This window comes from Salvelinus namaycush, chromosome 20, assembly GCF_016432855.1.
Source record: "Salvelinus namaycush isolate Seneca chromosome 20, SaNama_1.0, whole genome shotgun sequence".
Classification (NCBI taxonomy): Eukaryota; Metazoa; Chordata; class Actinopteri; order Salmoniformes; family Salmonidae; genus Salvelinus; species Salvelinus namaycush.
The window spans coordinates 46,920,812-46,992,210 of record NC_052326.1 but is presented as its reverse complement, the minus strand read 5'-3'; the positions used below and the strand labels follow the sequence as shown (position 1 = coordinate 46,992,210).

General features: G+C 41.6%; 4 protein-coding genes across 13 annotated transcripts in view; 2 read left to right on the top strand and 2 right to left on the bottom strand.

The window, feature by feature from the left end:
• LOC120065438 (neuronal acetylcholine receptor subunit alpha-4-like) overlaps nucleotides 1-3,971 on the top strand; it is an 8,243-nt gene extending 4,272 nt beyond the window's left edge. Inside the window, exons 1-3 of one of the 3 annotated variants that reach the window (XM_039016448.1) lie at nucleotides 382-480; nucleotides 1,465-2,848; nucleotides 3,278-3,971. In XM_039016448.1, the coding sequence (XP_038872376.1) occupies nucleotides 1,610-2,848; nucleotides 3,278-3,415 (1,377 nt within the window). In that variant the 5' untranslated portion in view covers nucleotides 382-480; nucleotides 1,465-1,609 and the 3' untranslated portion in view covers nucleotides 3,416-3,971. Of the gene's footprint in view, nucleotides 1-381; nucleotides 481-635; nucleotides 677-1,464; nucleotides 2,849-3,277 lie in introns of those variants that run through there. The other 2 variants (XM_039016447.1, XM_039016446.1) reach the window with 2 other exon arrangements.
• A 201-nt stretch (nucleotides 3,972-4,172) lies between these two features.
• Nucleotides 4,173-14,366, bottom strand: LOC120065435 (NACHT, LRR and PYD domains-containing protein 12-like). Of its 6 annotated transcripts, none has more exons than XM_039016441.1 (12): nucleotides 14,183-14,366; nucleotides 12,594-14,089; nucleotides 11,731-11,972; nucleotides 11,413-11,553; nucleotides 10,812-10,841; nucleotides 8,481-10,245; nucleotides 8,012-8,185; nucleotides 7,177-7,338; nucleotides 6,920-7,093; nucleotides 5,952-6,116; nucleotides 5,737-5,786; nucleotides 4,173-5,535 (listed from the first exon to the last, which is right to left on the bottom strand). In XM_039016441.1, the coding sequence occupies exons 2-12, from the start codon at nucleotides 12,602-12,604 to the stop codon at nucleotides 4,886-4,888; spliced, it is 3,564 nt and encodes a 1,187-aa protein (XP_038872369.1). In that variant the 5' UTR covers nucleotides 12,605-14,089; nucleotides 14,183-14,366; the 3' UTR covers nucleotides 4,173-4,885. The 6 variants fall into 6 exon arrangements, with proteins under 6 accessions (XP_038872369.1, XP_038872370.1, XP_038872368.1 ...); XM_039016442.1 differs by having other exon boundaries at nucleotides 12,594-12,804; XM_039016440.1 differs by having other exon boundaries at nucleotides 12,594-12,776.
• Nucleotides 14,367-27,206: 12,840 nt separating this feature from the next.
• On the top strand, nucleotides 27,207-32,208 carry LOC120065434 (ADP-ribosylation factor-related protein 1-like). 3 transcript variants are annotated; one of them, XR_005478673.1, is made up of 7 exons: nucleotides 27,207-27,834; nucleotides 27,946-28,033; nucleotides 28,144-28,226; nucleotides 28,366-28,447; nucleotides 28,853-28,923; nucleotides 29,224-29,386; nucleotides 29,750-29,850. XR_005478673.1 is itself a non-coding variant. In XM_039016439.1 (7 exons), exons 1-7 carry the CDS (start codon nucleotides 27,742-27,744, stop codon nucleotides 30,520-30,522), a joined length of 606 nt encoding a protein of 201 aa, XP_038872367.1. In that variant the 5' UTR covers nucleotides 27,210-27,741; the 3' UTR covers nucleotides 30,523-32,208. The 3 variants fall into 3 exon arrangements, 1 of the variants encoding a protein (XP_038872367.1); XR_005478672.1 differs by lacking the exon at nucleotides 29,224-29,386 and adding an exon at nucleotides 30,435-32,208 and having other exon boundaries at nucleotides 27,209-27,834; nucleotides 29,750-29,928; XM_039016439.1 differs by lacking the exon at nucleotides 29,224-29,386 and adding an exon at nucleotides 30,435-32,208 and having other exon boundaries at nucleotides 27,210-27,834.
• An 8,109-nt stretch (nucleotides 32,209-40,317) lies between these two features.
• Nucleotides 40,318-63,228, bottom strand: LOC120064850 (helicase with zinc finger domain 2-like). Its single transcript, XM_039015442.1, has 18 exons — nucleotides 62,329-63,228; nucleotides 61,845-62,051; nucleotides 60,122-60,636; nucleotides 56,683-57,321; nucleotides 55,123-55,921; nucleotides 54,924-54,999; nucleotides 51,099-54,606; nucleotides 50,660-50,745; nucleotides 50,376-50,513; nucleotides 50,128-50,283; nucleotides 49,856-50,000; nucleotides 49,434-49,550; nucleotides 46,756-46,948; nucleotides 42,556-42,699; nucleotides 41,979-42,188; nucleotides 41,727-41,883; nucleotides 41,431-41,598; nucleotides 40,318-41,132 (listed from the first exon to the last, which is right to left on the bottom strand). The coding sequence occupies exons 1-18, from the start codon at nucleotides 63,067-63,069 to the stop codon at nucleotides 41,017-41,019; spliced, it is 8,115 nt and encodes a 2,704-aa protein (XP_038871370.1). The 5' UTR covers nucleotides 63,070-63,228; the 3' UTR covers nucleotides 40,318-41,016.
• Nucleotides 63,229-71,399: the final 8,171 nt, after the last annotated feature.

Here is a 71,399-nt window from a genome sequence, read left to right as displayed (position 1 = left end):
ACCACACTGCTAACCTTACGCCTAAACATAACCTTAATTAAGACCAAATAACACATTTTTGTTTTCGTGATTTATTACGATTTTGACTTTGTGACTGTGGTAACTAGTGGAAACCTCTCACAGGAGCATAAGGAAAGAGGAAGTAAAATGGGCAATGCAACAAGTTCACAGGAAATGGACCAAACCATTTTACAGTTCAAAGTTCATATTTTCTTATACCAACTCTTATGATCTTAGATGATAGATACATATAGATTTTACTATTACACCAACATAGTCATGGAAACATAATACGGCAATACCACAGTAGATTTCAGTAGATTTATTTCTGAAATAGAATAATTCCTAGTGACCTGATTGACCCAGTCCACTCTAAGATCATCCTGCCCAATCAACGGTGCCAGTCAACAGTAGCGTTGCGTGGGTAAAATCACTGGAGAAGCCAAGCAAGAAAAATTCCAGATTACAACATGTGTCGTGGTAATTGCATTGTTTGCTCTATAACCTGTTATTCATATGCCTTGCGACCGTGATGTAAGACCTAAGGCCGAGACAATAAGAAGACACAGTGGCAGAATAAATTCAACCACACTTTTGTTTCATCACAAAACCAGAGAGAAACATCTGTCTGGTGAAGTCCACAAAACAAACAGTTACATGACAATAGCATGTTCAAGTAAGTTAATGTTTCTGACATTTTCGAACTACTAAACAAAATTGATTAGAACCACAGAGAGTTACCACAACTTGCAAAGAAAACAAGCCCTGCCTCCACTATTCCAGCACCATGTCAACATCATCTAATCACCTATGCTTAGTCTACTACAGTTACTAAAAGATAGAAGGACCATTCACACCTGAGCTCACTCAGTTTAGCTCAACACTGATTGGCTATTTATAATAAAACAAATTCAAGTGAGGCCAAGTGCTCGTTGGCTTCCCTTGCAATCTATGCTACTGGCGGCAACAGTGTCATACTCTTTTTGACCAGACATAGATGGGCTACAAATACAGAGACAGAGGAGCGCTGTTTCATTCGCTTGGATGCTTTCTCCTGTGAGATATATTCAGCCTCTTGCGAATTGAAGGAAATGTATGAAACACAGAGAGACGAAAGATAATAAATATATTATTTTGTATCTTTTTTTTTTCAATGTCAATTTTTGAGTGAAGCCTGGCTTCACTTGGCACCCATGAATACACGCCACTGTGAGTCTAAGTGTCGTACCCCTGGTATATCTAAATAAAATCTATTTTTTTATGTGGCGACCCCACTGCAATTCGACTTCACTAGGACATGCTGCAATACACACTTTATGTTTGTATATATAGCCACAGCCACTCTTTTCTACCATTGATGACCAAAAAACAATGAGAGTGGACGGGCAATTTATCTTTATTGTCTAATCTGTCAGGCCATTCCTTAACATACAATCTAGCTCTATCATCCCTTCTTATCTCTAGTGCAGATGGTGATTTCTCCGTGACCCACCTGACCAAGGCCCACCTGTTCCACGACGGACGCATCAAGTGGGTTCCCCCGGCCATCTACAAGTCCTCCTGCAGCATCGACGTCACCTTCTTCCCTTTCGACCAGCAGAACTGCACCATGAAGTTTGGCTCGTGGACCTACGACCGCACCAAGATCGACCTAATCAGCATGGCGGGCAATGTGGATCAGATGGACTACTGGGAAAGCGGCGAGTGGGTGCTGGTGGACGCCGTGGGCAACTACAACATCAAGAAGTACGAGTGCTGCCACGAGGTCTACTCTGACATCACCTATTCCTTCATCATCCGGAGGCTACCGCTGTTCTACACCATTAATCTGATAGTGCCCTGTCTGCTGATCTCCTGTTTGACTGTCCTGGTGTTCTATCTGCCCTCTGACTGTGGAGAGAAGATCACCCTGTGTATCTCTGTGTTGCTGTCTCTCACTGTCTTCCTCTTGCTTATTACCGAGATCATCCCATCCACCTCGCTGGTCATCTCTCTCATCGGGGAGTACCTCCTCTTCACCATGATCTTCGTCACCCTTTCCATCAGCATCACCATCTTCGTGCTCAACGTGCACCACCGCTCGCCGCGCACAGACACCATGCCCCGCTGGGTGCGCCGCGTCTTCCTGGACATCGTCCCCGGCTTCCTGTTCATCCGGCGGCCTGCCGTGGTCAAGGACAACAGCAAGAGGCTGGCGGAGGCCATGCAAAAGAGGGCTACGCTATGGGGTGAGCTGGAGGCTGAGCTGGAGGCCAGCTTCCCACCCACCTCCCCCCTGGAGGTCCAGGAGATCCTGGCCCGCTCCCCTTCTCTCTCCATGGGCCGACCCGTAGAGGGTTCCCTGCCCCCCAAGCTTCCCCAGCAACAGCAGCAGCCCCTGGACAGGTCCTCCAGCCAGTACTCCATCCTCCCGGAGGAGCCGACCACCTCGTCCCAGCCAGGCTGCTCTCCTCTGTTCCTCCACCCTCTCTTCCCGCCCAGGGACAAGCACCATGTGGCCAGGCCCAAGATGCGCTCCCTCAGCTTACAGTACGGCCTGGGTGAGAGTGAGCAGCCCCAGACCAGCGTCCGCTGTCGCTCGCGCAGCATCCAGTACTGCTGCCTGCATGAGGAGGTCTCCTCCATGGGTAACGGCAGGCAGCGGCCTCTCTCACAGCACCCGTCCCTGATGGAGGAGAGGAAGCAGAGCTGCTCAGCTGCCTGCAAGTATCACTCAGGCCTGGCCAAGGAAGCCAAAGCAATGACCAAGGACCAGCGGCTCCTCGTCTTATCCCCGTCCATGAAGATGGCCATGGAAGGTGTGCAGTACATCGCAGACCACCTCCGTTTGGAGGATATCGACTTCTCTGTAAGCAAAGGTCTCATCATTAACATGTAAACTGAGGAGGCAGATCTATGAGCACAGACCCAGACCCCTTCAGTTTATCTACAGTATTTGCACACTGAAAATAGAGAAAATGGTGCGTCAGGGCACCCTCAGTTTTAGCAATTTCTATGCTGAAGATACATATTGTTTATTTCTACACATAATTATTTCAAAGACATCAAAAAAGGTACATGACACAAAACTCAATCGGCTTTACAGTTAGGAATGCCAGTGGATACGGGACTTGGCATTTGGCGCACAATGCCATATATTTCAGAGCACAATGCTGCATACTGTATCAATGGTGAACAACGTGAACCGTAGGAACACAAATTCTATCAATTTCAATATTTCAACAGTGATTAATTTTGTGTATGAAGTAACTAAAAACGGATTTCTGTCATTATTCAGGTAAAGCAGGAGTGGAAGTACGTGGCTATGGTCCTAGACCGGATCTTTCTGTGGTTGTTCATCTTGGTGTGTCTCCTGGGGACCCTCGGACTCTTCGTCCCGCCCTGGCTGGCTGGAATGATAGACCTATCTGTCTGACAACAAACACTTCTGAAGCCATTGCCCCTATGCACACTCAAGTTGTACAACTGATGAACAACTCACTTGCCACAATTTTTTTTCTGCACAACATTAATTACACAAGCATTGTGGAGACACTGCACAATGATTGTGTAAACATTTGTGTGCAGAAAATATCAGTTGTATGACAACCATTGTGTCAAATGCATTGTATATCAGTTGTGCAGACCTGAGTGTGAACAGGGCCATGGAGGATGTGACCAATAGACAGGAAACCTTCTCATTAATTAATTAATTGTGAAAAGCCATTTGTAGATAAAAAGTGACACAATTGTTTTGGCAATGCTTTATTTTCCAGAAGCCAGCAGATGAAGCCAAAGGTCTATAATGTGAAGGACTGAGAAGTTATATTGGGATTGTGGAAACATAGCTGTAACTGCCAAAATAATGAAAACAATTGAGAAAATGTGGTATACAAAGTATATTGAAAGCAGGTGCTTCCATACAGGTGTGGTTCCTGAGTTAATTAAGCAAATAAATATGTATATGTATAAAAATGTATAAAAATGCTGGGCCGGCCATTATTTTGGCTACCATGGCTATGCCCCCATTGAATGACAATGCTCCCATCCACAGGGCATGAGTTGTCACTGAATGGTTTGATGAGCATGACAATTATTTAAACCATATGCCATGGCTTTTTTAGATCTCAACCCAATTGAACACTTACGGGAGATTCTGGAGCGGGGCCTTGAGACAGTGTTTTCCACCACCATCTACAAAACATCAAATGATGGAATTTCTTGTGGAAGAATGGTGTCTCATCCCTCCAATAGAGTTCCAGTAGAATCTATGCCAAGGTGCATTGAAGCTGTTGGTGTATGTTGGTGTTCCCTTTATTTAGGCATTTACCTGTATCTCTACCTGATACTATGCAGGATATCTGGGGAAACAATAGGAATACTAAGCAAATCAAGTTTTACAAAATGATATGTTTAAGAACAGCTTTAATAAAGCATTAGAGCATAATTTCGAACAATATTTAAGCTAGTTTAAAACACAGAGCCTTAGGCTAAGTTTACAAAGGCAGTCCAATTCTACTCATTTGTCCAATTATTGGCAATGATCTGATTGGTCAAAATATCAGAATTGGGCTGCCTGTATAAACGCAGCTAAAGTAGCCTAGATGGGACATATTTTAATATCCACCGTAGGTGGTATTTTCCTAAAGCTGTAAGGTTTAACGTGCTCTTAAATCTTGTTGTAATCGACACATTTTCACATGTTGACTTTCACGTTTTTATCCTCTTTCTCTGTGATTTAGTGCTGTTGTTTTTTCACTTGCAAGAACACTAAAATTCAAATTCACAAAGCAGACTTTTTTCCCTCTCGTGAATGTTTTTGTGATTTCTTCAGGTTCACTTTACGATTGAAACATCTACCACAATCATTGTGTCAAATTAGCAATAGTGAAACATTTGTGCTTCTTCAGTTTCTGTAATGGAAAAGATCTTTATGAAGAAATCCTCCAATTAAGGAAATACCACCCAATTCTTGAAATTCTTCCACCGATGGCCTCTTAGCCTCTACAGGATTACTGGCAACCCCAAAAGACACTGAGGAGTTTGTACTCTGGATTCCAAACGCTGGATAGAGGGGCTCAGTGAATGTGGTCTGAAAAGTGTAAAGGTGGGTCATTGTGTCAGAGGAGACCTCATAGAAGGAGACAGTTCCAGCAGGATGGTCTAAAAACACTCCTACTCTCTTGTTTTGCTCAGATAGCTTTGGAGGGGAGGTTATTTTAGTGGTTTCATTATTGTAGTCAGCAGAGTCATGGTACTTAGAACAGGCAAGACACCAGGAATTGTCATTGGATCCAAGCTTACAGACACGACCATTTCCTTTTCTGCTGATTCCTTTATATGCCACTCCTATGACAGTCAAGTGCCCACTCCCCTCTGCCTCCCAGTAATGGCGCCCACTCAGACCCTCTGTACACAGCACCTGTGGACAGTCAAATCTCTCGGGGTGGTCAGGATACAGCTGTTGCTGTCGAACTCCTGTCACCTGTCTGTTTCCTTGAGACAGAGATAGGTGTCTGCTTACTGTGTTTAGGTCTAGAGTGGGCTCACAGGCATCTGTGGATGAAAAGAGAGGTTAGAGGAGGGGAAATAAGCTGGATCAACCCAATGTGTCCGTGTGTTTAAGTCACGGGTGGGATCTGAACTACCTCATCACTAAAGTGTCTTACCTCCACTAGATTTACAGGAATAATGAATGTGTTCTTTTAGTACATTGACCGAAATAGATGAGATGTTAAAACAAAGAAACATACATACACTTCTTAAGCAGCTGTGGTTCTATCCAGATCTCTTCATTATGGTCCACACTGTGGCAGAGGAACAGAGAGTGAGTGAGTGAGTGAGTGAGTGACAAGGAATCAAGTAAAGTGTTGCCATTGGAATTACTGAAGGTCAGAATTCAATGTTGTGGTTCAAATAGGAGAGAAATATGCATACAAATGAAAATATTGGCACAGATTTACTGCACTAACTTGAGATTACAATGGGCCTCCTCCAGTTTAGCAGAGAGAAGCTTCACGCCTGAGTCTCCTGGGTGATTGAAGCTCAGGTCCAACTCTCTCAGGTGGGAGGGGTTTGACCACAGAGCTGAAGCCAGAACAGCACACCCTTCCTCTGTGACTTTACAGAATGACAGCCTGCAGAGAAAAACAATTCTGGGTTTTACAACTTGACTGAGGCTGGTGAGAGCTGAAATATGAACCTATCTTTTCAGAGATACACTATTGTTAAAGCATTTACATCTACATGTTGGTTATTTAGCAGACACTCTTATCCAGCCAGTGCATTCAAATAGGGTAGATAAGAGAACCACATATCACAGTCATTGTAAGTACAAACTTTCCTCAATAAAACATCTATCAGAGAAATCTGAGCAAGTGAGGAAAGACAAGTGTTAGAGCAAGAAAGACAGTAAGGTGTTTTTATGATCTAGGGCTAGATGACATCAGATTGACATACGCATAGCTTTGTTTTGGCGGCGTCAAAGGTGGAACTGCGTTAGAGCTGTCAAATCCACAAGCAGCTCGTTGCGTTACCTGATCACAAACACTGCCATTGGATACAACGAAACCACACCCGACTATAATCCGACAAATCCCATGCAGCCGCGTTACAAGTTCAAACACTCAAATTAGACTGATATGCATAAATCCCCCCATCCAAATGAACATGAAAACATGCATTAGCCTCACATCAATGGTTTGACATTGGAGAGTCATTATTTCTAACATCGATAGAGCCTACACTTTCTAGCGCCATTTTGAACATCTAACACAGTAGGGATAATAAGAAAGGGACTGGTTTGTGACACACGAGCAGCTGCTCACCGATATGTCACCTCATACTGCAGTTACACCTCCAATGCTGGCTAGCGCTGGTTAACGCTCAATCTGATTGAATCCAGGCCATAGTAATGTACATTATGTGTGTAAATACTGACCTAAGTATCTCTAGTCTACAGTTTTGATGCCCTAGTCCAGCAGAGAGCAACTTCACTCCTGAATCCTGCAGGTCATTGTGACTCAGGTCCAGCTCTCTCAGGTGAGAGGAGGTTGAGCTGAGAGCTGAGGCCAACTCTTCACAGCAGTCTTCTGTCAGACAACATCGATTCAGCCTAAATGAGAGAAATAATAATATTATAACACACTAGGCAAAAAGTAGCCATAATGAGAGGAAAATCACAAAGTAATGACTGACCTCAGTTTCTCCAGTTTACAGTGTAGGCTCAACAATCCAGCAGCAAGCAGCTTCACTCCATAATCCTTCAGTCTGTTGTAACTCAGGTCCAACTCAATAAGAGATAAGTTAAGAGAGACCAATATTTCACAAGACTCCCCTGTGATGCCACAGCCAGTAAGTCTATAAAGATGTGAGAATATACCATTGAAACAGGCTGGGTTGAACTTCCCAAAAACATAAAGATCATCTTTAGCATTAAGATCATTGTTCGTCCATTTTCTACCAGTGTACTTAAGATGATCTTAATGCTAATTATGATCAATGAAAACAGAATGCATTAGAGCTCGCTCTGAAAATTAACCTCAAAGGGATAGTTTGGGATTTTGGCAATGATGCCCTTTATCTACTTCCCAAGAGTCAGTTGAACTTGTGTAAACCATTTTTATGTCTCTGTGTTCAGTGTGATGGACGTTGCCAACTTATGTTAGCGCAATTGCTAACTTGCGTTAGCCCAATTGCTAACTTGTGTTAGCCCAATTGTAACTAGCTTTAGAGCAAGCGAATGCTACTGTAGTTAGCATTGGCCTCTAACTTCCTTTACACTGTACAGTCATACAAATGGTATTCACAAGATTATCTGACTCTGGGGAAGTAGATAAAGTCCCAAACTATGTCTTTAACAAAACTATCCAACATTGTTACAGTTTCTGGTTTTCTTAAAACCTCTTAAAGCATTGTTGGTTAAGGGCTTGTAAGTAAGTATTTCACTGTAAGGTGAACACCTGTTGTATTCGGCGCATGTGTCAAATTCAATTTGATTTGGTGATGTAAAGATGTCTCCAAATGTACTGACCTCAGTGTTTCCAGTTTACAGTGTGGATCCTCCAGTCCAGCAAAAAGTATAAACTCTCCATCATCAAACAGCTCACTGTTCCTCAGGTCCAACTCTCTCAGAGGTGAGTATGCAGATTGGAGAACGGAGGCCAGTGTGTCACAGACCTGATTTGAAAGAGTATAGCCAGACAGTCTGCAGAAACAGAGAACATATAATTTCAGTCTGATGTTGTGCAGGCCATGGCAAACTGTTGAATCCTATTGTATTCGGTGTCTGCTGAGTAGGATCTGTCCATAATAACTTGATCTCATGCAACCTGTTGTTCTGATTTAAAAAATATATAAGTGAAATGAAAGCAAACACACACAAATGGTTAGGGGTGTTAGGTCTCTCAGCATACATACATATTATGAAAAATGTGGACTAGAATTATTCAGATTTCATCATCTTCTGGTATGTGTGAGTTTAGTCTTGACTGAAGCCTTACATTGCCTTTCTGCAGTTTCTTACAGCTGGGACCAGTCTGTCATGCCCCTCCTCTGATGTGTTGTATTTCACCAGGTCAAACTCATCCTGCACCTCCTCTGACATCAGAAGCACATAGGCCAGTGCTGAGCAGTCAGCAGGTGACAGTTCTTCTCCAGACTCAAGGAACTTCTGAACGTTCTCCTGAACTGAATTGTCCTTCATCTCAGTCAAACAGAGGAAAAGGTTGATGTACCTTTCAGGTGACACATGATGTGCACCAGGATTCTTGAGGTATTTTCTAATCTCCTCAACAGCCTCTGAGCTGATCTTTGTCTTTGGCAGTAGGCCTTGCAACAGTCTCTGATTGGAATCCAGTGTTATGCCAACAAGGAAGCGGAGGAATAGGTCCAGGTGTCCATTTAGACTATTCATGGCTTTGTCCACCATCATCTTCAGCAACTCATGCAAGGGAAGTGCTGCAGAAGCATTCTCCAGGAAAGACCCAAGGGCCTTGATGTTGTTGCTCACACAGCAGTGAAAGACATGCAGTGCAGCAAGGAACTCCTGAAAGGTCAGGTGCACAAAGCAGTATACCTTCGTATACAACCCGCACTCTTCTTTCAGGAATTCTGTGCAAAACTCAGAGTATGTTGAGGCTTCACTAACATCAATCCCACAGTTTCTCAGGTCTTCCTCGTCGAATATGATATTGCCCTCTTGCAGCTGTTCAAATGCTAATTGTGCCAGGTTCAAAATGAAGATTTTCTTTGATGCCAAGATCTTCTGTCTATCCCTCTCATTCTGCCCCTGATACTTTTCATTTGCCAGGTTTATCTGAATGACCATGAGGCGAGCGTACATCTCAGTCAGAGTTGTAAGGATCTCTCCTCTCTCATTTCTCTGTCTACGAAACACATCCTCTAGAACCTTTGCAGTGATCCAACAGAAGACTGGTATGTGGCACATGATGTGGAGGCTCCTTGATGTCTTTACATGTGAAATGATTTTGTTGGCTAGTTTCCCTTCACCAAATCTCTTCTTAAAGTATTCTTCTCTCTGCGTGTCAGTGAACCCTCGTACTTCTGAAATCCGACTGACCAAGTCGCGGGGAATCTGATTTGCTGCTGCTGGTCTGGAGGTTATCCAGAGGAGCGCTTTGGGAAACAGAGTCCCCTTGATGAGGTTAGTCAGCAACTCGTCTACTGATGAGATCTGTGTCATATCAAACAGTGTCTCGTTGTTTTGGAAATCCAAGGGAAGTCTGCTTTCATCCAGACCATCAAAGATGAACAGAACTTCACAATCAGTGTACTTCTTTACATCTTCTATCTCAGAAAGTTCAGGGTGAAATCCATTTAAAAGTCCATGAAGACTGCATTGTTTTTTAATCAGATTCAGCTCTCTGAAAGGAAGCACAAATATGAAATCTACATCTTGATTGGCTTGTCCTTCTGCCCAGTCGACGATGAACTTCTTCACTGAGACCGTTTTTCCGATTCCAGCGATGCCCTTTGTCAGCACAGTTCTTATGTGTTCCTCTTCTCCATGTGATTGTTTAAAAATGTTATTACAGTCGATAGGGGTGTCTGGTGATGTTTTTCTCCTGGATGTATATTCAATCTGCCGAACCTCATGTTCTTTATTAACCCCTTCACACTCTCCCTGTGTGATGTAGAGCTGTGTGTAAATCCTATTAAGGGGAGTTTGATCTACTGCAGTGCCTTCTAACACCAATGCAAACTTCTTCCTCAGACTGGCTTTGTATGTCTTGAGAATATCATTCACTAGAATGAAATGTAAACAAAAACATGAAGTTCAAGTTATGAAGTAAAGCACCTTACTCTTATTGTAACCCTCTTTTGAATAAGGCTGTTTACTCTGTCACTCAGAAGCCACTCAAAGTCTCATAACAAAAATTCAAGTGGAGTATATTGCTCCAGCTAACTGATTCTGAGATTCAAACTTATATCACTATTTTGAATTAACACCAGATCAAAATATATTTATGCTAAGTTGAATGAATTAGATCTGGGGGAAATGCATAAATCTGTGGTGTTGTTTTTTGTGCTGTCAAATACCAGGTTGTATGATACGCCTGGGGCAGGCGTAATGAACTGATGCTCAACTCACTGGAGAAACAAAAGAGAGAAAAGACAGAGACTGAGTTAAAGTAGTCCACCATTCTATTCCTAAAGAGGACAATCATCATTGATATAAGGTGTCAGGAAATTGAATGTGCACAATAAAGTGTATAGGGCCGTACTTTAGTAGTATATAGAACAGTAGTAACACTTGATGGAGAATAGGCAGTAGATAGAATTACAAGAAATACAATGTTTGATGCCTTACCCTTGTTCTGTGGAACAGCTATGTGGGGCTTCTAGAAATAATAAAGAAAAACTATAATTATTGTAGGAAACCTACAGTTCTGAATATGAATTTAAGGAATCCTGGAGTAAGTAAATCAACCGTATGACAACACATCAGCTAGCATCTGACCTGGGCAGAGAATAGTTATAAATACCAACTTTTCAAATACTTACTGTAAGGTAGTCAAATATAGTTTACATAGAGTTTCAACTTAAAGGCTACTTTTTTCTTCAATATTCAAATACAGGTCTCAAAAAAACGAATCATATCTGAAAGTATTTTGAATACCTCTCAGAAAACCAAATAATATTTTAAAGTATTTGATTATATGCAAGTTATTTGAAAAAAATAAAAAAATTGATGGCTGCCAAATACTGTATTCAAATAGTTGTAGTCACCTCCAAAGTAACTATTTGTTGCCCAGGGAAAATAGTTACTTTCCACAAAGCATAGTTATTAAAACTATAGTTATCCCATGTCTGCACAACACAACACAACATAACATCTGACCTGAGATGTTTCACTAAAACCGGTATCTGTTCATACAGACATCAACTGTGTGAGAATGATAAAGTGTTCACCTGTTTTTGGCACAGTGATGATGATGTCTCTTACAGTAGAGTTGTAGATGAATGGGGCGATGATAGTGCTTCCATCCTGAGCTCTAATGGAGGTTGGGATAGAAGCTACTCTATGCTCCTCAACATGCTGGTCTTCTGTTACTTGACAATCAAACAAAACAACATTGGCATAGTGACTTGAAAATTGGTGGTGAACATTCTAATTGCACGTAGATCCAAATGTACTTGGTCAATCATTTTGAGCCATAAACATTTTACAGATACTTTTCTTACAAATACATTTGAAAAATAATCATAATTTTCAAAAAGGTGTCTTACTTTCTTGGTGTTTAATACCATGTTGTTGTAGTAGGTTCGGTTCAGAATGTGTTCTGGATCTCTTTCCACACTGGGGGCAGCCAGGGTCTCCTGATGGAGCAGGCTGGTCCCTGTAGCTGCCGATGCACTGTCTGCACACTCTGTGTCCACAGTTTAAAGAGACGGGGTCTCTCAGCCCTTGCTCACACATTGAACAGCTGGACTGATGCTTGGTCAGACCTGCCCTCCAGCTCCACTCACTGCTGAGAGAGAGAGAAGAGCTATTCAGTGTGTTTGTGTGTGTGTACTTGTTTTCCTACATTATCAGGACCTCATTGTCCTAACATTTCACCCTAATGTCCTGAAAAGGTATGTAAACAAGTCAGGACATTTTTCAGATCCTGAATTTGTTCAAATGCTATTTTAAGCTTTAGGGTTAATTTGAGGTTTTTGGGATTAAGGTTAGGATTAGGGTTAGGTTTAAGGTTAGGGAAAATAGGATTTTTAATGTTCAAGCATTTGTACAGTCCAAAAACGTCTGAAATTTCACAAAAACATTGTTTTGTGTGTGAGTGTCATGTGTCTGTCACATGTCGTTGAGGCTTTATTGAGGGATGTTGACGCAACATAAAAAACTGAAACAAATAAAAAACATAAAGAATGACCAATTAAGAACGCTTGTGCCATCCCTCTGCTGTGGTGAAACTGCCTGCTGAGCCAGCAACGAGTGTTTAGCAATCAAAACCATTAATAGGAAGTCATTGTTTATTTTCATGACAGGCGTCCACACGCAGGGTGTTGTATTGTCGGGAGGTAGAATAAACGTGTGTATAAGCCCATGTTATCCCCCTCTTCTTCAATACCCATAGAGGACAGAAACCCACCTGTGTTCCATTACAGCAGATTTTACTCAGCACATGCAGTTGGATCCTTCATCACGGTAGACCTTCAACATCTTTTCAACAATGTCTGTCACATGGCCTCTTCGGATGGGTGGGAAGTCCTACAGAGTTTCCTGAGTCACAGAAAAACCTGAACCAACTCATGCCCCAGGTCATCCAGGAGGTCTATAAGGGAGTGTGTCATGATGACAAGCTGAAACATACACGTTAGCATGGCCACCAGACGAGAACTAAACTCTGTAAAACTGAGACTCATAACCAATTTATTTCTCTCTAGCTGCTCCTATTATTACTTCAGAACTAAAGGGCGCAATTTTGCTGTTTTCAGAACTCACTTTCTATTTACAGAGTAAATCCATAGCAGCAACGTTTCGGTCCGGAACAGTGAGATCTTTATTTTATTATTTCTTACACACAGTGGGACAAACACAGGTGTCCCACTCTAAATAAAAATAGTTTTGATGCAGTAGAGCTGTGCCCTTTGCTTTTGTTCTATCAGTTTGGTGAACAAATATGTTGTTTTTCTCTAAAGGGCAGCACTTATACACTCATTAGTGCTGTGCACATCCCAGGTGGACTATATTTCAGATGCCTGCCAGATCTCACAACTCCACCACTGTTTATATAATAGTCACGTTCCAGGCAAACTACATTTCAGGCGTTACATTGCATTAACCAATGGTTGTGTGCCACGTCCTTGACTGTGTATTCAGGCATCAGATTGCTATATCATAAGATGTGGTTAGCTGATATGTTAAATACCAATCCATGCGTTGTGAGATCTGGCAGCTAGGCGTCCGCAATGCAGTCGGCCTGGAACACGGCCACTATCTTAAACTGCATACTCTAGGTATGTGTTATCTATGGATATCTTACATAACATGGACACGTGATAAAAGAACACTTCGACTGGCCTGGCCGAAAGAGAGGTATGTGCACAGTCTACCCACATGCTACTAACGTCATGTTGACGATTGGTATGCAGCCATACCAATATTTCTAGTTTTGCCAAGTGGGCAGCTTGAAAGCCTGAGACCCACACTGAAAACAAGTGTTGTATAAAAAAAGCTTTCATGTGTTATTCTCTATTTGATTTGTCCTTTATTATCTGTACAATTGTTTATTCTAAAAATAAATAAATGTTTTCTGATCAGTCTCATTGCGCAAATACCAATCTGTCTGGATACGTTGAGGTTTATATGTCTCTTCCTGATAAATAACTTGGTTACTGTAAAACGTCTGTCAATCATTAGCCACAGTGGTGAGTAGCCAAATGCATCACAGTAAACAGTTTAACAATTCCTAAGCCATGACGTCTGGAGCACTAATACTTTACATCAGAGTAGAGGTATTACTATATAATGTGGAGAACAAGGAAATGCATTACTGGGCCAATAAGTAATCCCCAAAGCACATTCCAGTCCAACCCGCCACAACAGTATGTGCCCACAACTTCGTTGCCTAGGTCATAATGAATCCTGTAATATAAAACCAAACATTTTCCCTTTTAAGAAAACAATAACTAACCAACTGGAAATGTATAGTGATATCATCTGGTCTGTTCTGCTTACCCTCTGTTCGTTTGATGGTTATGATGTGCGATTTTCTTCCTGCTTATTACACCCAAGACCTCCCGAGTCTGACTGGATTGGTTTCAGTTATTGTCAGGTTGATAATGACTGTACTTATCAACAGTCCGTCCTTACAAGCGCCAATCTGCATTTATTCTCTCTGTCTCTCTCTCTCTCTCTCTCTCTCACTCTCACTCTCTCTCTCCCTCTCTCAATTTACATTGCCAAAGCAAGTGAAATAGATAATAAGGCCGGGCAAAGTTGAATTATAAACAAACAGTCGGTTAAATTCATGGTTAATGCATAATTTTCAGATCAATTAAAAGTGATTAAGAGACGAAACAACAATGTCATTGAACCAATTCACTGTCCAGAGATTAGGGCATTCATCAGCTAAAACTGATAGTATTTTTGACAACCAAATTGAAGTCAAAATGATTGATGAAATCGAAGTGTGTCAGCTGTATGGTGATTTGCGATTCATAATTTAAATTTTACCAGTACTACCAGTAGTCTAGGCCAACCGATAACACCAAGATGGAATGCATTTGAAGTGATGGTGCGCCGCCAAGGACAGCTAGCATGTCCTGCAAAGTACATCGCCATTGGCATTAATTTTTGCAGATCTGCAGCTCCACAATGACGTGATCGACTGTCTCCAAGGTGGGGGCTTCTCGTGGCAGCCAGACGAGACAATCGAAGGAGGATGCGATGAGCAAAGTTGCTGGGCTCGAATTTAGTCGAGCTTGCTCTATATTGATTGATGCTTCTAATTGTGCATGTCAAAAATGACATTTTTTATTTTGATGATGATAGGCTATACTCTATGGCTGGATGTATGTATTTTTTCCAATTCTACATTAATTTGCCAGACCTAACTTGATTGACCCTCTTTCTACAAGGCCTAGTCTGAGAGGCCTAGTCATATTTGTAGGCTATCGAGATACATTCAGGTAATGAACTCATTATATATCAACATTATAATTTAATTACAATTATTTATTGTCAATCATTCTTGAAATATATATATTTTTAAATAGTCTACTCCATTAACCTATACATCACATTAAATGATGAGATTGGATTGCACTTTTCCCAGTGTTACATTCATTTGACCTAATTCAAATGATTGCCATTTATTACCAATGGCATATTTTTCCTAGAAAGGGTAGTCTATGATAGGCCTTTATATTGACATTGTCTTAATTTGTTAAAGCCTTGTTAGGCTATACAATTAAGTAGATTAATGAACTGATAATACTTTCATACATTACTTTTTTTTCCAATAATTTTTTTATATGATAGGATGTATAATAGAATGCAATATTCTATGTGAATAATGTTTATTCATGTTTTTTTGTTTTTAAATTTTTTTTTATCCCATTTTCTCCCCAATTTTCGTGGTATCCAATCGCTAGTAATTACTATCTTGTCTCATCGCTACAACTCCCGTACGGGCTCGGGAGAGACGAAGGTCGAAAGCCATGCGTCCTTCGAAGCACAACCCAACCAAGCCGCACTGCTTCTTAACACAGCGCGCCTCCAACCCGGAAGCCAGCTGCACCAATGTGTCGGAGGAAACACCGTGTACCTGGCCCCCTTGGTTAGCGCGCACTGCACCCGGCCCGCCACAGGAGTCGCTGGAGCGCGATGAGACAAGGATATCCCTACCGGCCAAACCCTCCCTAACCCGGACGACGCTATGCCAATTGTGCGTCGCCCCACGGACCTCCCGGTCGCGGCCGGCTGCGACAGAGCCTGGGCGCGAACCCAGAGACTCTGGTGGCGCAGCTAGCACTGCGATGCAGTGCCCTAGACCACTGCGCCACCCGGGAGGCCCATGTTTATTCATGTTAATGTGTGTATTAATAATAATCTGATAATCAGGTTGAAATGTAATATTTCTCCTATTTTTCATGTCCATATAGCCTGGACATTTGTTACCCGATTATCAAAAGCACTCTGGTATATGGACCCCTATCTAGAGAAGTTCAAAGAGAGAAGCTTAACCATACCAGACAGATTCCTGCAATTACCACAAGGCCTTGAATCCTACAACAGATACCAGGAAACACGACACAAGGCACCAAAACGAAGTAAAGATCAGCTTCGGGATCATTGCAGTCAGCTCTCTATCTCAATATCCCAGCCCAGGGCACACCGGAATCACTTCACAGGTATTTTAATGAATGTATTGTGTCATTTTTCAATTATCAATTACGTTTGTGGCACACACACTACTGTCAAACATACTGTATCTGATATTGTAAAATGTCACCATTTATTCAGGAAAAGTAAAACATTTATTTTCAAAAGTAAGTGTAAGTTTTTAAACCTCTCAACTAAAATGGCCTGTATTCCTTGTTCACATTAGATCTCAGAGAAGATGTGCTGCGTCTAACAGAGTCCATAGCAGCTGATGCATCCCACTGGGAGAAGGTGAATCAAGACGTCACCAACAGCCCACTCCCCTACGGACACCAGAGTCTGATGCTACACTGTGAGAACATCATGCGGACCGGTCAGCCTCCAGTACAGCACCCTGGAGAAAGTGCCCCAATACCACCCCCCCTTTCTACTGGACTTTGCTCCTGAAGATAGATTCCACAGAAGGAAATAGATTGACAACTTGAAACTTCCATTGACTTTCACTTTGCACAAGTATGCCTGTGGTAACTACCTAGGCACGCTGACATTCATATGGAACGTATCCTCACATAGCAATGGCATTCATGAGACCAGGCAAGCTTCTGTCATCTCCACACTGAGAAAATAAATACCAACATACCACACTAGAGCAATTACAACAAGCATTCCTGAACGAATACACACATGCTACCAAAGTGAACAGCTACTTCCTGGGAGAAATGTATCAGTTCCTGACAGATGACAATAGTTCAGCAAACAAGGATGAGCAGGGCCTACTTGATGAGAGAGTATCCTTGTTCCTCCTTGATGGTGATGACCCAGACATGATCATGGATTTAAGGAAGCTGAATGGCAAACCACAATCCTCATTCCAGACTCTTTGGGATGAAGTACAGAAGTATTTTAACGAATTCACAGCTCAGGTCAACGTTCGCAGACATGGGGAGTACTTGTACTTACCTTTTTTGCTATATCAGTTGAGGATTTGCTTGACGCAGTGGAAAAGCAGCTTCCACAAGAAACTAAAATCCCATCAATAGAGTGGATACGACTGCAGTTTACACCCAAGCATTGCTCCTGTGAGTGGGCCAGTTCTAGCAGCTGCCGACCATGGTTACCACATCAGTAGACTTGTACCATCTATCATGTTGATCCCAGAATCTCCATCTAGTTCATTCTATGATGGGAACATTCATGTCACTGTCAAGGACAAGGTTTTCCAGCCATCCAGCCCCCTTCGACACACAGTTGAAAATCTCAGCATCCTCAGAGGAGAGAACTACAGTGAAGATGTGTCTCTCAACAAGTCCATCTTGATCATCCAATCTGATGGTGGGCCAGACCACAGAACAACTTATGCCTCTGTTCAAGCATTCCACACACTCCTGTTTGTTCAAATGGATCTTGACATGCTTATCGCCTGTAGAACAGCACCAGGTGACAGCTGGGCCAACTCTGCCAAGAGAGTTAATTCCCTTCTAAACTTGGGGTTTCAGGGAACAGCCCTGGCTAGTTAGAATATGGAAGAATCAAATGAGAAGCGTGTGAGGAAGTGTAGAACAATGACACGCCTACGTGAAACAGCCACCAAACAACCAGACCTGAAAGAGGCTTTTGAAAAGAGAATGCATCCTGTTGCAGCTCTTGTGATTGGCCGGTTTGAGCACCTGGAAACGAACACACGTAGGAGTACATCAGCCAACAACACAGGACGAAATTGCCAATATTTCACAACAATTCAACATCATTGATACAAAAGTTGACATGATGCATGACCTCAGCAGAAAAGGCCTTGACAAGGAACAGTACAAGCAATTCCAGGACAGACATTTCAAAATGTCACAATACATGGTACAGATCAATAAATGCGATGGAGAAGATCCATGCTGGTACTGCTTAATGAATCCTTCATGCTTGCCAGAAGAACAATTTAAGAAATTAAGGTTTGTGCCTGATCAAACATTGACAGACGTGAGTACCAGACATTTGATGATCTGTACAGCTTGGACACCACTGACAAGGATAGGCCTTCTCTGACGAGAAATATAGAACATGTAAAAAGGAGTGCTGCCATGATCAGTGCAAAGGTGAAAGCTACCATCAACTCTGTTGAATGTGAGAAACCAAGGTGCTTGTATACCAAAAGCAAGCTGTTTAAAGAAGTACAGAAAGCAGTCCCAACGCATTCGGGATGAGATCATTGTTACATGTGGTTTAGAGCTTTTCCAGGAAGACAATCCATATCACGAGCAGATAGTTGCTTTCAAGGGGCTAATCTGTGGAACGCAAGTGGAGATGCAGTATTAGTCAGCAATCACAGTGTCATTTCCAGATGTGTGTGTTCATTGTGGATGTCCAGACGTTCTTGAGGGGGAAGAGGTGGTGAGGCTCAAACAACAATTCCAACATGTCAGGCCAATGTGCCCAATGTGTAAGCAAAAAGAAATTAACACCCTAGAGACCAGAATAAACAACAAATAAAGGACCAAACAGACCGTGCTGTTGAACAGTAAAAAGCAGCAGGTGATTGTGCTATTGCCTCTGACCACAGAACATTGGCCGTCATTCTTTGATACTGACAAGAGCAGTATAATTCAAGGTTAAATGATGTTAAAAGTTGAAGGGTGAAAGCATTTGAAATGTACCCAGGGAGATATTAGTGGATGATTGAAGTAATGCAGTAAAATGATTAACAACATGATAATGTTGTTTGCTTTAAGTATACACTGTATATAGACATTTTCTATTGTATTATTGACTGCATGTTTATTTATTCCATGTATAACTCTGTGTTGTTTTGGTTGCACTTGTTCTCAACTAGCCTACCTGGTTAAATAAAGGTGAAATACAAATATATATATATATATATATATATATACATATAAAAAGGTAGAATGCACATAGACTATGTTTGTTAAGCTTAGAGGAACAAGGACTTAGGAGGAGGTTGATAATGGAAGGTTATAATGTTGAAATGTGGTAATGATGAAATGCTTATGTTGTTGGATGTTTAAGAGGTAATGGGAGTAATCAAATCAAACATACACATATTTAGCAGATGTTATTGCGAGTGCAGCGAAATGCTTGTGTTCCTATCTCCAACAGTGCAGTAACAATTCACACAAATCTAAAGTAAAAGAATGGAGTTAAGAAATATAATATAAATATGCAATGTCAGAGTGGCATTAACTAAAATACAGTAGAATAGAATACAGTATTGTGGCAGAACAGGGGGTTTGGTCAAGACGTTTACACAGATCAGACACGGACAGAGTAGGATTAGCTCGGTTCAAGGGTGTTTATTTAAATAATAAATCAAAAAGAAAAAGATAGGTCTCCCCCATGAGACCCTCTCCGGGATACCGTCTTCTGGGCTCCGGGTCTTGCTGTATCCTGTCGGGCACAAGAACTGAACTCTCTCCTGTTACCTCTGCAACCGTCCCCAACTATACGGGAGTCCTTTCTTCCCCCACTCCTCCCTGTGTGCTGCCCTTCTGGCAGCTTTATGAGACTTGCACAGCTGGTGAGCAATCATACCTTGATGATTGATCCCAATCAGCCCCAATTAGTCCTGGCCAGAGAGCCCGTCGAGACCTGGCACGTACAGCAGATGAAACCATTGCCTCGTGATGTATACTCCGTCTGTCACCAGGCCTCGACGAGTCTCCCCCTGGTGGCTGACCTGCTGTACGCCACAGTATATACATATGAAATTAATAATGTTTACATACTGGTTTACTAAAGTGACTAGTGTTCGATTATTAAAGTGACCAGTGATTCCCTGTCTATGTATATAGGGCAGCAGCCTCTAACGTGCAGGGTTGAGTAACCGTGTGGTAGCCTGCTAGTGATGGCTATTTAACAGTCTGATGGCCTTGAGATGGAAGCTGTTTCTCAGTCTCTAGGTCCCAGCTTTGATGCACCTGTACTGACATCGCCTTCTGGATGGTAGCGGGGTGAACAGGCCATGGATCGGGTGGTTGATGTCCTTGATCTTTTTGGCCTTCATGTGACATCGGTTGCTGTAGGTGTCCTGGAGGGCAGACAGTGTGCCCCCGGTGATGCGTTGGGCAGACCGCACCACCTTCTGGAGAGCCCTGCAGTTGTAGGTAGTGCAGTTGCCGTACCAGGCGGTGATACAGCCCAACAGGATGCTCTCAATTGTGCATCTGGAAAAGTTTGTGAGGGTCTTAGGGACCATGTCGAATTTCGTCAGCCTCCTAAGGTTGAAGAGACGCTGTTTTGCCTTCTTCACCACACTGTCTGTGTGGGTGGACCATTTCAGATCGTCAGTGATGTGTACGCCGAGGATCTTGAAGCTTTTCACCTTCTCCACTGCTGTCCTGTCGATGTGGATAGGGGCATGCTCTCTCTGCTGTTTCCTAAAGTCCACGATCTGCTCCTTCGTTTTGTTGAGGGAGAGGTTATTTTCCTGGCACCACTCCGCCACGGCCCTCACCTCCTCCCTGTAGGTTGTCTCGCCATTGTTGGTAATCAGCCCTACAACTGTTGTGTCGTATGCAAACTTGATGATTGAGTTGGAGGCATGCGTGGCCAAGCAGTCATGGGTGAACAGGGAGTACAGGAGGGGGCTGAGCACACACCTTTGTGGGGCCTCTGTGTTGAGGGTCAGTGAAGTGGAGGTGTTGTTTACTAACTTCACCACCTGGGGCGGCCCGTCAGGAAGTCCAGGACCCAGTTGCACATAATGATGAGCTTGGAGGGTACTATGGTGTTGAAGGCTGAGCTATAGTCAATGAACAGCATTCTTACATAGGTATTCCTCTTGTCCAGATGGGATAGGGCAGTATGCAGTGCGATGGCGATTGCATTGCCTGTGGATTTCTTTGGGCGGTATGCAAATTGAAGTGGGTCTAGGGTGTCAGGTAAGGCAGAAGTGATATGATCCTTAACTAGCCTCTCAAAACACTTCATGATGACAGAAGTGAGTGCTACGGGGCGTAAGTCATTTAGTTCAGTTACGTTTGCTTTCTTTGGTACAGGAACAATGGTGGACATCTTGAAGCAAGTGGAGCAGCAGACTGGGATAGGGAGAGATTGAATATGTACATAAACACTCCAGCCAGCTGGTCTGCGCATACTCTGAGGACGAGGCTAGGGATGGCGTTTGGGCCGGCAGCCTTGCGAGGGTTAACACGTTTAAATGTCTTACTCACGTCGACCACGGAGAACAAGAGCCGACAGTCCTTGGGAGCGGGCCGCGTCGGTGGCACTGTGTTATCCTCAAAGCGGGCGAAGAAGGTGTTTAGCTTGTCCGGGAGCAAGACGTCGGTGTCCGCGACGTGGCTGGTTTTCCCTTTGTAATCTGTGATTGTCTGTAGACCCTGCCATATACGTTCAACGAGCCGTTGAATTGCGACTCCACTTTGTCTTTGTACTGACGTCTTACGGAGGGAATAACTACACTGTTTGTATTCAACCATATTCCCAGTCACCTAGCCATGGTTAAATGCAGTGGGTCGCGCTTTCAATTTTGTGTGAATGCTGCTATCTATCCACGGTTTCTGATTTGGGGAGGTTTTAATAGTCACAGTGGGAACAACATCCGTTATACACTTCCTTATGAACTCAGTCACCGTGTCCGTGTACACATCAATGTTATTCCTAGAGGCTACCTGGAACATTTCCCAGTCCGCGTGATCAAAACAATCTTGAAGCATGGATTCCGATTGGTCAGACCAGCTTTGAAAATACCTTAGCACGGGTACTTCCTGTTTGAGTTTCTGCCTATAGGAAGGGATGAGCAAAATGGAGTCATGATCTGATTTGTAGAAGGGAGGGGGGAGGGCCTTGTAGGCATTGCGGAAGTTGGAGTAGAGGTGGTCGAGTATTTTAGCAGCACGAGAACTACAGTCAATGTGTTGATAGAACTTTGGTTGCGTTTTCCTCAAATTTGCTTTGTTAAAATCCCCAGTTACAATAAATGTGGCCTCAGCATATTTGGTTTCCAGTTTGCACAAAGTCCAGTGTAGTTCCTTGATGGCCGTCCTGGTATCGGCTTGAGGGGGAATATACACGGCTGTGACTATAACCGAAGAGAATTCTCTTGGGAGGTAATACGGTCGGCATTTAATTTTTTATTTTATTTTTACCTTTATTTAACTAGGCAAGTCAGTTAAGAACAAATGTTTATTTTCAATGACGGCCTAGGAACAGTGGGTTAAATGCCTTGTTCAGGGGCAGAACGACAGCTTTTTACCTTGTCAGCTCAGGGATTTGATCTTGCAACCTTTCGGTTACTAGTCCAACGCTCTAACCACTAGGCTACCCTGCCGCCCCACAATTTGATTGTGAGGTACTCTAGGTTGGGTGAACAAAAGGACTTCAGTGTCTGTACGTTACCACAATCACACCATGAGTAGTTAATCATGAAACATACACCCCCGCCTTTCTTCTTCCTGGAGAGTTCTTTATTCCTGTCTGTGCAATGTACTGAGAACCCAGCTGGCTGTATGGACGGGGAAGGTATATCCGTAGAGAGCCATGATTCCGTGAAACAGAGTATGTTACTGTCCCTGATGTCTCTCTGGAAGGAGATACTCACCCTGAGCTTGTCTACTTTATTGTCCAGAGACTGAACATTAGCGAATAATATACTCGGAAGCGGTGGATGGTGTGCACGTCTCCTGAGTCGGACTAGAAGTCCACTCCGAATACCTCTTCTCCGCCGGCGGCGTATCGGAGCAGCCTCTGGGTTAAATTAAACTGCCCTGGGGGGTACGAACAAAGGATCCAATTCAGGAGAGTCGTATTCCTGATCGTAATGCTGGTGAGTTACCACCGCTCTGATATCTAAAAGTTATTTCCGGCTGTATTTAATAACACAAAAACAATTCTGGGCTAATAATGTAAGAAATAACACACACAAATGTTTGAGCATAGAGTGAGATTATATTGGAGTGAAGTAGGGAATGTTTATTTTTTTATATGTATGTTTAAAAATGAATGAATTCCAGAAAGTCAGAACGGCCAGAAGGAGGCATCCTGTCAAGGCAGACATCCTGTGAAAGCAAACATCCTGCCTAGGCGAGGAAAGGTGGGTGCTGAGAAAGCACATTCTGAGCGATGGCTGCATAAGGTGTTAACCACTGAATGTGTCATCGGAGCAGGTGTTAGACACAATGAGTTAGCAGAAAGAGAAATGGAGCGTTTAAAAGAGCCATGATTTTTTGGGAGAGGTAAAACTCTTTGAGCTTGCTAGAAGAACCTGTCAAATGCTGGAAGAATAATTTTTCTGTAGCTTTTAAAGAATTAAATAAATTTAGATTTTTCCACATTTTGTTACATTACAGTCTTATTCTAAAATGGATTAAATACAAACAATTCCTCAGAAATCTACACACAATATCCCATAATGATACCCCATAAATAACTTATTTACATAAGTATTCAGGCACTTTGCTATGAGACTCGAAATTGAGCTCAGGTGCATCCTGTTTCCATTGATCATCCTTGAGATGTTTCTACAGCTTGATTGGAGTCTACCTCTGGTAAATTCAATTGATTGGACATGATTTGGAAAGGCACACACTTGTCTATATACGGTCCCACGCTTGACAGTGCATGTCAGAGCAAAAACCAAGCCATTGGATCAAAGGAATTGTCCGTAGAGCTCCGAGACAGGATTGTGTCGAGTCACAGATCTGGGGAAGGGTGCCAAAACATTTCTGCAGCATCCCCAAGAGCACAGTGGTCTCCATCATTCCTAAATGGAAGAAGTTTGGACCACCAAGACTTTTCCTAGAGCTGGCCGCCCGGCCAAACTGAGCAATTGGGGGAAAAGGACCTTGGTCAGGGAGGTGACCAAGAACCCAATGGTCACTCTGCCAGAGCTCTAGAGTTCCTCTGTGGAGATAGAAAAACCTTCCAGAAGGAAAACCATCTTTGCAGCACTCCACCAATCAGGCCTTTATGATAGAGCGGCCAGACGGAAGCCACTCCTCAGTAAAAGGCACATGACAGCCCGCTTGGAGTTTGCCAAAAGGCACCTCAAGACTCTCAGACCATGAGAAACAAGATTCTCTGGTCTGATGAAACCAAGATTGAACTCTTTGGCCTGAATGCCAAGCGTCACATCTGGAGGAAACCTGGCACCATCCCTACGGTGAAGCATGGTGGTAACAGAATTATGTTGTGGGGATGTTTTTCAGCAGCAGGGACTGGGAGACTAATCAAGATCGAGGGAAAGATGAACGGAGCAAAGTACAGAGAGATCCTTGATGAAAACCTGCTCCAGAGTTCTCAGGACCTCAGACTGGGGTGAAGGTTCACCTTCCAACAGGACAACGACCCTAAGCACATAGCCAATTCTTTGAATGTCCTTGAGTGGCCCAGCCAGAGCCCGGACTTGAACCTAATCAAACATCTCTGGAGAGACCTGAAAATAGCTGTGCAGCAATGCTCCGCATCCAACCTGACAGAGCTTGAGAGGATCTGCAGAGAAGAATGGGAGAAACTCCACAGATACAGGTGTGCCAAGCTTGTAATGTCATACCCAAGAAGATTTGAGGCTGTAATCACTGCCATAGTTGCTTCAACAAAATACTGAGTAAAGGGTCTGAATACTTTTTCAATGGGAAAAGTGGGCCATTTTGAGCCTGTAATCTAACCCACAAATGCTGATGCTCCAGACACTCAACTAGTCTAAAGAAGGCCAGTTTTATTACTCCTTTAAACAGCACAACAGTTTTTAGCTGTGGTAACATAATTGCAAAGGGTTTTCTAATGATCCACTAGCCTTTTAAAATTATAAACTTGGATTAGCTAACACAACATGGCATTGGAACATAGGAGTGATGGTTGCTGATAATGGGCCTCTGTACGCCTATGTAGATATTCCATTAAAAATCTACACTGTATTTCTCATCAATTTGATGTTATTTTAATGGACAAAAAAAATTTGCTTTTCTTTCAAAAACAAGGACATTTCTAAGTGACCCCAAACTTTTGAATGGTAGTGTATATTTTTGTTATTGTACTCAGTTAAAGTAAAATTCTAGGAGGAATCCTTAATATCACCTCATTGATAGAAGTGTGCTGAAGTAGCTTGGCTGAGTTTTTAGATGCCATCTAAGTGACTGTTTATACAGTTGTAGAAGGTAGTTGACGTTTTTTCTTGTTATTAAATATTGTGCTTCTCATAAAATTATAATAGACAAAAAATATTTTATTGGCACGCCCCGATAAGGGTTTAGTTAAGGGCACTGAAGGGGTCTATCAATTGAATGTACTGTTGATGTTTGCATATCATTGATTGGTGATATTGATTTGTGATTGATTGAACTTGGATTTTTTATTGTTTCTGTAATTTTGAATAAACCTGCTTTATTTTTCTGTCACCCTGTGCATGTCGATTTACTCTAGGTTTCTGAAATAGACCTGATTAATTGAGGATTTTTTTTTTTTACATCTGGTTAATTAGTCTGTCGGGGGCCCGAGTGGCTGGTATAAAGGAACCTAACCTGAGACCCAACTATAGGTACTGAGTGCATTGGTAGGAGTCGTAAGGAGGGGTGTCTCTGGGCTTAAGCCAACCCAGAGGAGGGTGACCCGCTCATAGTGTGCTGAAGCGGAAGCTCTGGCCAGGACGATCCTGAGAAGGCGCCGAGTTTATAGGTTCGGGGTGAGGGAGCGTAGGCACTCGACTCCGGAGATAGCCCACTTTACTGTAAGGCCCTTGCTGTTGAGTTTGATGAACTGTCCCTAGGTGTATAGCTAGCTCAGTGGTAAGGCAGAGTGGCATCTATCAGATCTGTAGGTATTAATGAGGATTGATAACTGACCTGCTATTGAGTAGGCAGGGGCGAGTATAATTGTTAATCCTGCAGAGGTGGTATTTCAGCTTTGACAATGCCCATAAAACCTAGCGATCAAACAGGGAAATCATTTTTCCACCATCCACTTTTCCCATAGAAAATTTGAGAAACACTTAAAATAAGGGTTGCGTTTCGTGTAGGCTTACCCTGGCGTGACTTTTTGATAACCATGTAAATCTCTTGGAAAATGTGACTTATTAACATATTCGGCTTTATTTACTTTCAGATTCGAAAATGCTAATTAGCATCAAAGTAGATATCATGCAAGACTACAAATCCCTGCAAGCTCCTGCATGTTCTCTCCAGCTGACACCTTTGTTAACAGGTATCAATGTCAATTTAAACCTTGCACAAGACATTTCACAGAATTGTCCATTTAAATTTAAATGTAGCTAATTTATTCATTACTAAAATTAGCTAACATTAGATAGTTAATCAAGATTCTTACCGTTGCCTCGATTCGGCAGTCTTGTCCAGATTATTATGGCATTTGGGGGCTCCCGAGTGGTGCAGAAGTCTAAGGCACTGCATCTCAGTGCTAGAGGCGTCACTACAGACCCTGGTTTGATTCCAGGCTGTATCACAACCGGCTGTGATTGGGAGTCCCATAAGGCACAATTGGCCCAGTGTCGTTAGGGTTTGGCCGGGGTAGGCAGTCAATGTAAATAATAATTTGTTCTTAACTGACTTGCCTAGTTAAATAAAAATTGGTAGTTCTTTATGATAGCCACATTAGCAGCTAATTAGCATTTCATTTTTCTGGGTCAATACAGGTCTTATTGGTCAATATTGACCAGGGTAAGCCCTTATTTTAAGTGTTTCTAAAATCCGCTACTGGAAAAATGAATTTTCTTGTTTGACTGCTAAGTTTTATGGGTATTATGACTCATAATGTGATACTTTAGCATTCCCCAAAAAAGAAAAGAGGAATATATGTGGTAAAAACTACAAACGTGTAACTTTTTGCTGCGTACGTCCTAAAGCCACACCTATTATGGGCAATAGTGTTCAGTTGCTATTTAATTTGCCACAAGACAACAAGTCCCACAATGCATTGCTTTGTGACTTCATAAATTCAGGTGGCCACCGTGTTTACTAAAATGAGACGAGATAAAATACGATACCTCTGTCAAAGTAGATATAGCATGATGTCATGTTGTGGAGATAGCTAGCGTGCCCATGATCTTCTTATGCGATTCGTGAGTTGCTGAAATTGTCCGCTAGCAAATATATGTTTATACTCGTCTGCGGCATTAACGTCTTGAGATATACAGCTATAAAAGTTAGCATTAGCAAGCTACTGTAGTTAGCCAACTATTTGTGCCTTGATTGGCGCATTAGTTATATTTTACTTCAGTGTTTGGTGTCAGGTCAGCTAGCTAGTATCGATTACGAACTAGTAACGTTAGCTAACTTGCCTCAAACCACAGGTAACGTTAGCTAGCTAAACAGCTAGTCAGGTAACAGTTAGCTAATTCGACTTGTTAACTCTGGCTAGCCTCACAGCTGGATCTTTCCACGATGTGAGTTGGTGCTCGCCTTGCGCATCAGCTAGTGTTTGTTTACAATCCTAAAATGTACACCTTATTATCTGGTCTGTACAAATACGTGTTCCAGAAGGACGAATACTGCATCTTGATCCTAGGACTGGACAATGCAGGAAAAACGGTTAGTCTTTTAGTTAGAAGAGCAAGTTGATATTACTGTTTCTTGTTTCTCTGTTGGAGAAAGTGCTGCTGCTTGTTTGATTAGGCATGTCTTTCCTACACACACACACAGACATTTCTGGAACAGACTAAGACCAAGTTCAGTAAGAACTACAAGGGAATGAATTTGTCCAAAATCACCACTACAGTTGGACTAAACAGTAAGTAGCCAACCAGCAAGACCGACATTGTTGTGTTGCATTCAATTGTAGCACATTGCTTTCCAGGAGTCCATGCCATTGTAATATGTTCTGCTCTCTCTCCTCACAAGTCGGCACAATCGATGTGGGCAAGGCTCGTCTAATGTTCTGGGACCTTGGTGGTCAAGAGGAGCTTCAGTCGCTGTGGGACAAAGTGAACACCAATATAAAATTACACACACTCAAAATAAATTATATCTAGCATGATGTAATATGCCTCATTATCTGTCAACTGAGTACAATGATTTGAGGTTGATTGCTGAAACATGGCTTTGTTAACTTTGAATTCACAGTACTATGCTGAGTCCCACGGAGTGATCTATGTGATAGACTCCACCGATGAGGAGCGCCTATCAGAATCAAAAGAGGCCTTTGGTGAGTTTCTCACTAGGTTGTCCAAGGCATTTGGTGAAGAATGTCAACAAGGCTTATGGACTTATCTTTGTCATGGGCTACAGTCCGATTCACTTCCTGAAGTGTACACTTGTTCACTCCATATCATAGCTGTCAAAGGAATGGACTGGTGTGAGAATATGGTGGTCCTTAGGCACTGCTTACACCAATCAAATGACTTTAAAGGGATAGTTCACTCAAACTGTCTTTTAGTATTTTGTTTTTTAGTTTACTGTTAATACAATCCCAATGCAATGACCTTTTCAAGATAGAGCACTTTCAGTACAGAGCAGAAACTCTTGAGAGGCTGTCAGCAGATCCACTCATAAGAGAAGGGTAGAGAATTGAACCTTAGCTTAGACTGACAGTTCTGTTTTCCTTTTCCAGAGAAAATGATCAGCAGTGAGGTTTTGGAAGGTGTGCCTCTCCTGGTGCTCGCCAACAAGCAGGATGTGGAGGTATACAGTCCTGTCTGGTTGTTTTTGAAATCACGAGTAGCCCTGTCTAAACTGACCACGTCTTGTATAAACAAAATATGACGAGGCCTGTTGAAGAAATTGTTTTGCTCCTATGATCACAACAAAGGTGTCCTCCATCCCTCATGCACACCTTGGTAGATTACAAAAACAGTGTTTAACATACTATACGTTGCCAAGCTCAGCATAATGCATAATTTTTTAACTCTTTGAAATTCAGCCTGGTAGTTAGACGCAAGCCAGCAACAGGAGGGTTAACAGTTTGAATCCCGGGTCTGACAGGAAAAATCTGTGGGGAAGTGAGCCGGCAACCAGAGGGTTGCTGGTATCAAATCCTAGATGCCATTTGCCTGCTGTTGTGCCCTTGAGCATGGCACTTAACCCCCCACTACAACAGCTCCCCAGGCGCCCAGTATGGCAACCCCCCGCACCTCTCCAAAAACCTGTATGTGTATGTATGCTTGTCTTTCAGAGGGGTTGGGTTAAAAGTGGAAATCCTATTTCAGCTGGACTGTGTGTCTTTCAGAGGGGTTGGGTTAGAAGTGGAAGTCATATTCCAGCTGGACTGTGTGTCTTTCAGAGGGGTTGGGTTAGAAGTGGAAGTCATATTCCAGCTGGACTGTGTGTCTTTCAGAGGGGTTGGGTTAGAAGTGGAAGTCATATTTCAGCTGGACTGTGTGTGTATTTGACCAATAAAGTGATCTTAATCTAAATCCATGTGATTAGGGTACAGATAGGTGAATTCTCTCTCTTAGAAGATCCTCTAGGATTGTATTCATTTAGGCTTATGTCTTTGTTTCTTCCCTAGAACTGCATGTCTGTGCCAGACATCAAAACTGCTTTTAGCGACTGCGCTCCAAAGATTGGGAAAAGAGATTGCCTGGTGCAGCCTTGCACAGCCCTAACCGGGTAAGAACAGAGTCCGCATTACTCTGTTGTATATCGGGTCTGAGATTGCCTGGTGCAGCCTTGCACAGCCCTAACCGGGTAAGAACAGAGTCCGCATTACTCTGTTGTATATCGGGTCTGATTTGAGAACTCCATTAGGTGTGTGTCCGTAGGGGCGGTTAAGTTACTTTCTGAATGTAATCCGTTAGTTACAAGTCCAAAATTGTAATGTAATTTTGGATTACCCAAACTCCGTAACATCATTGTATTACTTTGAGTTATTTCTGGATTACTTTCCCTTAAGAGGCATTAAGAAGAAGACAAAAACATCCCCGCAAACATCCTTTCAGAGTTTAAAAGTACTCCAAGAAGTAATCATCTAGTTTTTCATATCTGTAATCTGATTACAATATTTTAGCTGGTAACGTAACTGATTAATTCGTTTTTTAAAATAATCAGATTATATGTAATCGGTTTCTGTCTCTCTCTGTCTCTCTGTGCACAAATTAAATGTATATCATCATTGCTCAAAGAACAGCTGTACTCTTTGCTGATAATGAATTATTTCTCAGATGGGGTTAATGAATGCATTAATTCTCTCTTAGGCAGGGGGTTAACGAAGGCATTGAGTGGATGGTGAAGTGCGTCATCAGAAACATTCACCGGACACCGAGACAGAAGGACATCACATAGAACAAGCCATGACCTTCCCAACTCCAGAGCTCCCACAACCAGGAGGTATTCATTAGGCACCAAATGGTAGAAAGCAGACTGAAACAGGGAGGGACTATATGGACTTACTGTCTAATATGAACGGTTTTCGATTGAAATACAACCTTAATGAATACGAACGACCCAGGTGTCCCTTTTACTACAATGTGACTTCCAGAAACCGTGATGAACTCTACCCAAGCCCTGGCTCCCTGTCCTCTTATTTGGGTGCTCTGAACTCATTTAGTTTTCAGATGCAGCTTAGCGTCAGGGGGATACAATTGGGGATACAATTGATTATTGTGTATTATTTGGATATGTACCTTGAGGTGTAAAGCTTTTGAAGGCTTTTTCCTTTTCGCCTCAGCTAATGTGTGTCTTTCTGACCAAACTATTATAGCGTCATCATGTCGTTAAAGTTTCTCCCTGGCTCTCAGTACCTCCCTTCGGTAATATAATTCCAGGACCTCTATTCATAAAGCATCTCTGAATAGGGGTACTGATCTAGGATCAGTTTAGCCTTTTAGATCATAAAGAATCAGATTTATATGGATTATATTACTCTCAACCCAATTAGGTTTAGTAGTCTATCATTTAACGGTCAAGAGGATGAAACATGACAACTTTATGATTCATATTATGCAAAGACACTACATGTAATGGAATTGTACATTGTAACAGAGGGTCAACGATATATTCATAGACGGGAAATACTAGTTTTAGAGTTCGAAATGCCGTGTGGTGTTTGTGTATGGTTGAGTACCAAATGGCACCGCATAGGGCTCTGGTCAATAGTAGTGCACTGTATAGGGAATAGGATGCCATTTGGGACACGCCCTCTCTTTTCACTCTGTCAGTCTAACCTGGTGACATATGTAAAGTAACGCCGATGATCAGGCTGAAAACGTATTTTAATTACAGTATGAGGAAGATTATGTAATAAACATTTCAGAACAGTTAACTGTAGTTTGACTTTAGTTCTTAGATTTCTGTTGATGTGATGAATACATGTATAGAATGTCAGCATTTTTCTTTTTTTAAGGAGATCGGAAATTCCGGTTCCTTTTTTTATGATATTTTTTCTGAGACAGACCACTAGGAAGGTAGAGTGGGATACACATGAAGAGGGGAAAACCGTCATGATGGGATTCAAACCCTCGTCACCAGGGTAATGGTAATACTTTATCAGTTGAAGTTAGTTGATTTTTTTCATCAAAATGTTCTTACTCACCTGCATGTAATACCCACTGGAAAATGTATTAAGTTATAACTTTTTCTCGATAACGTAATTACGTTCTGTTCAAGTTCAACATGTTTATTATGCTATCTGGTGATGTATTACGTAAAATAAGATAACGTATTCCATTACGGCAAGTTATGCCGTGTTACTGCGTTATCCGTTGTTCCAGGGTGTAAACTTGTTTGAATACATTTGACCACCAATCTCTTATTATAGACCTTACTTATACAACTGCTTGCATTCCTAAATATTGGACTGAGTGAGGGAGTGGTGGTCTCCCATTGCTTTATTCAAACATATTGATTCCACTTCACAAGGTCCCTGGATCTATCTATTTGACTTAGTGCCTTCAGAAAATGTTCATACTCCTTGACTTATACCACATTTTGTTGAGTTCAACATGGATTAAATGTGTTTTTTCTCATTCATCTTTTATTAATTTAACCTTTATTTAACTAGGCAAGTCGGTTAAGAACAAATTCTTATTTACAATGACGGATCTACACACCATGATGACAAAGTGAAAACATGTTTTTAGAAATGTTGGCAAATTGATTGAAAATTAAATACAGAAATATCTCTTTTAATGTACATAAGTATTCACACTCGAGTCAACAATGTTAATCACATTTGGCAGCGATTACAGCTGTGAGTCTTTCTGGGTAAGTCTCTAAGAGCTTTGTACACCTGGATTGTGCAATATTTGCCCATATATTATTTTCAAAATTCTTCAAGCTGTCAAATTGGTTGTTGATTGTGGCTAGAAAACCATTTTCAGGCCGTGCCATAGATTTTCAAGCAGATTTAAGTCAAAACTATAATTCGGCCTCTCCGGAACGTTGACAGTCTTCTTGGCAAGCAAATCCAGTGTAGATTTGGCCTTGTGTTTTAGGTTATTGTCCTGCTGAAAGGTGAATTAATCTCCCAGTGTCTGGTGGAAAGCAGACAAACAGCTTTTCCTCTAGGATTTTGCCTGTGCTCAGCTCCATTCTCCATTCTGAAGATGGGTTTCCTGGATGAACTGTTGAGATACTGCAGTGTCCACCACAGCTGGAGGATGGCTTTGCAAGGAAATCTGGTTTTGTTTATCAGGAAGGGATTCACACACCAAAGTCATATTATGCTTACATGCAAAACTGACACGATAATAAAACCATAAAGTATAAGAAATCGTGCCAATTTAACCAGTCTTTGTATTTAATGTATCCTCTGAAAAATGTAATTCCTTTTAACCCTGTAGAGTCGATGTCCTCACCCCCGTGATAATCTAATTAGCATAATAATAAAAGATCCCCATTAAAAATCTGTCAGTTTAAGCCAGAGATATGTTTTGTGCATTGGATGCGTCTCAATCCACCACATCCGCCGATGTCGCACTTCTGCATCTGCGATGAAAGGTAACAGAGCTAGAGCAGTGTTTGTCAGACCAGGAGACATTCTGAAAATCGTCTTTAGCGTCTGAATGGTTTGGCCTACAAACTATATATTATGACACCTCTATGGAAAGATGAGACTCTCACAAACACGATGGTGTTCTACGTTTTTCCCTGCGACCCCCCCCCCCCCGCCCTTCCCCCAGATTAGTGGATGTGTTATTCAGTGCGTTTGTATGGGCTAATGCAGTAAGGCCCAAAATACATTTTTCATCAAATATTTTTTTTATTAAAAAAATCAAAATCAAATAGCAAAATGATCCTTGGTTTAAAACAATTCCATATAGCTTAGTAGAACATAATTTTCACTATTCTATAGTTAATGCTTGAAGGTACACTGTGTTTATACTTTGATGCAGGTTGGACTGAATCAAAACGCAAGTGATTCAGATGTATTTGCAGTATACCTTCATTCACCATCATATAGGATAAATAGTCATATTGACTTAAAGGATCACTCAGTAATTGCTACATACATTTTTGACTTATAAATGAATATGTACCTATTAATTCTTGAAGAATATAACTTATAAATGCCTCCATGAGCTTAGTTTAACTATCATACCCCATCAGATCCCAAATTATAAACTTGATGTACTCCAAACCATTGCTAGCGGTCATCAGCTAACCTTTAGCTCAGAAAGCTCTCGCGAGTTCGAACAACGTGACTCAAACTAGAGCATAACGGACCTATTTCTCTGCATATCCCCGGATTCCTACCGCAAACTCTGAACATTTTCATCTGGATCTTCGCAACTAGCTAACCGCAATCCCGGGTGACCACTCCTGGCTAGCATTTCCATCCCGGAGAAAGCACCAATTAGCCTGAAGCTAGCCCGGCCAGGGCTCCTGTGCTACCACCGAAGCCCACTCCTGGGCTACAATATCCGGACCCCTTCTACTGCCGGTATGGGGCATGGAACCCCGCTGATCCTCTATGACTGGAATACCGACATAATCTGCCCGAGGATTCCAACAGGCCCCTCAGGCGCGACGCCCGCTGAAGGCCCATTCTGCTAACCTGCTAAGCCTGCTAGCTACCTAGAGCTACTTGGAACCCTACTAACTCCACGACTGGTCTATCGACGTCACCGCACAAAGAGGCAAAAACAGACTTACCCCCATCGCGATGTCCCCCAAAGGCTAACTTACTAGCCCCGGTCTACTAACTGCTAGCTTGCCTGCCCCGGTCTGCTAACTGTTAGCCCCTGCTAACTGCTTTCTTGCTAAACCGGTCTGCTAACTGCTAGCTTGCCAGCCCCGGTCTGCTAACTGCTAGCTTGTTTAGCCCCGGACTACTAACTGTTAGCGTGTTAGCATCGGCCTGCTAACTGTCTGAATCGCCGTGTTCCCAGTCAGCCCAACCACTCACTGGACCCATATGATCACTTGGCTACGCATGCCTCTCTCTAATATCAATATGCCTTGTCCATTACTGTCCTGGTTAGTGATTACAGTCTTATTTCACTGTAGAGCCTCTAGCCCTGCTCAATATACCTTAACCAACCATGTTGTTCCACCTCCTACATATGCGATGACATCACCTGGTTTAAACGTCTCTAGAGACTATATCTCTCTCATCATTACTCAATGCCTAGGTTTACCTCCAATGTACTCACATCCTACCTTACCTTTGTCTGTACACTATGCCTTGAATCTATGCTATCGTGCCCAGAAACCTGCTCCTTTTACTCTCTGTTCCGAACGTGCTAGACGGCCAGTTCGTATAGCATTTAGCCGTACCCTTATCCTACTTCTCCTCTGTTCCTCTGGTGATGTAGAGGTTAATCCAGGTCCTGCAGTGCCTAGCTCCACTCCTCAGGTGCTCTCATTTGTTGACTTCTGTAACCGTAAAAGCCTTGGTTTCATGCTTGTTAACATTAGAAGTCTACTCCCTAAGTTTGTTTTACTCACTGCTTTAGCACACTCTGCCAACCCGGATGTCTTAGTCGTGTCTGAATCCTGGCTTAGGAAAACCACCAAAAACCTTAATCTCCATCGCTAACTACAACATTTTCCGCCAAGATAGAACTGCCAAAGGGGGTGGTGTTGCAAAGATAGCATACAGAGTTCTGTCTTACTATCCAAGTCTAAAAATTCACCTTTCCAAAAACAAGTATCTCACTATTGCCACTTGCTATAGACCTCCCTCTGCCCCCAGCTGTGCCCTCGATACCATATGTGAATTGATTGCCCCCATCTATCTTCTGAGCTCGTGCTACTAGGTGACCTAAACTGGGACATGCTTAACACCCCGGCCATCCTACAATCCAAGCTTGATGCCCTCAATCTCACACAAATCATCAATGAACCTACCAGGTACAACTCCAAATCCGTAAACACGGGCACCCTCATAGATGTTATCCTAACTAACTCGCCCTCCAAATACACCTCTGCTGTTTTCAATCAAGATCTCAGCGATCACTGCCTCATTGCCTGCATCCGTAATGGGTCTGCGACCAAACGACCACCCCTCATCACTGTCAAACGCTCCCTAAAACACTTCTGCGAGCAGGCCTTTCTAAATGACCTGGCCGGGGTATCCTGGAATGATATTGACCTCATCCCGTCAGTAGATGATGCCTGGCTATTCTTTAAAAGTGCCTTCCTCACCATCTTAAATAAGCATGCCCCATTCCAAAAATGTAGAACTATGAATAGATATAGTCCATTGTTCACTCCAGACCTGTCTGCCCTTGACCAGCACAAAAAACATCCTGTGGCGTTCTGCATTAGCATCGAATAGCCCCCGTGATATGCAACTTTTCAGGGAAGTTAGGAACAAATATACACAGGCAGTTAGGAAAGCTAAGGCTAGCTTTTTCAAACAGAAATTTCCATCCTGTAGCACAAACTCAAAAAAGTTCTGGGACACTGTAAAGTCCATGGAGAATAAGAGCACCTCCTCCCAGCTGCCCACTGCCCTGAGGCTAGGAAACACTGTCACCACCGATAAATCCACTATAATTGAGAATTTCAATAAGCATTTCTCTACGTCTGGCCATGCTTTCCACCTGGCTACCCCTACCCCGGTCAACTGCCCGGCACCCTCCACAGCAACCCGCCAAAGCCCCCACCATTTCTCCATTACCCAAATCCAGATAGCTGATGTTCTGAAAGAGCTGCAAAATCTGGACCCCTACAAATCAGCCGGGCTAGACAATCTGGACCCTCTCTTTCTAAAATGATCTGCCGAAATTGTTGCAACCCCCATTACTAGCCCGTTCAACCTCTCTTTCGTATTGTCTGAGATTCCCAAAGATCTTCAATGGGGGTGACACTCTAGACCCAAACTGCTACAGACCTATATCTATCCTACCCTGTCTTTCTAAGGTCTTCGAAACCCAAGTTAACAAACAGATTACCGACCATTTCGAATCCCACCCTACCTTCTCCGCTATGCAATCTGGTTTCAGAGCTGGTCATGGGTGCAACTCAGCCACGCTCAAGGTCCTAAACGACATCATAACCGCCATCGATAAGAGACATTACTGGGCAGCCGTATTCATCAACCTGGCCAAGGCTTTCGACTCTGTCAATCACCACATTCTTATTGGCAGACTCGACAGCCTTTGTTTCTCAAATGATTGCCTCGCCTGGTTTACCAACTACACTACTCAAAAAAATAAAGGGAACACTTAAACAACACAATGTAACTCCAAGTCAATCACACTTCTGTGAAATCAAACTGTCCACTTAGGAAGCAACACTGATTGACAATAAATTTCACATGCTGTTGTGCAAATGGAATAGACAAAAGTTGGAAATTATAGGCAATTAGCAAGACACCCCCAATAAAGGAGTGATTCTGCAGGTGGTGACCACAGACCACTTCTCAGTTCCTATGCTTCCTGGCTGATGTTTTGGTCACTTTTGAATGCTGGCGGTGCTCTCACTCTAGTGGTAGCATGAGACGGAGTCTACAACCCACACAAGTGGCTCAGGTAGTGCAGCTCATCCAGGATGGCACATCAATGCGAGCTGTGGCAAGAAGGTTTGCTGTGTCTGTCAGCGTAGTGTCCAGAGCATGGAGGCGCTACCAGGAGACAGGCCAGTACATCAGGAGACGTGGAGGAGGCCGTAGGAGGGCAACAACCCAGCAGCAGGACCGCTACCTCCGCCTTTGTGCAAGGAGGAGCACTGCCAGAGCCCTGCAAAATGACCTCCAGCAGGCCACAAATGTGCATGGTTAAATGAATGTAATAGTAATTACATTTCTAAAGCCTCAGCCCTCAACTTTTACAGAAACAATGGCGGGGAGGTCATCTTCCAGCAAGATAATAACCCCAAGAACTAATCCACTAAGAAATGGTTAATTGACCACAAAATCAACATTTTGCAATGGCCATCTCAGTCTCCGAACTTGAACCCCATTGAAAACCTGTGGTTTGAATTGAAGATGGCAGTCCATATGAGCAGACAGGATATCAAGGATCTGGAAATATTCTGTATAGAGGAATGGTCTAAGAACTCTCCCAACCTCATAAAAGATTTTTAGAAAAAGGCTCAGTGGGCCTCCCGAGTGGTGCAGCGGTCTCAGGCACTGCATTGCAGTTCTAGCTGCGTCACTACAGACCCTGGTTTGTTCCCAGGCTGTGTCGCAGCCATCCCGACTGGGAGACCCATGAGGTGGCGCACATTTGTCCCAGCGTCGTCCGAGTTAGGGGAGGGTTTGGCCGGCCGGGTTGTCAATGTCCCATAGCGCTCTAGCGACTCCTGTGGCGGGCCGGGCGCAATGCACGCTGACACGGTCGCCAGGTGTATGGTGTTTCCTCCGACACATTGGTGTGGCTGGCTTCGGGGTTAAGCGAGCATTGTGTCAAGAAGCAGTGCAGCTTGGCGGGGTCGTGTTTCGGAGGACACACGGCTGTCGACCTTCACCTCTCCCGAGTCCATACGGGAGTTGCAGCGATGCGACAAGACTGTAACTACCAATTGGGGAGAAAATTGATTAAAAAAAGAGAAGGCTCAGCGTCGTTATCTTCGCAAGGGGAGGGTGCTAGACAAGTATTGAAATCAGGGGTGCCAATAATTTTGACACCTATCCTTTTGAGATTTGGTTTTATTACTTATTAAACAAAATATCTTTCTCTGAGTAATTGTATTAGTTTAAAATAATATAATTTCCCAATTTTTTTCTTGCATACAATAGCTTAGTATTTGTATTGTTTAAAATAAATAGTATTTTATGCTCATCTTTATCAAGGGTGCCAATAATTCTGAACCTGAATGTATGTCAGAGGGGATAGAATGTGTTTTGACAGGAAATGCCATGTCAGTTGTGTAGCTGTAAAATCAGATGATCTGACCAAATGACTTCCAGAGAAATGAAACAAGGACAGGAAAGAGTTGAAATGAAAAACCTGAGCAGTGGGCAATATTATTTATCACGCATGATATTATAAATACCTCCTGTGACTCGTAATAAGACGAAGCAATTAGCCTACTAAAATGTTTATCTGACTACATAAAGATCATTAAAATATACATGCCAGCATTCGGCAATAAGTTGATGTTGACTAACAAGAATTGGTCTGATAATTGTCTATATTAAAGGCAGATATTTAATTAACATTACAAAGCATACTTCTAGGCATATAGATCCTAAGGTTAACTGAGAAGACAAAGCATGAACAAAGAAACATTTAAAAAGGCCAGAGGCCTAGGAACCTTCCTCCATGGACTGGATAGAGGATAAGAGAGAGAACAAAGGCAATTTAATTCCATTTATAACATCTGAATGTGTAACCTTTCAACCCAAAACCAACCACCATTAACCAATCAAAACGATACCAAGTTTTTTGTAACCTAAACACACCCAGGCCCAATCTCCACAGGGTGTCACATCATTTAAAGGCTTGTGTGGGGGATGAAACCAATAAGACAGAATTCCTGAGAGGACCATAAAAACTTTTTGCATATAGTAATTGAGTTCACCCTATACAGATACAAGTAACCACAGAGATCATAAATACATATAGATAGCATCAGAGTTTCAGATAGAATCCTACATGGATACTATAGTATTATTCTATCACAGTCAATATTCAGTGGTCTGGATACTGTAACAGAGATATACATTTTGGCCCCTCAGAGGGCGAAAGGCTGACTAGTCTTTTGTTCCTTGACCATTTGCCATGCAGCTCCAGGTGTCAGAGAGCACATCAATTAGTGCCGAGTATACACCTGTAACAGCCATCATGTACACACATTAAAGGTTACTTGTTGTATTGGACCTTAAAATAAGTTCAGATGCCAGAAGGAATTTGACCAGAAGAGGCTGGTGGGAGGAGCTATAGGAGGACAGGCTCATTGTAATGGCTGGAATGGAATAAATGAAACGTTATCAAACACAAACATATGGAAACCACGTTTGACTCCGACCTACCAATTCCATTCCAGACATTACAATGAGCCCGTCCTCCTATACCTCCCCCCACCAGCCTCCTCTGGTATATACGTATTCATGTTATTGTATGCTTATGTTCCGACTTGGTTGATGAAGTTGTACTGAATTGAAGGCACAACCTATTTTAGTTCCCGTAGGAATAGTCATCAGAACCCCACATATATGTCAAATTAATATCTCAGCAAATTAATATAAGCACCATATTAATGTCATACTCCTTTGTCACTCATGGATGCAGCAGCAGACACACAATCATGAATAAAGTACATGTGAAGCAGGAAGTGGTGTTTCAAAGCCACTAGAGGACATCCTCCCTCTGGTCCAATTGGATTCCATTTCATCCATCCAGTGATAAGATGCCAGAACATGATCAGTCAAGCCTTACTCACTAGTCATTATTAATCAGTAGTGGGCCAATTCTCAGTGTGCTGGCCAAGGTCCAATCAGACTAATACAATGCATACAATCATAATCTTCCCTCTAGCATACTATTTGTATATGACTGGTTACATTTGCATAAACGTGTGTGGGGATTACTCAGATGAGTATATATTAGTATGTCAGTCAGTGATACTTTGATATGGATATAATAAATGTATATAAGGATAGTTTTAGACATTGCAAACAATATTCAGGTGAAGTCCTGTGAACAGAAAAAAAACTGCTTTATCACAAAAAGAACAAAGCCATTTTTATGATCAGCTATTACTTTATTAAATGATTTAGATCAAAATGAATCCAATCTTTACCATACTACATCTAATATAATCTATATCTAGTATACACACTGGAATACACCTAAAGCAGCCAGACTAGGATTAACTAATGCATAGTCCTTTTACTATGAAACATATTTTATAGCATAACATTTCAGTCAGATTTAAGCTTCATTTGGGAAAATACGATAATTTATAAATGGAATGTGATACCTTAAAAATTGGACCAAAAAGGTCTGCCGTAAAAAACAGTGTAGAAGAACACAGTTGAAATGAAATTGTAAAATACAAATAGTAAGAGAATACAGCCATACAAATGTACACTATCTAGTACAGTTGATTTAAAGATCACAGTATTTGATTCAACAAAAATATAAAACATTTCTCAAAAATATAATTTGAACTTCACTGTAAATAATTGTGCAGAATAACATCTCACAGTTTAAACACACATAAACCAGACAGTAAGAGCATAGGTAGTAATTAAAAAAGGAGACCATTGAATAAAATTGAAAGGTCACATTAAAAATGACAGTGAGTGCAGTATTTAACTCATTTGACTCAACATTGAAACTAAAGCAACATCGTAAATGTATCCTGAAAAAGTGTTTTTTACTGTTCATTGTGCACCGATCCGGTGCCGAGACCACGTCGCTCAATGTAGACAGTGCTTACAGGCTATTTTCCTACTTTGCGCACAGAGATCTTTTTAGCTTCTGTGACAAAGTTCCTTGCCGTATAATGTTTGAGGAGTTGTCTCCAAGCGCCACTGCGGCTCAACAACTCCTGGTTACCTTTGAGAAAGGAAGAAAATAAATGAGTACAATGACACTGTAGTGTCAGTGTTTCCCAACCCTGGTCCTCCAGTACCCCCAATAGTACTCATCTTTATTGTAACCATGGACACCTGATTCAACTTGTCAACTAATCATCAAGCCCTCAATGAGTTGAATGAGGTGTGTTTGTCCAGGGCTACAATGAAAAGGTGTTCTGTTGGGGGTACTGGAGGACGAGGGTTGGGTAACATTGGTTTAGATCATACTCGTTCCAGTGATCTTTAACATTTATCCCTTGAGGAAACATATCTCTCACCGATAATGCACAGTCCCTCTTTGGCCCTGGTAATGCCCACGTTTATCTGGTTGGGGTCACGAACAAAGCCCACATGTTTGGACAGCCAGGCCCAGTCCGGCTCTGTCTCGATCTCCTTGCTGGGTAAGGAGCGCACAGTGGACAGGATGACATAGCTCCATTCACTTCCTGCATGGGAGACGAAGCAGCGTTGGTTATACCCAGGGCTAACCTAAACCAGTTCAAAAGGACAGCGGGGGACAACCATTGAATCACAATCAAGATGGAACTGAAGGGAAAGTAAGAGAGTAAAACACCTTGACTTTTTGTGATGGTGGTGACCGTGATTTCGTCCAGTTGTATTTTTCTCAGTTCTTTCTTAATTTCGGCCACCTGGGCATTGTAGGGAGATAGGATCGCCATACTCTGTTGTTTTATTTTGGATTCTGTCACCAGCTGCTTGGCGAGCCGAACCTGTAATAAACAAAAAGTTGATTTTGGAAACTCAGTGTACCAGAGGCGTGGAAAGATTTGAGTGTTGGAGTTGAGAAAACCAAGAGGTTCCTTACCACTACGTCTCTCTCCTCCAAATTCGCTTTGGAGTTTTCATTTCCTTTTCCTGTGCTCACAACCAGGCTGACCTCTTCTCCACTGATGTTGCCGAAAACAATGTGCGTCTGCCTGCTGTCAGCCAGAAGGACACTATTTGGGCGATCCACGTCAGTCTTCAGTTTTCCTTCATAATACTCCTCTGATGGGAACTTGCATATATCTTCATGCTACAAAAAGATAGAAGTATTTGTATTTTCTCATTGGATATCAATCCATCTCTATCCGTATCTATATAGTCAAAGGCACCGTAGCATTTTACCTTTGATCAACAATCATGAGATTTTATGATGTGAATTAAGGGTACCATTTTGAATGAATTCATGAAAGACTAAATATAACCCCCTTCTTAAATCAAATCACATTCTATTGGTCACATACACAAATTTTGCAGATGTTATTGTGGGTGTAGCGAAATGCTTGTGTTCCTAGCTCCAATAGTGCAGTAGTATCTAACAATTCACCACAATACACAAATCTAAAAGTAAAAGAATGTAATTAACAAATATGTAAATATAAATATGAAGACGATATTACCATTCTGTACTGGGTATCAAGCATCACTGTCTGGGACCGACGTTCAAAGTAGCGCTCAAACAGAGACTTTGACATCCCCAACTTCCTCACAAGTTCATTCTTGATGATGGGACGTAGTTGTTTGTGGTCACCGAGCAACACAATCTTGGAAGTGGAAAGAGGTTATGCACATCAATCTTCATGACTTGCAAAAACGATGATGACTTACATTGGCCTTGGCATGCAGTTGATAAGACAGGGTTGCTGTTAAGGCTTAGTTTAAAATAAGATCTACTTTATTAGTCCATATGAGATGGAATTTTGTCTTCTGCCTTTTTTCAACCTATCCGATATACATACAGTGAGGGAAAAAAGTATTTGATCCCCTGCTGATTTTGTACGTTTGCCCACTGACAAAGAAATGATCAGTCTATAATTTTAATGGTAGGTTTATTTGAACAGTGAGAGACAGAATAACAACAAAAAAATCCAGAAAAACACATGTCAAAAATGTTATAAATTGATTTGCATTTTAATGAGGGAAATAAGTATTTGACCCCTCTGCAAAACATGACTTAGTGCTTGGTGGCAAAACCCCCCAGAGGTCAGACGTTTCTTGTAGTTGGCCACCAGGTTTGCACACATCTCAGGAGGGATTTTGTCCCACTCCTCTTTGCAGATCTTCTCCAAGTCATTAAGGTCTCGAGGCTGACGTTTGGCAACTCGAACCTTCAGCTCCCTCCACAGATTTTCTATGGGATTAAGGTCTGGAGACTGGCTAGGCCACTCCAGGACCTTAATGTGCTTCTTCTTGAGCCACTCCTTTGTTGCCTTGGCCGTGTGTTTTGGGTCATTGTCATGCTGGAATACCCATCCACGACCCATTTTCAATGCCCTAGCTGAGGGAAGGAGGTTCTCACCCAAGATTTGACGGTACATGGCCCCGTCCATCGTCCCTTTGATGCGGTGAAGTTGTCCTGTCCCCTTAGCAGAAAAACACCACCAAGCATAATGTTTCCACCTCCATGTTTGACGGTGGGGATGGTGTTCTTGGGGTCATAGGCAGCATTCCTCCTCCTCCAAACACAGCGAGTTGAGTTGATGCCAAAGAGCTCCATTTTGGTCTCGTCTGACCACAACACTTTCACCCAGTTGTCCTCTGAATCATTCAGATGTTCATTGGCAAACTTCAGACGGGCATGTGTATGTGCTTTCTTGAGCAGGGGGACCTTGCGGGCGCTGCAGGATTTCAGTCCTTCACGGCGTAGTGTGTTACCAATTGTTTTCTTGTTGACTATGGTCCCAGCTGCCTTGAGATCATTGACAAGATCCTCCCGTGTAGTTCTGGGCTGATTCCTCACCGTTCTCATGATCATTGCAACTCCATGAGGTGAGATCTTGCATGGAGCCCCAGGCCGAGGGAGATTGACAGTTCTATTGCGTTTCTTCCATTTGCAAATAATCGCACCAACTGTTGTCACCTTCTCACCAAGCTGCTTGGCGATGGTCTTGTAGCCCATTCCAGCCTTGTGTAGGTCTACAATAATCTTGTCCCTGACATCCTTGGAGAGCTCTTTGGTCTTGGCCATGGTGGAGAGTTTGGAATCTGATTGATTGATTGCTTCTGTGGACAGGTGTCTTTTATACAGGTAACAAACTGAGATTAGGAGCACTCCCTTTAAGAGTGTGCTCCTAATCTCAGCTCGTTACCTGTATAAAAGACACCTGGGAGCCAGAAATCTTTCTGATTGAGAGGGGGTCAAATACTTATTTCCCTCATTGAAATGCAAATCAATTTATAACATTTTTGACATGCGTTTTTCTGGATTTTTTGTTGTTATTCTGTCTCTCACTGTTCAAATAAACCTACCATTAAAATTATAGACTGATCATTTCTTTGTCAGTGGGCAAACGTACAAAATCAGCAGGGGATCAAATACTTTTTCCCCTCACTGTATACACTGAGAGTACAAAATATTAAGAACACTTTACTAATATTGAGTTGCACCACACCTTTGCCCTTAGAACAGCCTCAATTTATCGGGGCAAGGACTCTACAAGGTGTCAAAAGTGTTCCACAGAGATGCTGGCCCATGTTTACTCCAGTGCTTCCCACAGTTGTGTCAAATTGGCTGGATGTCCTTTGGGTGATGGACCATTCTTGATACACACGGAAAACTGTTAAGCGTGAAGAAAAAAACAAAGCGTTGCAGTTCTTGACTCAAACCGGTGCGACTGGCACCTACTACCATACCCGTTCAAAGGCACTTAAATATTTTGTCTTGCCCATTCACCCTCTGAATGGCACACATACACAATCCATGTCTCAATTGTCTCGAGGCTTAAAAATCCTTCTTTAACCTGTTCCTCACCTTCATCTACACTGATTGAAGTGGATTTAACAGGTGACATCAATAAGGGATCATGGCTTTCACCTGGACTCACCTGGTCAGGCTTTGTCATGGAATGAGCAGGTATTCTTAATGTTTTGTCCACTCAGTTTACACACACACACACACACATTAGGTTTGAGAAGCTGGAGCAGAGAGCAGCTGCAGTGCAGTGCCCAGTGAGCAGATAAGGGGGTTAAATTCCTTGCTCAAGGGAACATAGGGAGTAGGTAGCACCTGAGAGATTGATGCCAGCAACCCTCCAGTTGGGTTTCCACTAGAATCTATAGCCACAGTCAAAATGTGCTTTTTGGTCTTTATTTAAGGTTAGGCATAAGGTTAGCAGTGTGATTCTATAACAATGCACTGTTTCCATGTCCAAAATCAAGGGTTAGACTACATGCAAAAAATCTACATTTTTTACCAAACATTTTCACATAAATTAAGATCTTACTGAGGAGCTCCACTGAGGTGAACATTGTATGGCCCAAACCTAAACAGTTGCTGCTGGATTGAACACCAATGGAAGACAAAGTTATTCTACTACATAATGAACAAGCAGCATCACAAACATAGGCCTATAAATGTTTTACCTTTATTTTAAACATGTACACACCAAAAGGTAACTAAATATTTATGTTATATATTTAAGCAATTGGCCATTTACCAAAAACCCCAGAGGTGTCTTATTGCTATTATAAACAGGTTACCAATGATATTAGAACAGTAAACAAGTAGTTTTGTGTCATACCTGTGGTACACTATATATACACAAAAGTATGTGGAAACCCTTTCAAATGAGTGGATTAAGCTATTTCAGCCACACAACAGGTGTATAAAATCGAGCACACTGCCATGCAATCTCCATAGACAAACATTGGCAGTAGAATGGCCTTACTGAAGAACTCAGTGACTTTCAATGTGGCAACGTCACAGGATGCCACCTTTCCAACAAATCAGTTCATAAAATGTTTGCCATGCTAGAGCTGCCCCGGTCAACTGTAAGTGCTCTTATTGTGAAGTGGAACCGTCTAGAAGCAACAACGGCTCAGCTGTGAAGTGGTAGGCCACAAGCTCACAGAACGGGACCACCGAGTGCTGAAGCGAGTAAATATTGTTTGTCCTTGGTTGCAACATTCACTATCAAGTTCCAAACTGCCTCTGGAAGCAACGTCAGCACAAGAACTGTTAGTCGGGAGTTTCGTGAAATGTGTTAACATGGCCGAGCAGCCGCACGCACACAAGCCTAAGATCAAATACAATTTTATTGGTCACATACACATATTTAGCAGATGTTATTGCGGGTAGCGCAATACCAAGCGTCGGCTGGAGTGGTGTACAGCTCGCCGCCATTGGACTCTGAACCAGTGGAAACACGTTCTCTGGAGTGATGATGCCAGGAGAACACTACCTGCCCCAATGCATAGTGCCATCTGTAAAGTTTGGTGGAGGAGGAATAATGGTCTGGGGTTGTTGTTCATGGTTTGGGCTAGGCCCCTTAGTTATAGACTGGAGGCTTTTATAGCAGCAAAGGGGGGACCAACTTATTAATGCCCATGGTTTTGTAATGAGATGTTTGACGAGCAGGTGTCCACATACTTTTGCTCATGTAGTGTATATTGTCTCTTATAAACTGGGTGGTTCGAGACCTGAATGCTGATTGGCTGAAAGCATACCAAGGGTAAGACAAAGCATAGATTTTTACTGTTCTAATTAAGTTGGTAACCAGTTTATAATAGCAACAAGGCACCTCGGAGGTTTGTGCTATACGGCCATATACCACACCTCCTCGGGCCTTATTGCTGAATTATATTACCTTATATTAACTTACCTTTTCTGGTTTGTTGCTGACCAATGGGATGAGGGCCTGAGGTTCCGTTGCCATAGCACATTCATCAATAAGGATCTGGCGTGCACTGACTGTTTTAATCAGGTTAGGGGTTGAGGCTGCTGTGCAGGTGCACAGAATGACATCGTGTCTCTGCAGCTCATACACACGAGCTTTATTCAGAAGCTTTTTGTAGCTAGAAGAAAAACAAAAAAACAATGTATATACAGCGCATTCATAAAGTATTCAGACTTCTTGACTTTTTTCACACTTTGTTACGTTACAGCCTTATTCTAAAATGTATTCAATTGTTTTTTTCCCCTCATCAATCTACACACAACACCCCATAATGACGAAGCAAAAACAGTTTTTAGAAAATGTTGCTAATTTATAAAAAACGGAAATATCACGTTTACATAAGAATTCAGACCCTTTACTCAGTACTTAGTTGAAGCACCTTTGGCAGTGATTACAGCCTAGAGTATTCTAGTGTATGACGGTACAAGCTTGGCACACCTGTATTTGGCGAGTTTCTCCCATTCTTCTCTGCAGATCCTCTCAAGCTCTGTCAGGTTGGATGGGGGAGCGTTACTGCACAGCTATTTTCAGGTCTCTCCAGAGATGTTTGATTAGGTTCAAGTCCGGGCTCTAGTTGGGCCACTCAAGGATATTCAGAAACTTATCCCGAAACCACTCCTGCGTTGTCTTGGCTGTGTGCTTAGGGTCGTTGTCATGTTGGAAGGTGAACCTTCGCCCCAGTCTGAGGTGCTGAGCGCTCTGGAGCAGGTTTTCATCAAGGATCTCTTTGTACTTTGCTCCGTTCATCTTTCCCTCGATCTTGACTAGTCTCCCAGTCCGTCACTGAAAAACATCTCCAAAGCAGAATGTTCCGCCACCGTGCTTCATTGTAGGGATGGTGCCAGGTTTCCTCCAGATGTGACGCTGGGCATTCAGGCCAAAGAGTTCAATCTAGTTTTCATCAGACCAGAGAATGTTGTTTCTCATGGTGTGAGAGTCTTTAGGTGCCTTTCAGCAATCTCCAAGCGGGCTGTCATGTGCCTTTTACTGAGGAGTGGCTTCCGCCTTGCCACTCTACCATAAAGGCCTGATAAGAGGAGTGCTGCAGAGATGGTTGTCCTGGAAGGTTCTCCCATCCCGACAGAGGAACTCTGGAGCTCTGTCAGAGTGACCATCGGGATCTTGTTCACATCCCTGAGCAAGGCCCTTCTTCCCCGATTCCTCAGTTTGGCAGGGCGGCCAGCTCTAGGAAGAGACTTGGTGATTCCAAACTTCTTCAGTTTAAGAATGGAGGCCACTGTGTTCTTGGGGACCTCCAATGCTGCAGAAATGTTTTGGTACCCTTCCCCAGATCTGTGTCTCGACACAATCCTGTCTTGGATCTCTACCGACAATTCCTTCGACCTCATCGTTTTGTTTTTGTTCTGACATGCACTGTCAACTGTGGGACCTTATTTAGACTGCTGTGTGCCTTACCAAATCATGTCCAATCAATTGAATTTACCACAGGTGGACTCCAATGAAGTTGTAGAAACATCTCAAGGATAATCATGGAAACAGGATAAATGGAAACAGGATGCACCTGAGCTCAATTTCAAGTTTCATAACAAAAGGTCTGAATACTTATGTAAATAAGGTATTTCATTTTTTTATTTTTTTACAGTTGCTAAAAAATAAAAATAAACGGTTTTCACTTTTTCATTATGGGGTATTGTGTGTAGATTGATGAGGGGAAAAAACAATTAACATTTTTTCCCCCGAATAAGGCTGTAACGTAACAAAATGTGGAAAAAGTCAAGGGTTCTGAATACTTTCCGAATGCACTGACTAATTTATTAGACTAATTCTATCAGGTTTCAAATAAAATGTAATTAGAATGTACTGTATATTACAAGGGAATACTGTAATACATATTACCAATTCTATCAGATGTAGGTTATAAGAATGTACTGTATATTACAAGGGAATACTGTAATACATATTACCAATTCTATCAGATGTAGGTTATAAGAATGTACTGTATATTATAAGGCTGTAACGTAACAAAATGTGGAAAAAGTCAAGGGTTCTGAATACTTTCCGAATGCACTGACTAATTTATTAGACTAATTCTATCAGGTTTCAAATAAAATGTAATTAGAATGTACTGTATATTACAAGGGAATACTGTAATACATATTACCAATTCTATCAGATGTAGGTTATAAGAATGTACTGTATATTACAAGGGAATACTGTAATACATATTACCAATTCTATCAGATGTAGGTTATAAGAATGTACTGTATATTACAAGGGAATACTGTAATACATATTACCAATTCTATCAGATGTAGGTTATAAGAATGTACTGTATATTACAAGGGAATACTGTAATACATATTACCAATTCTATCAGATGTAGGTTATAAGAATGTACTGTATATTACAAGGGAATACTGTAATACATATTACCAATTCTATCAGATGTAGGTTATAAGAATGTACTGTATATTACAAGGGAATACTGTAATACATATTACCAATTCTATCAGATGTAGGTTATAAGAATGTACTGTATATTACAAGGGAATACTGTAATACATATTAGCAATTCTATCAGATGTAGGTTATAAGAATATACTGTATATTACAAGGGAATACTGTAATACATCTTTACTCACTCCTCAACTTCTTCGTCTGTCAGCTCCTCTGCTAGGTTTATTCTGCGGTCAAACTCTTTTATTTCCCCGGAATGCGGATTTTCTTTTTCCCGTATGCGATGATGCAAGGTAATAGCTCTGAAAATGGTACATGGTGTGAGATCCAAATTCATTAACAATTGCAGGAAACATTTGACAAAAAAACATGCTGACACCGGTCAGACAAATGATGAAGCCAGCACTACGACCAGGTTATCAAAGACAAGTGAGATGGTTTCCCTGAAAAAGTGGCCAAAAAAACATTACATTTTTTTCATAAAAAACATGTAAACAATTTCTATTTTTTTCAGTTGAGTCGATATTGGAAAATGACCTGAAACAACTAAAAAGCTGAATAACTTTTTTCAGTGCACAACTGCAGAGTGATTTCATGTGTTTTATACCTGAGATTTGGCTTGGACCGCTCTTGGCGAAGTGACCTGGGAGACAGCTGAAGGATACTGCCTGGGTATGGGTACTCAAGCATCTCCATTTGTCGGCTGTACAACCTGAGGGGCTTCAGCTTGTCTCCAAACCTCAACAGGTACTCTACAGAATGTTCACAATTCATAGAATGCTAGAATGTTCCCTACAGAACTTTACTCATGTTTAAGCTGTGAATGTATTATACATTATTTTGTAATGACAATTTAAATTTATGCATTAAGTAACTTGCCAGCAACCACATCGACAGACTTGTTGGAAGGACCACAGTAGAGAATAACTTCTTTCTTGTCCTTGTCCTTGGGATCTTCAAATATCCTGGGGTTGTGGGAGTTTAGCACATGGTACCAGTACACAATGTACACTCCTACAACGGTCTTTCCAGTCCCTATGAAACAGGTGTGGTTTTTATACCAGTAAACATAGCAAAGAGCCATATAACAGCTTCATGTACTCTGGTAGTACTATTTAATAATTTACCAGGTGGTCCTTGTATGAGTGTGAATTTGTTATTCAGAGATTTCTCCACTGCATCAATTTGACTCTTATTCAGCTCTGGGAGACCTTCTGGTGCCTTTTCTCTCATGAGTCGGTGTCGTGGTACAACAGATTGCGAAGCTACAATCCCAAAAAAGACAGCAAAACAATACTTTCAAACATATAGTTTAACAATGACATTGTGAACTGTAAACCTCAGATGTAAAAATTGGATTACTTGAGACATTTTTTGTTGTTGTCTATTTATGTTATTGTCCAGCGCTTACCTCCTTTTGGAATAGGTTGTCCTAGGGCTATTTTCTGCACAAGCTCATTTGCATGCACAACATTGTTCACAGCCATTTCTTTACGTCTAGATAGTAGAAAATGTTAAACACCATTAATTATAATATACTGAATTAATATAGGAACATTATGCCCATCCAATACAAATATGGGATAGTACTTTAACATTAGGACCTTATTTTAAATAGAATGCAACGTTGGTAACACTGTAGTTTATGGTGCAGAAATTACCAGGTGATTTACTAAAACATTACATGTTTAAATGGTAATTACATTTTAAGCAACATTTTGTTGACTTAGTTTTAAATAAGTACCGGAACTGTAATATAAAGTGTTACCGTAATGTCTATACATTTGAAATGGCAATTAATAAATTCATGGCTCTCTCATCTTTCTCTTACTAATTAATGTAATACTTACACGTCTGGTAGAAGCTTTGGGATTATCTCAACTGTATATGTTGTATTTCTCTGGGAGACACACTCTGGAATGGTATCCATTGGCAAATGGTTGATGTAGAAGTGCACTTTTCTGGCTTGATTTGGAGAGTTCTTCTTTGGTTCGTCGAACTTGGTTGTAACACCATGGGCCACCCATGTGTAGTTTTTAGGGTCAACTACTTCATCTGATGGGTCAGGGGTTGAGGCCAGTTTCAACCCTCTTTTTCGGATACACAGTAAGCACTTGTTAAGGTTGCATTCGATGGCCCATTCTTTAATGTATTCGAGAGGAAGGTCAAAACTTCCTTCTAGTTTTCTCCCTTGCAAGTTCAGCTCCAGGTCCTCAATGATTATGATGTCACTTTCATCCACAGCATTGGCTGCAGACTCCATCTCACAAAGTGGTTTCCAGATCCTCACATACTCTTCAGCGTTGCTATATTCACTCTTGGATGGACGGTCTGCACATTTGGAGAAGCATGTGATAGGGCTGTGGGCATGGTCTACACACACTTCAAATGTTGGTTTGATGCATACCAACTGAAGAGTGGGTGTCCAATAACCTCGCTTTCTTTCAGATGTAATTTGGACTTGAAGTGTGTCTCCTGGCTTCAACTGGAGAGTAAGATCAACATAGTGCTCCATTTCAATTTTTTTATCTTGTCCATGTGCAGTTCTATGAGAGTCATTCCCAGTGTCAAGCAAATCCATTGTGGTATGTTTTGGCACACTCTTAAAATGTTCCATTTGCTTTGTTGTGGCGCTTAGTATGAGAGACCTTGCTATGTTCCATTTTTCCTGGTCAATTGCATCAACAATGTCTCGCCAAGTATTTTGTGAAAGCTCGGTGCATGCAGAAGAATTTTGCACCCTTTTTAGCTCTTGGTGAGTTTTGGCAGTGTCAACTGAGTACACTCGTCTTCTCCATGTTAGAGTCATGTGATTCTCGTTTGAGTCGTACAGTGGTTGATCCTCCAGTTGCAAATCTCTGTACATAACAGGCAAACTGTCTGGAAATGAGTGCCTGTCAAATGGAAATGACAGCTTGAAACTGTCTCCTACCTCAACACCAACAACAAATGCTATCTTCAAAGCATTTTGTTTCTTCATGTCCATGGCAAAGGAAATCATCTCAGCCCTCTTTTCATACTCATTGGCCTTCTTGTATCTTTCTTCATTCTTCTGACCCAGAATGTCAATGTCTTGTGGAGAATATTGGACTGGAGTGCCACTTAGGATTGAATGCAAAAGCCTTTGCAGGATAACATCCATGTAGCGACGTATGGGCGAGGATGCTTGTGTATAGGACTTCAGATGCAAGGAATAGTGCCCAACAGTTGCCTTATGGGATGAATTGGAACGGATGACATACGCTTTGCCAAGACACTTCCTAAACTTAGATATCACTGGAAGGAGCTGGGGATAGATATCATCTGTAGCTATCAGATCAATCATTCTGTCAGTGTCAACTTCCCCGTTCCCAGCAGCTGATAGGATCTCATTCCACACTGATGTTAGCACGGGGAAGCTTTTGCTCTCCAAGACCTCTTGGTCCAAGAGCTCTTGGTCATGGTCGTGGTCAAGGTTGTGCCTTAGGTGTGAGGACAGTGATATGATGTCTTTGCACTGCGCTTTCAAGTCTTTGACCATTTTAGGGTCAGGTCTTGCTTGACATCGGAGAGGAGTGCAGTGCATGGTTTCTTTTGCGTTGATCAAAAATTCAGACACAGAATTGTTGAACAGTACACTAAGCTCCTCAATCATCTGATGGGATCTTCTCTTCCCCGGCATCTGGTGATCATCCAGTCGTTTATAGTTCCAATCCTTGCCAAGCCTGGCCTTCCTTTGGACTTTGGCAAAACGATATGCCACAGCAACACAGTCTTCTACAGTATCAAACTTGGCCTCTTCTCTTGACTGCTTACTGATGATGTCCTCTGCCTCTTCATAAGACAACTTTCTATCAGAATTGATCTGAGAAAGATTGAAGTTCTTGTCAATGATTTTGTCTGTTGCCTTGTCTACTTGTACCACTAATGAAATGACCATACGATCTTGACCAGGCAGGAGACTCAAGTGGTTGATGCTAAATGGTTTTGGGAACATGTAAACTGGTTCTTTAGGACTGTAAAATGTTGCACCCTGTTTTTGTGCACAATCATCCAACGAATCACCAATCTTCACGAAACTTGCCACATCTGCTATGTGGACTCCAACCTCATAATAGCGTTCCTTGTCAATGACACTAATTGCATCATCCAAGTCTTGGGATTTCTTTGGGTCAACAGTGAAAGTAGTCAACTTTCGGAGGTCCTTTCTCTTACCAATGTAGGTGTCTTCCCAGGAACACACTTCATCTAAAACATGTCTGGGAGGCGATGGTTCGACTTTAAATTCTGCATCCAAAATCTTTAAGCCCTCTTCCAAAGATGATCCTATGGGAACAATATCTATCACGTTCCCTAACGGAAAGGGATAGATTTCATTGCTTTCAGTTTTCGTTTTCCAGTCAAAGACCTCCACCACAAAGACATGATTGCGTTTGATGTCTTCATCAAGGTATTGATGTCTGACAATCTCCCATTCTCCGTCATCGTGCTTCCATATTGGAATTAAATTGCGACTCTTCTTACTGAACAAGGTGCAAATTTTGGTAGTGTTCTTATTGAGGGGTACCATTATCTTTCTGAGAAATTGATATTCAGACTTAGTTTTGCGTTTATGGTAATTTTCATCTTCGAGGGTACAAACAAACACACGAGAGGATTCAGCTGCCTTGATGGTGCCTAACACCTTTCCCTGTGAATGGCCCTCACGAGGAAATTCTTCTACCACCACTTCGTCACCAGCGAAGGACTTGCCGAGGTTAGCTCTACCTTTGATGATAATGTGCTTAGTTGGGTTGTCAAATGGTATGATATAACCCGCGTTATATTTCTCCATGACCAATTCACCTTGTTTGTACACATTTGGCTGCTCTCTCAACAACTGCAACAACTCATCTCTTTCAACTTCGGTACCATCGTATGGTCTATTTTGGTCTACATTTTTTGATTCCGATTTGTCTCCATCAGATGAATTGTAGATTGCCATGTTTTGCTCCTCTTGCAGCTGTTGGAGAATCGCATCCACGTTGTTCCCTGTGCCGAACATAACTGACTGAGCGCTGGTCTCATCCAGGTCTTCTGACCGTTGGAATTTTGACATTTCCTTGATTTCGCTATCAATTATGTCTTGTGTAAGGTGTTTCGGTTCAGCACTTCCCTTTGTTATACACTGGTCAATGTAGTTCCTCCAGATTCTTGAGCACTTTCCAAAGTAGCACAGAGCGGCAGCATCTCCAACCACAACAACCTGGGATTGAGCCCTAGTCATGGCCGTGTTCAGTACGCGAGCATCGTTGAAAAACTCCACACAATGTGAGTCAGAAGGGTGAATGCTGTCACGGGTTTGAACGGCTGTCAATACTATTGCTCTGAACTGTTTACCTGTCAAGAAATAATGAAAAAATGGTATGGTTAAGGACTCATTATTTTGACAGATAAAAAGGTTTCTATACAAAGATCAAAATTACATACCAGTAGTTAAATCTACAAAATAGTGTTATTTAATGTACATGTCTAGGAAACAATAACAAATTATTGGAATATTAACCAATGTTTGCAAATGAATCAAATCATATAACATTTTATTGGTCACATACACATATTTGGCAGACGTTATTGCGGGTGTAGCGAAATGCTTATGTTCCTACAGTACAGTAGCTCCAGCAGTGTAGTAATATCTAACATCTAATGATAAATACCTTGAACATTGGCAATATTTTCCACAGTCACTCGGCTCAGAGATATTTTCCGAAGCTCTTTCCTGATCATTGGAACCTACGAAAAAAGACAAACGATGACACAAAAAAGTCACATAAAAATTGTTGGTGTTCCCCTATTTACTCAAGAAATTGATTAGAATTCCTAAACTAAGTTCAAATGACAAATAACCATTTTTACCTGGCATCCTTCAGAGAGAACACAGACTGAGCGTTGATCCTTATTCCCCCATGCGGGTGGCCAATCTCTTAGCAGATTTTGCACTATTTTAACCACGCATGTAACCTCTTCAAGATTAAACCACGACATGGATGTGGTGTCCAAGTGAGATTCTCCTCTGACATGGTGGAACCTCAGGGGGTGGAAGTTCGGATGAGCTGGAACATTACCTACAGCCTTGATGGCATCAGACTTGCCAACATAGAAGTTAGTGGACACGAATTCTACTATCTCTTTGGTGGAGCGATAGTTCTCGTTGAAAATGATTCTGCTTTTCAAAGCTGCACTACTCTCCTGGGCTTGATAGTAGTGGAACAGACGGTTCAGCAAGGTGTGATTGGAGCGTTGGTCATCGTCCACTGAAAAGAGCTTTGGTCCCATCTGCATGTGATCTCCAGCTAGAACCACTCGAGTTACTGGCCCAGCCAGACCAAGGGCCATCAGAGCTTCACATTCAAGCATCTGGGACGCTTCGTCAATCAGGATGTGGGTGAAGTAGCCGTCAGGGAGCTTCAGGTCCTGGAAGTGCCTTGTCATTGCAGTGGTTGTGATGACTATTCGATGGCAATCTAAATCACATTTGGCAGGAGGTAGGAAAAACTGTCCGTTTTCTGATAGAAGGCAGTACTTCTGTGTGATCTCATCCGTGGCACTCACTGGAACCCCTAGTTTATTTGCTTTTATCCTCAGTGGCTTCATCTCAGGGTGTCCAGAGTTAATGTATGAGTGGAAGTGGTCTTTGACATACAAATCTGCAGAGCTGACAAGAGAGAGGTTAGTCGTGCTTAACTTTTAACAGTGATTGTCCTTAAACCCAGAACTGAAAATTGCTTTTTTAAATGAAATTGATGCTTTTCAAGTAATTAATAAGCAGGTACACTGTAACTACAAGTGTAATTCAAATATGTATTAACATTGGGATTAATACATGACATACAGATGTGCCATCTTAATTTGATAATTCTGTTGTCGCAGAGAATTGTCCTGCGCAGCAGAAAATGCCAATTTAAGAGTATATAAAGTTTGTAATTTCCACTTTAACATTTCAGACTTGATTTGTCCTAATGAAAAATGTATCAACAAAATGTAAATTTATTATAATCCACATAATTCAAATTTCCTGTTGCTGCAGGATTATTAACCAGTGTATTTTCACAATTTGTTACATAATACTTAACTGTCAGTGTATACTGTAACTGTCAAACTGATATGAGGCTTACACAATACAAATGATTGATGGACACACTCATAATAGTGCAACAGCCTCACTGTGTTCTTTTAAGTAATCATTACAGAGATGTCAAATAAACTTCCTTTGTTGCTAATCTAATGTTTACAAAAAGCTCGCATAAGTAGGACTACTTGCAAAAACAAGTTTTTACCAGTCTTAAGCACTATGTAAAAATTAGTATTTGTGCCAGTCAATGAATTGCATTAGGTAAGACTGAAAATACATGAAGGGACTAGAAAGTTGAACTAGGTGTAAGTGAATTGGGGTCAATAGAACATTGGGGTCATTACCTGTTTGTAAGAGTGCAGATCAGTACTTTGGTGTGAGGTTGCCGTACCAGCTCTTTGGCTGCTGTAGCGAGCGTGAAGGTTTTCCCAGTTCCAAACGGTCCATAAATGAGGAGGGGGGCCACACTTTCTCTTCCATCGGAGTCCCCTATGATGAAATCAATGGCTGCCTGCTGCTTTGCATTGAGTTTGGGGTATTGTATTTCGTTAACAGGGACACTGCAGTTCCTGAAGTCTGGTAACACTCTCTCTGTGTCTGGAAGGAGATCTATGGCTTTGTGCATCTCACAAAACTTCAGACGATTCAGCTGGAACTGGACTTCCATTTCACATGTTTCATTTTTTTGGAGCTTCAGGTCAGAGCAGCATCTTTTAGACAGCTGCAAGTGCATTTTATACTCACTGGTGGCGTCTCTGAGAATGATGGCTTCGTAGACCTTGTGACTTTGATTATCTGAAGATACTGGTGCTATGAGAGCTGACTGGATGCCTCGTCTCAGCATCAAACCCTCTGGTGTGTCTGGGGTGAGAGTAAAAGGGACTAAGATGGCACAGAATAGTTCCCCCAGAGGAGCTATCTTCATCCCAAACAGAGGGTTGTCTAGGGTGGCCGACAAGGTGATGGTCCCTCGAACATTGAGTCTGAAACACAAAAACAAAATGGAGGGACTTTGAGATAGTTGTCCTTTTAACCGAAAATAATTTATAATAGGTTCGTTCACCCAATTCGTTGTCTTTTGAGATGTGTAACTTGGTGAAAAGAAAAACATTTGATTTCACATAAATGTAGCATTTTGTCATAAAGAGCACACATTCAACCTAATAAAACATACGTTTTCCCATCTCAAGAGGTTAAATAAAAAAAATATATACTATAGTATAAGTGCCAAATAATGTCACAAGGTTGACTGTAACCGGGTTGACAATTTAATCTTAAATCAGCCATAAATCCCCTTGTGAAAGAGAAAATGGAAGCTTGTCTGCAACAGGGAGGGGCAATTGAACGCAAGCTTCACCAAAACAAATGTATTGTTGAAAAAATGTCTAGCCTACCTATCTACAGGTAACAGGGTTGGAGTGTTATGCGCGATCCACTCAGTTTTCTAACACAAAACACCAGAAAATGGCCAAATAGAGTAGAACCAGCTCACCTGCTTTTACACTATGATTTGACTATTACAGTGGGGCAAAAAAGTATTTAGTCAGCCACCAATTGTGCAAGTTCTCCCACTTAAAAAGATGAGAGAGGCCTGTAATTTTCATCATAGGTACACTTCAACTATGACAGACAAAATGAGAAAAAAAAATCCAGAAAATCACATTGTAGGATTTTTAATGAATTTATTTGCAAATTATGGTGGAAAATAAGTATTTGGTCAATAACAAAAGTTTATCTCAATACTTTGTTATATACCCTTTGTTGGCAATGACAGAGGTCAAACGTTTTCTGTAAGTCTTCACAAGGTTTTCACACACTGTTGCTGGTATTTTGGCCCATTCCTCCATGCAGATCTTCTCTAGAGCAGTGATGTTTTGGGGCTGTTGCTGGGCAACACGGACTTTCAACTCCCTCCAAAGATTTTCTATGGGGTTGAGATCTGGAGACTGGCTAGGCCACTCCAGGACCTTGAAATGCTTCTTACGAAGCCACTCCTTCGTTGCCCGGGCGGTGTGTTTGGGATCATTGTCATGCTGAAAGACCCAGCCACGTTTCATCTTCAATGCCCTTGCTGATGGAAGGAGGTTTTCACTCAAAATCTCACGATACATGGCCCCATTCATTCTTTCCTTTACACGGATCAGTCGTCCTGGTCCCTTTGCAGAAAAACAGCCCCAAAGCATGATGTTTCCACCCCCATGCTTCACAGTAGGTATGGTGTTCTTTGGATGCAACTCAGCATTCTTTGTCCTCCAAACACGACGACCATATGACATTCTCCCAATCTTCTTCTGGATCATCCAAATGCTCTCTTGCAAACTTCAGACAGGCCTGGACATGTACTGGCTTAAACAGGGGGACACGTCTGGCACTGCAGGATTTGAGTCCCTGGCGGCGTAGTGTGTTACTGATGGTAGGCTTTGTTACTTTGGTCCCAGCTCTCTGCAGGTCATTCACTAGGTCCCCCCCGTGTCGTTCTGGGATTTTTGCTCACCGTTCTTGTGATCATTTTGACCCCACGGGGTGAGATCTTGCGTGGAGCCCCAGATCGAGGGAGATTATCAGTGGTCTTGTATGTCTTCCATTTCCTAATAATTGCTCCCACAGTTGATTTCTTCAAACCAAGCTGCTTACCTATTGCAGATTCAGTCTTCCCAGCCAGCCTGGTGCAGGTCTACAATTTTGTTTCTGGTGTCCTTTGACAGCTCTTTGGTCTTGGCCATAGTGGAGTTTGGAGTGTGACTGTTTGAGGTTGTGGACAGGTGTCTTTTATACTGATAACAAGTTCAAACAGGTGCCATTAATACAGGTAACGAGTGGAGGACAGAGGAGCCTCTTAAAGAAGAAGTTACAGGTCTGTGAGAGCCAGAAATCTTGCTTGTTTGTAGGTGACCAAATACTTATTTTCCATAATAATTTGCAAATAAATTCATTAAAAATCCTACAATGTGATTTTCTGGATTTTTTCCCCTCATTTTGTCTGTCATAGTTGAAGTGTACCTATGATGAAAATTACAGGTCTCTCTCATCTTTTTAAGTGGGAGAACTTGCACAATTGGTGGCTGACTAAATACTTTTTTGCCCCACTGTACATGTTCAATAAAATGTATTTAAAAAGGAATAGTCTCACCATATTAAAACGAGAGTTCAGTTCACGTAACAGGGTTGAACTTACATTTTTTTTTTTTTATGAATCACTAGGGGCGGAAGGTAGCCTAGTGATTAAGAGTGTTGGGCCAGTAAACGAAATGTCTCTGGTTTGAATCCCAGAGCCGACTAGGTGAAAAATCTGCCAATGCACTTAACCCTAATTGCTCCATGGTCGCCATTAATAATGGCTGATCCCTGGCCGTGACCCCACTCACATTTCTATCTCACACTCGTGCAGTTTGTCCCCTATTTGACCTTTGACCTTAAACACATGAAATAATCTAATAATAATAAATGACTTTGTCAAAGCAACAAAATAACTAGGTGAAATGTTAGGGTGAAGTGGGTTAAAATCTTCCTGGAAGTCACAGAGGGTGCACAGAAGGACATTTTGGGACTTTAGCATATCTTTACTCATATTAACAATCTGATTCATTGAATTCTCCATGTGGTCTATAATAATGGGCACTTCATTGAATAAAACAGGCTTTTAAGATTTAATATTAGTGAACAATTTCTATTTAAAATATCAAAGGGATATAAAAATGTGCACTCATGTTGTGGAACGACACAATACTATTAAAGATGATCAGCTAGGAAATAAAACCATGAAAAAGTTACTGATGCTATTACCTTGAAATCACCTGATCTTCTGCCTGCTCCTCTGTGTACAGGAAGCTATGCATCCTCTCTTTGTAATTCTGGTGATTCATGGGCGTGTTGCGGTCGTCAAGTGGTTTATACCGCAAACTAATCTGAGGAGGCTTGTACTCCTTCAGAAGCTCTTCCTGTACTTCTGTCTTTTCCAAGCAGGGGATGAAGACCCTGTTCCCCCGATGCCAGCGTTCCAGATTCTGGGAAGGGGGCCCAACATCCTCAGGTGGCTCCTCAAGCTTAGCGGATAGCTGCTGTCCGACTTTAACCTTCAGTTTCTGCAGGAGCACTGGCCTCATGTCAAAGTCGAACACCAACCACTGTTCGTAAAGACCCGGGTTGTTGGACTTGAAGGACACGATGATGTCATAGGTCATGTCTGAGTTACAGAACGGTTCACCCGTGGAGTAAGTGCAGGGCTCAGGACTGTTTTCACCCAGGGAGAAAGAGGCTCCAGGTTCCTGTTTCAGTAATGCTACATGTGCAAGTAGTCTCTGTGAAGACACAGGCAAAATATACAGGTGACCAATGACACTTAAACACAATACACTATGAATTATGTTTGCAAAATGCTAACTTCGCTAGTCTCCTCATCCTTGCTAGTTCGCTAACTTGGCTAGCTGAGGGACGAAAATAATTTATTTATTGTTTTGTACAACAAAATTAATTATTAGTAGCCCAGTTTGTTTCCACCCCAGCCAGTTGATAAAAATCATGAATATGAGAATCATTCCACTTGAAATTAGAGGTTGGACATAGAAACTTTAGTGGAGAGAATGTACTCTGTTTCTCAGAGCCCAAAGAGATAGCAATGAAGGACAAAAAAGTGGAAACAGTTGTGAGAAAGAGCCCTGGCCTTGAATCTTTTACTGCCAACAGTAAACTTAGATGGAGTAGAGACAAAAAGAAGAAAATGTAAAAGCACAGCGTATTATATTCACAGACACTGAGCAGAGAAATGTTCTCACAGTGTATTGACTGTATTCAAGAGCCCTATATATTGACATAATGAGCAGTTAGGAATAACCATTAAAACAACACGTCATACTTCTAGCCAACTGTTACCTCTGTTTTGATCTGGAACTTCCATTGGAATTCTGCATCAGTCTCCACACACAAATCCTCTTCAAAAGTGACAGTCACGTCATCAACTTGCTCTGACATCTGTAACATGAAGTCACACTGTTAGTTGCTTGGGGACAATGAGCCTTTTATAGTAAACAAATGTAGATAATATGTAGTAGGTAGAATATCTAAAAGTTATATCAGTGTGCTGGAGGGCAGTAACAAAACGGTATAACAGTATCATTTTAAATGTATTGGAAACAGTTATGACCGGTGTTATTATGGCATATGTTGACAGATGTAATAGTTCATGTCACTTGCCCACTTAAATAAATCAACCATTTGTTCTTTACATTGAAACATAACTGACACTCATTGTCAGATTCAGTCCAATCCACAATGCAGGAAACCTGCGTTGCTCACTAATCACTCTGTTCCTGGAAAAATGCACCGCTTTGTCAACATTTAATATTAATTTGTTCATTTCACACGTGAGGCATCATCTAATTATTTGCCTCAGTGAAATTGTGCAGGAACATTATTATTATTAAGCAGTGCAGGTTTACTCAAGTACAGGTTTGATTGAATCTCAATTGCATGGAGACATTTGTTCCTGATCTGAACTATGATGACTTACAATGTGCACTTCATTGCTGCTGTGTCTGTACTCCTCCAAAAGACGATCCCTGTAAGACATGAGGCCTTGAGCCTCTATGTTGCGCCTTATCTCCTTGTCCTCTTGGGCTCGCATTACCCACTCTTCAAGCTCCTCCTCAGAGTGAGCTTTCACACAGTTGGTGCCATATTCACAGGTGTCAGGCCTGAGAAGAAATGGCAGTACAAACTATAATGAGACGCTAAAGGCACAATCAGTAAGATTTATTGCTGCTTATTGATCATTTCAACAAATTACATTTACTGTATATCCCATGATTTGTTAAGAAAATGGCTTATTGATGACAATATAATATAGACAATAAGGGCTATTTACATATGCATCTATCATACAGATTGCACTTTTAGGCTTTGCAGTGTTCGCAGTCACTCAGGTGTGTACAAAAACGTCTGGAATGTGCATTGTGTGTGGAGGTTGTCTCCTTGAGTTTACAAAAACATGTTTACCTCTCGCACAGCCAAAACTCTGCTTTGCGGCCGTGGGGCGGGGGACGATGTTTCCACTCTGTGGTCGTGTCCCCGGAGATCATCTGGGCATGCTCCAATGAGGCACAGTGTTTGAAAAAGCTCTCCCGAGAGGAGAGGGTTAGGAGGCAAGCCTTGCAGTAGATCGCCACATGCAGGTTAGGGACGGGCACTACGTCTTGAGCCGACTGCTGCTTCTGGCGTTGCCTCTCCTGGGAGAGCTGCAGGAGTTCCTGGCGACTCCCCCCACGTGCCTCTGCTCGCCAGACAGCCATCTCCACCTCGCTGTGGGCAAACTGGCACTGTCTGGGCCCGTGCCAACAGGGCATACCTTGCATGACATGGTTGCAGTACTGGAAAGGGCAGCCTGGGGGCAGAGGCCTTATCTGATTGTAGACTTCCTTCCCCTGACTTTCTGCCAGGTGATGAACCAAGACTGGGCTCCAGACATGGGCTGCATCCACTGAGCAAGTGTTGTTCCACCGTTTACCTGTAATTGTTGGTGGAGTGCCGAGGAAGCAGTCTTTACAAAGCTCTTGAAATTCCCCTGAGAACTCAGTGAGGATGTTTTCGGCCGTGTTTTGCAGTTGGACGGCACTTCTATCCGACTCGGTTATCAGTCTAATTAACGTGCTGTGATCTATCCTCTGGTGCTTTACAAAGTTCCATACTGTGGCCTCCTCGTGGCTCCTTGCGAAGGTGCAGCGGTTCCTGTGCTTCATACACCCAGAGCCCTCCTTGAAGAACCAACAAACTTCATACTGGCTTGGGTTTGGAAATTCAGGGCGGCGGGAAACAAGCCTCCATTTGTTAGTACCTTTGCCTTTAGCCAATAGAAGTTCTCTGCTGCATTGGTGGTCGACTGCTTTAAGGGTGTACGAGATTTCGTTCTCTTTTACAGAGCATGCAGAACACACAACTTTAAAGTTATATGTCAACAAGAGATCAGCCAGGTTGGACCTACTTGTCCCTTTGGCTGGCATTGTTGAATCTTCATAGAATCTGATATAAAGACAGTGGGATTTACGTTGTGGAGGGAACACAACGATGGTGTTCAAGATTTGCAAATGTCAAGAATGTGGCAATTATTCAAAGACAATGTAATCGATGTCCATGGCCTCCTTTCGCCAGTTGATTCTAGAGGAGATGAAAACACCAGGCAAGTTAGTTAAGAACAAATTCTTATTTACAATGACAACCTACCCCGGCCATACCCTAACCCAGACGACACTGGGCCAATTGTCCACCACCCTATGTCGACTCCCAATAACGGCCGGTTATGATACAGCCTGGAATTGAACCAGGGTCTGTAGTGATGCCTCTAGCACAGAGATGCAGTGGCTTAGACCGCTGCGCCACTCGGGAGCTCCAACACAGCGAGGTCAAAATTGACTACAAAAGGATACTTTTGGTCATAAGGTCAGTCTCGTCCAAAACAGTTTTGCAAGTGATAACTTACTTAAGGGTTTGGTTTTTATTCGACAATGCTCACTTGCCCACTAATTCAGATACACAGCTGCGGTGATTGCGCTCTATCTAATCGTATGGCAGAACACACAGACAGTGAAACACCTGCCCAGCTCAGCAGATCGGACTTTATTTACATAAGACAACATGATGCAAATTTTTTTACCTGAGAAATACTGCACCAAACACCTTAGCTAGATGTAAAATTGAGTCACTAAAACCTCCTCGGCAAAAATGTCCAAATTAATTAAAGATTTCTTGAGTTATCTTAGATTCATTCTGGCTGTATTGCATTAGTGGAAACCAAGACTGTTCTCAGGGCAGGTGCCCATCTTCAGAAAACATCTGAAACCCAACTTCGAAGAGTATCTTTACAAAAACTGAACTTGTCTTTTCCCACTAGCACAAACTTTGCTGATAAATACTTTGTTGAGGGAAAATGTACTTGATACAATTGTAAGTCGCTCTGGATAAGAGCATCTACTAACTGACTAAAATGTAAAAATGTAGCTACAACCAGGCCTGCCCTGAGAACAGTCTTGGTTTCCACTAATGCGATGTTGCTTCATTCGGACTATTTGGGGTTATTAAACAATTACTTGAATTCCATTTAGTTTGTTTTTTTTGTGAGCCCAATGCGCCGTTCCTCAAATGAGAAATGAAATCCTTCACTTTTTTATTTTTTAACTGGATGAAGATGGCGCCAACGGAGAAGGGTGACATCTTACGAGTTTCAACCCAACTTTGCTATTCAGTTAGTTTTATCGTATGTATCTTTACTTTCTTTTTTATACAGAATGTTCATACTATTATCCAGTAGCGGTGCGTGGGTAAAATAACTGGGGAAGCCAAGCCAGGAAAAAATGCCATATTACAATGTATGTGTTGTGATAATTGCATTGTTTGTTCTATAACCTGTTATTCATATGCCTTGCGACTGTGACATATAGACCTAAGGCCGAGACAATAAGAAAACAGTGGCAGAATTAATTCAACCACATCTTTGTTTCATCACAAAACCAGAAAGCAACATCTGTCCTGTGAAGTCCACAAAGCATATTTAGCATGTAACAAACAGTTACATGACCTACAGCATTGTCAAGCAAGTTAATGTTTCCGACATTTTCGGACTACTAAATTTATTTAGAACCACGGAGAGATACCGCAAGTCATAAAGAAAACAGGAGCTGGCTCTACTATTCCAACACCATTTCAACATCGTTAAATCACCTATGCTTAGTCGAATACAGTGACAACTGAAAGATACCAAAAATAGTATATTTTCAATCACCGTAAGCTAAATATGATGTGGCTGTCAATGGTTCTGATTTGTGTGTGCGTTCGTGCAAGTAGAAAAAACATGTTGACTCACCCTACTTGCAGAGAAACGCAAATGTCATCCTTTTAGTTTTTGATGTCCTAGGCTATCTTTTTACAATTCTTGCTCACTAGCCTAAATTCCATTTATTGGCAATGTTAGCTAGTTAACATTAGCCTTCTACATCTAGCTATATATTGAACTTCCATCTATGGATGCAGGATATATCGGTGAACATATCAGAATCGGACGATATTAGCTAAAAATGCCAACATCGGTATCGGCCCGATGTTTAGTTTAACGCCGATGTGCAAAACCGATGTCAAAGCTGACATGCATACCTATATAACGTAGGTACATGACGTAATGACGCCACGTAAAATGGTGCGCTACAGGTGCAGCACAGCATTCCTAACCTAGCCCACAATGTCTGCTGTGTGGATCGAGCAGTCAACAAGTCAAGCAGTCACTTGAAAGAGTAAGAACATTTCAGCGAGACAACTCAAAGGCGAAATCCATTAACGCCAAGATAATGGAATTCATTGCCCTTGACTCTGTCGTGGGTGATGTTGGCTTTTGCGACTGGTCGAGCACCGGTACACACTACCAAGTGCGCTATTTTTCAGATGTTGCCCTACCGGAGTTACACAGTAATAGCGTCACTGTTATTAGCTTCACGAAATACTATAGAACGCCGTTTGGGTCTTTGCGTATCAAAAAAGATACACGTTAAATAACACTATTTGACAATAACACTATTTGACGCGTTAAATAACACAGTTCTAGTGTAGAATGTTGTGTTCTGAATTTGCGCGTGCAAGCCAAGCACCACCACTACAATCAGTAGTACTGTCAAAGCTGTACAAAAATGTCTGCAAACAAGCAAACACCGACCACGAACGATGTATTTACAATACCGCGTTGGTAATAAAGCATTATTTGTTTGACCGCAACTTCTGGGGTAGCTAGCTAGCTTTGTACCTAGCTAGCACAAATATAACCAGCCTGAAAACAATGACCAGTAGAAACTGCAGTCATTTTCATTATTCTAAGCAATGATATAGGAATCCTTGTGAGTAAGTATTAACTTCAGTTCATGAAACTAAATAGCAAGCCAGCTACTTAACCCTGTTGCCCAAAGCTAATGTTATAAGCAGCCAGCTAGCTTCATCTGGCTAGTGAGGATCGACCAGACCGGGTTATGTGTTGTGAAGCTAGCCACAATAACGATTAGGCACAATAGTGGAATTTGCGGTTTGCCTTCAACATAAAAGTACCTCTTTTGACAGTTACAATTGGTGTAATCATGCCATAAATAGACTAGATAATGTTAAACAAGGTTGGGATGTGAAGCAATGAAATGGGGTATCAGTCTACTCGGTAACACCCACAGAACACAACTGTGAAGAGTTTACGCAAATATTAGCGTTGTTGCTCTTATCGCGGGACTGTGATTGTGTGAAATCACCTCCCCAGTCAGCCTATTATGTGTATTGACATTCACATTGCACTGTACAGTTTTACCTAAGAATTGGGGATCCATGAAATGAGCTATCAGTCTACTCAATACCCAAGATATTTTTTTCTAATGTCCTCCTCAGAGTTATCAGACTCCAAAACATCCACACAGTATTGTTTTTCCTCAGGAATAGTGTTCAATACACATATGTTGACAATAAATGCTGCTCAAATCACAGTTGTTTCAGAGTCCTGCAATAAGAGCTACAACGCTAATGTTCTCTGGGTGTCACTGAGTAGACTGATACCCCATGTCATTGATCCACAATCCATAGGTAAGGCTGTACAGTGAAATAAGTATGCCCCTAATGCAATTCTAAAGTATAATACATCCAGTGTGATTTCAACAGATTTTTGTCAAATTAACAAATTATTGTCTTTTGTTGATTTTATATGACAACATTCCAACCTCGTTTAGCATGATCTATTCAATTACGGCATAATTCTACTATTTGTATTAATTTACATCAATGTCAATGACATACTTTTATTTTGAAGGCTAACCCCAAAATCCACTATTGTGGCTAATCCTTATTGTGGCTAGCTTCACATAGATGGATCCGACTACCATTAATCAAATAACAACTGTTTTATAAATTAGGGTTGTTTTAGATGACACCTAGCTATATAGTTAGCTAACTTTGAACCAGATTGTCGTTTTACTATGTTTTTGGGAAGAACATTGTTTGCATCCATAAGCTAGCTAGCTTTTTTTTTATGACCAGCACTGTAGGTGCGCAAGACAACTTTACCAGCATCATAGCATACGTATCGATTAATCGTTGTGACATATGAAATACGAGTGATAGTGTAATCAATGTGTAATAACTACGTAAAAAATGTATTAATGCGTTCAATTATTATGTGACATGCAGTCATATTTAGGTCCAGATTGGTCAACAAGCTTATTTAACACATGAAATAGTGTTATTTGACACGTGAAATAGTGTATCTTTTTTGACACGTAAAGACCCAAACGGCGTTCCATAGAAATCCTGGTTGAGAATGAAACGACTGAACAAATCAACAACGAAACAGCACAGCAAGTAAGTGAAAGGAATAGGTTTTGATGTTTTACTGGTAATGGGGACATACAGTTGAAGTCGGAAGTTTACATACACTTAGGTTGGAGTCATTGAAACTCGTTTTTCAACATCTCCACAAATTTCTTGTTAACAAACTATAGTTTTGGCAAGTCGGATAGGACATCTACTTTGTGCATGACACAAGTAATTTTTCCAACAATTGTTTACAGACATATTATTTCATTTATTATTCACTGTTTCACAATTCCAGTGGGTCAGAAGTTTACATACACTAAGTTGACTGTGCCTTTAAACAGCTTTGAAAATTCCAGAAAATTATGTCATGGCTTTAGAAGTTTCTGATAGGCTAATTGACAATTTGAATCAATTGGAGGTGTACCTGTGGATGTATTTCAAGGCCTACCTTCAAACGCAGTGCCTCTTTGCTTGACATCATGGGAAAATCAAAACAAATCAGCCAAGACCCCAGAAAAAGAATTGTAGACCTCCACAAGTCTGGTTCATCCTTGGGAGCAATTTTGAAATGCCTGAAGGTACCACGTTCATCTGTACAAGCAATAGTACACAAGTATAAACACCATGGGACCACACAGCCGTCATACCGCTCAGGAAGGAGACGCGTTCTGTCTCCTAGAGAAGAACGTACTTTGGTGCGAAAAGTGCAAATCAATCCCAGAACAACAGCAAAGGACCTTGTGAAGATGCTGGAGGAAACAGGTACAAAAGTATCTATATCCACAGTAAAAGGAGCCCTATATCGACACAACCTGAAAGGTCGCTCAGCAAGGAAGAAGCCACTGCTCCAAATCCGCCATAAAAACGCCAGACTACGGTTTGCAACTGCACATGGGGACAAAGATCGTACTTTTTGAGGAATGTCCTCTGGTCTGATGAAACAAAAATAGAACTGTTTGGCCATAATGACCATCGTTATGTTTGGAGGAAAAAGGGGGAGGCTTGCAAGCCCGAAGAACACCATCCCAACCATGAAGCACGGGGGTGGCAGCATCATGTTGTGGGGGTGCTTTGCTGCAGGAGGGACTGGTGCACTTCACAAAATAGATGGCTTCATGAGGAGGGAAATGATGTGGATATATTGAAGCAACATCTCAAGACCTTCAGTCCGGAAGTTAAAGCTTGGTCGCAAATGGGTCTTCCAAATGGACAATGACCCCAAGCATACTTCCAAAGTTGTGGCAAAATGGCTTAAACAATTTAAAGGCAATGCTACCAAATACTAATTGAGTGTATGTAAACTTCTGACCTACTGGGAATGTGATAAAAGCTGAAATAAATGATTCTCTCTACTATTATTCTGACATTTCACATTCTTAAAATAAAGTGGTGATCCTAACTGACCTAAAACAGGGAATTTCTACCAGGATTAAATGTCAGGAATTGTGAAAAACTGAGTTTAAATGTGTATGTAAACTTCCAACTTCAACTGTATTTATTATGGACATCGAAATGTTAGCTACTAAAATCAGATACAACAATAATATTAAGGGACTCGAAATCCATGGCTTAAAAACAAAGGTGTCATTGTAGGCTGATGATTCATGTTTTTTTATTTTTTATAAATCCACAATTTGGATCCCTCCACAGCCTTACAGAGGATCTAGATACATTTTCTAACCTCTCTGGATTACAAGTGTACTATATTATGTATTATAAAACTGGGTGATTCAAGCCCTGAATGCTGATTGGCTAACAGCCATGGTATATCAGACCGTATACCACGGGTATGACAAAACATTTAATTTGACTGCTCTAATTACATTGGTAACCAGTTTATAATAGCAATAAGGCACCCCGGGGGGTTGTGGTATATGGCTAATATACCACAGCTAAGGGCTGTATCCAGGCACACTGCATTCGAACAGCCCTTAGCCGTGGTAAATTAGCCATATACCACTCCCACTCGGGCCTTATTACTTAATTGGATTACTAAAAAATACAACTTTTACATTACCAATAAAATGGTCTGACGGTGATGTGGACATACTCGGTATTCAAATCCCGAAAGAAAGAAAGACATTTTAATAGAAAGTTAGCAAAAATAGATACCATGGAAATGAAAATACCTGTCTATTCGTGGAAAAATCACCCTGATTAACTCTTTAGTCATATCCCAGTTGACCTATTTACTTTTGGCCTTGCCTACATCTAGTGACCTGTTTTAAAAATTATATGAGGAAACAATATTACATTTTATTTGGAATGGCAAGCCAGACAAAATTAAACAGACCTATTTATATAATGAATATGAATTCGGAGGGTAGAAATTATTAAATATTAACGCATTAGACCTCTCACTCCTTTTTTTACAGCTGTGCCATATAGATTGCAAAATAGTTGGGAAGAGATTTTCAATGAACCGATTCCATGGCACATGGTTTATGAACTTATTACGCAAAACAATGCTGGATTCAAAACTTAGAATTGTTCAATTTAAATTATTATACTAAATTCTTGCAACCAATAGAATGTCATGGGGATACAACCATCCCAGCTCTACAGATTTTGCTGCGAAGAGACAGAATCATTAGATCATTTGTTTTGGTACTGCCCATATGTTGCTTGTCTTTGGTCGCAGGTCCAGGAATGTGTGAAGAAGAGCAACATTTACCTGGAGCTAACTCTGCAGATAGCACTAGTGGGTGATTGGAAAAGTCATAGTCAGTTGATCAATAATATAATAATACTTCTAGAAAAATTTTACTGTAGAAACTATGAGAATAGAAAGGTTCAGAACTTTTGTGAAACATCACAGCAGTTGAAAAATATATGGCAAATAGAAATCCAAAATGGATGGTGTTCGGAGATAGATGGAAGGGGTTGAGTGGAGCTGAAGGGTGGGATTAAAAACAACAAAATAACTCATGTAAAATATGCTCTGTCCGTAAAATGTATATGGGTTCGGAACTTTTATGAAACAGCACAGTTAAAAATATATGGAAAAGTAGAAATTAAGCAGGATGGGCTTCGGAGATGGATGGGAGGGGTTGATGATGGCTGAAGGATGGGATTAAAAACAAACAAAAGATAACTAATGTAAAATATACTGTCCGTGAAATGTATGTAGGATGTATAAACTGGAAGTGGAAGCCTAATTATTTTTGTCCAATAGCTTACTGAAATTAGGGGAGGGGTGGTAGGGTTAGGGGGAAATAATAAAGAAGGAATATATATAAAAATATATATATATTTAAAATAATATATATATTTCCAAATAAAATATATGGGGGATTGGAAATGATGCAGACAATTACATTGACAAAAGCCACAATCTATCTGCAATACTAAAGCTGATCTACCCTGTAAAAAAAAACAAAAAAACAATCTCATTCTCTTTATGACCAGACAGAATCAGATAGATGGCCTACACATACAGAGACAGAGGAGCGCTGTATCGGATGCTTTCTCCAATGATACATTCAGCCTCTTCCGAATTGATAGAAAGTTATGGAAACACAGACACGAAAGATACATTGTTTGTTTTATTCTTGGTCATTTTTGGGGGGAAGCCTGGCTTCACTTGGCACCCATGATTAAACGCCACTGCTATTATCACATATGACCGCCAAGCACTTCTGGACATCAGATCGTCATTTACTAACCTTGAGTTTGACTTCACATATAACTTCAAGAATATGATGGATGAGCTTCGTTCGAGTTTCGTATCATAGAGACATGAATATCT

Bases quoted from the DNA above. Each gene is read 5' to 3' on its own strand.
- LOC120065435 (XM_039016441.1), bottom strand. The intron at 10,842-11,412 runs GTGAACACTTTA...TATTATTTCTAG, and splicing joins CATCACTGTGCCAAAAACAG to AAGCCCCACATAGCTGTTCC. The intron at 8,186-8,480 runs GTAAGGCTTCAG...CTGTTTCTGCAG, and splicing joins AGAAACTGCAGAAAGGCAAT to ACTGTCTGGCTATACTCTTT.
- LOC120065434 (XM_039016439.1), top strand. From the start codon at position 27,742: ATGTACACCTTATTATCTGGTCTGTACAAATACGTGTTCCAGAAGGAC. The intron at 28,448-28,852 runs GTGAGTTTCTCA...TTCCTTTTCCAG, and splicing joins AGAATCAAAAGAGGCCTTTG to AGAAAATGATCAGCAGTGAG. The intron at 29,851-30,434 runs GTAAGAACAGAG...ATTCTCTCTTAG, and splicing joins CCTTGCACAGCCCTAACCGG to GCAGGGGGTTAACGAAGGCA.
- LOC120064850 (XM_039015442.1), bottom strand. From the start codon at position 63,069: ATGAAGCACAGGAACCGCTGCACCTTCGCAAGGAGCCACGAGGAGGCC. The intron at 60,637-61,844 runs GTAAGTCATCAT...GTGTCTTCACAG, and splicing joins GCAGCAATGAAGTGCACATT to AGACTACTTGCACATGTAGC. The intron at 55,000-55,122 runs GTAAAAATGGTT...CTTTTTTCGTAG, and splicing joins TTCTCTCTGAAGGATGCCAG to GTTCCAATGATCAGGAAAGA.